The sequence below is a fragment of the Crinia signifera genome, chromosome 6 (assembly GCF_055691185.1).
Source record: "Crinia signifera chromosome 6, ASM5569118v1, whole genome shotgun sequence".
Classification (NCBI taxonomy): Eukaryota; Metazoa; Chordata; class Amphibia; order Anura; family Myobatrachidae; genus Crinia; species Crinia signifera.
The window spans coordinates 137,995,196-138,067,284 of NC_139222.1; the positions used below are offsets into that span (position 1 = coordinate 137,995,196).

General features: G+C 43.0%; 1 protein-coding gene across 11 annotated transcripts; it reads left to right on the plus strand.

Annotated features, from left to right (window-relative positions):
- The first annotated feature begins 6,796 nt into the window (after positions 1–6,796).
- KAT7 (lysine acetyltransferase 7) lies at positions 6,797–46,172 on the plus strand. 11 transcript variants are annotated; one of them, XM_083147356.1, is made up of 16 exons: positions 6,798–6,953; positions 18,850–18,926; positions 19,261–19,450; positions 27,655–27,831; positions 28,007–28,246; positions 29,525–29,607; positions 29,742–29,849; positions 31,619–31,717; positions 31,893–32,003; positions 37,101–37,292; positions 37,524–37,613; positions 37,739–37,879; positions 39,408–39,501; positions 40,201–40,347; positions 41,696–41,802; positions 42,613–46,172. In XM_083147356.1, the coding sequence occupies exons 3-16, from the start codon at positions 19,357–19,359 to the stop codon at positions 42,712–42,714; spliced, it is 1,785 nt and encodes a 594-aa protein (XP_083003482.1). In that variant the 5' UTR covers positions 6,798–6,953; positions 18,850–18,926; positions 19,261–19,356; the 3' UTR covers positions 42,715–46,172. The 11 variants fall into 11 exon arrangements, with proteins under 11 accessions (XP_083003476.1, XP_083003478.1, XP_083003486.1 ...); XM_083147354.1 differs by having other exon boundaries at positions 19,291–19,450; XM_083147353.1 differs by having other exon boundaries at positions 19,303–19,450.
- The last annotated feature ends 25,917 nt before the right edge of the window (positions 46,173–72,089 follow it).

The following is a 72,089-nucleotide window of genomic DNA, read 5'->3' on the forward strand; positions in this document are numbered from 1 at the left end:
GAGATAAGAGATGTATGTTGGTGTAGTTTGGTTTATGGCTTTGTGTGTAAGTAAATAATTTTGTATTGAATACGGTAGAATACAGGTAACCATTGAAGTGACTGATAGAGTAGCTTTGCAGAAGATGAATATCTGGCTAGGAAGATTAGCCACGCAGCTGCATTCATGATGGATTGTAGTGGTGAGAGTCTCTATTGTGGAAGGCCAATAAGAAGACTATTGCAATAATCAGTGCATGAGATGATGGGAGCATGGATTAGAGTTTTTGCAGTGTCTTGTGTAAGGTAAGGGCAATTTTTGAATATGTTTTTTAGGTGCATGTGGCATGATTTCAAGACAGATTGAATGTGGGGAACAACAGAAAGTTCAGAGTCAAGGATAATACCTAGGCAGCGAGCTTGAGAGGTAGGAGTGATTGTCATATTCTCAACAGCAATAGAGATATCAAGTTGGTAACTACTATTTATTGGTGGAAATATAATTAATTCTGTTTTAGAAATATTAAGTTTGGCGAGATGACATACAGGATAAAACAGCAGAATGGCAGAGACACAGCTCAATACAGATGGAGACAGGTCCAGGGAGGATAGATAGAGCTGAGTATCATCCGCATACAGATGATATTGAAATCCAAAAGAGCTGATTAGTTTGCCAAGAGATGAGGTATAGATTGAGAAAAGCAGAGGACTTAAAACTGAACCCTGAGGTACTCCAACTGAAAGATGTAGCGAAGAGGAGGCAGAATCAGAGAAACAAACACTAAAGGAGCGGTTAGATAGGTAGGTTGAGAACCAAGAAAGGGCTGTGCCTTTAAGACCTAGGGATTTTAGTGTTTGTATGAGAAGGGTTATGAGAAGTGCGTGGTCAACAGTGTCAAAAGCAGCAGAGAGATCTAGAAGAATTAGTAGTGAGTAGTGGCCTTTAGACTTAGCAATGACCAGATCATTCACAACTTTAGTCAGTGCTGTCTCTGTGGAGTGTTGGGAACGAAAGTCTGACTGAAGCGGCTTGAATAAGTTGTGGGAGTTAAGAAAGTGTGTGAGGCAAGTCTTTCAAGAACACAAACAGGAGAGGCCAGTCGCACTGGAAAATATTATATATGTATACTTGTAATAAGACCACCTCACATTAAGAAATTTGTTCTCAAAATGGGCAAAACCATGTGCACTGCAGGTGGGGCAGATGTAACATGTGCAAAGAGAGTTACATTTGGGTGGGGTGTGTTGAAACTGAAATCTAAATTGCAGTGTAAATATAATGCAGCCAGTATTTATCCAGAACAGAAACAAAATAATTCACACAAATCTAACTCTCTCGGCACATGTTACATCTGCCCCACCTGCAGTGCACATGGTTTTGCCCATTTTGAGAACAAATTTGTACTGTGATCAGATCTGAATAAGGGCCAATGTGTGGAGCTTGGTATTGTGGTAATCAGAGGGGTATGCTACCAATGAACATGAAATAGACACAATTTTAAGGAGGATACAAGAAGAATGTCTCTTTGTGGTGCACCAAGGAGATTGAAATAAAATGTAACTTTTATTCATATATTCATTAAAAAAAGACAAAATAAGATACAAATGCAAATACAAAATAAAAAATACAAAACATGGGCTATAAAGACACAGACAAGTGTTTTAAAAAGAATATTTCTATCCTGACCGAGTGGGGCCCCAATGTCGTGTATACCTTTAATAAGTTGTATACTTAAGTGGTGGTGTGTTTTTCACTTGAGTATGCTGAGAATATTAGTAGGATGTTATTTCCTTAGGGTTGGTCCTAATGTCACTACTGACACCAAAAATATATTTACCACCGTGATTATAAACAATTTCTGTAGGTAAATATTTCTAATCAGTAAGTGTGGGTGCTAAGGATATGTTACCCATAAGCACAGACACATTTGTAATATTCAGTGTATGCTCTTAATAGGGGAGTCGGTTTTGGACCACCCTGTAATATTTACTCAAGGAAGAGGAGATCAGGCTTGTACCCACAATAAATTGGTATGCTTATGCTGCTAGTATATAGGTGGTGACACGTCCGTGCTGAAAATAGTAAGCCGGATGTGTCCGTGGCTTGTGAGCTCTGCACCTGTCCCGCCACTGGCTGACACTCGGTGCAGATGGAAGTCTGATCACCAGAGTGCTGGCTGGAGGGCAAGCATGGGTGCAGGTCGGAGCCGGTATTCACCTGCCAGTGGGGAGAAGCGTTTGCGGTGTGCCATTACCGCTGCTCTGCCTGATTGCTGGTTGATGAGGGGTCGTGGTGATGGATTCATACACCGCACCTCTCAGCTGCACAGACTCTGTATCGGAGAGACTGCTACTTGGCACCACTACAACTAGTCCTGACCGAGCTCCTAAGCGAAGCGTACGCCAACCACACACCTTGTGTGTGTGCCCCATGTCCCTTTCCCCCATTGAAATGCATTTTGATCTGTTTAGTTGTAGTGGTGCCAAGTAGCGGTCTCTGCAACACAGAGTACGTCCGGCTGAGAGGCACGGTGTATGATATCCATCACCAAGACCCCTCATCAACCGCCAATCAGGCAGAGCAGCGGTAATACCACGGGAGAGGTGCAGAGCTCACAAGCTGCGAATGCGACCGGCTTGCTATTTCCAGCATGTACGTGTCACCCCCTATATATACTAGCTGCATAAGCATGCCAATCTATTGTGGGTACCAGCCTGATCTCCTCTTCCTTGAGTAAATATTACAGGGTGGTCCAAAACTGATTCCCCTATTAAGGGCATACACTGAATATTACAAACGTGTCTGTGCTTATGGGTAACATATCCTTAGCACCCACACTTACTGATTAGAAATATTTACCTACAGAAATTGTTTATAATCACAGTGGTAAATATATTTTTGGTGTCAGTAGTGACATTAGGACCAACCCTAAGGAAAAACCATCCTTCTAATATTCTCAGCATACTCAAGTGAAAAACACACCACCACTTAAGTATACAACTTATTAAAGGTATACATGACAGTGGGGCCCCATTCAGTGAGGATAGAAATATCCTTTTTAAAACACTTGTCTGTGTCTTTATATCCCATGTTTTGTGTTTTTTATTTCGCAACTTTTTTTAATGAATATATGAATAAAAGTTACATTTTATTTCAATCTCCTTGGTGCACCACAAAGAGACATTCTTCTTGTATCCTCCTTAAAATTAAGTCTTTCAAGTAGTTTGGAGGTGAATGGAAGTTGAGAGATGGGACGGTAGTTTGAGAGACAGCTTGGGTCAGAATTGTTTTTTTTTTCTCCCAGATCACCACCAGTAGTAATAGTGCTAGTGTGTCTAACCTTCATTCTTTCAGCACACCCTAAAGTGCAGTACATTTGCTAATATTTACTTTGGTCTGTTTATATATCCATCGCCATTTAAGCTATCTTGTCATATTCATACTGATGCATGAATAAACATTTTATTAAACCTGCTGATTATCACCTGTTTAAATCAGTGCCCCATACTACGTCTTGTCTGGGTTCACAAATAACCTTACCCGTGACAGTGAAGAAGTACATCAATGTCAAATGCGTCCTGAAGGACAAGATGGCAGAGGAGATGCACGAGAGTCACAGGACAGGGAGAGGATGAGCTGCCACTGTCCACTACATGGAGAGTGGGGAGAAACTGAAACAATTTCTCAGAAAGGTTCACCCAGGAGTCCAAGTAGTGGACAGGACCTTTCATCATCTCCACCTTGTTTTGGTGAGTAAATGTAAAAATGTTCAATTTAATCTGAAAAAACGATGTTGTGTGCGATTGGCCTGATTCAGAGTTGATCGCTTATCAGAGAATTTGCAAATTGAACGACAATAGAATGACTGACTGTGCATGCATATCATAGAGAATATGCATGCACTAGTGTGATGTGAATAGCTTTAGCCTCTTCATCTGTGTTCTTCATCTGGGGGTGGCAGCATTTTCAGCTCTTTTGCCTGGCTGCCACCTCCCAGGGCTTGCTCTTCTAGAGCTCTTCTCCTCCTCCACTGTTGGACTGGCTGCCCCCTGTCTCAAGCTGGCTAATAATAGGGGGTGGGGCAATGATGCGGTAAGCCGTGATTGCCTGGCTGCGGCTATTTTTCTATATTTTTTCTCCGCTGCGCCGATGGATGATGGGGACCCGGACCAAACCCATGGGGACCAGGACCGCCGACGCCGCTGAGACCAGGTCACCACCAGGGTGAGTTCTGCGGGATGGGGTTCAGGGTGCCGTGAGTGGGGGAGGGTAGGATTGCTGCGAGTAGGGGAAGCGGAGGTGCCACGAGTGGGGGAGGGGTGGTGTGCCGTGAGTGGGGAAGTCGGAAGTGCAGAAAGTGGGGGGAGGGGGTGTCGTATTGCATGTCAAATTGCTTAGCAGGGTACTGGAAATCTCTCTGTGTGTATAGAATGAGAGATAGTGATGGAGATCTCTCATTCTGAACCACTGCCCTGCCTTTTTTCTGCTTAAGAAAAATTGCTTATCACAAATCAATGCATGTGTAGGTGCTCCACATGGGAGATCTGGACACCAGGAATCCCCTACCCAAATTAGCTTAGCACACACCTCTATGTGTGTATGCCCCTTTAGACCTACTCACATTTGCAAAGATCGCAAAAACTCTTCGATGTTTCTGGAATTGCATATAGATTTGCTAATGGATGGTAGTGTCTAGATCCCCTTCAGTTTTGTCACAGCAGGCAGAAATTCAAAGTGCGCATGCGTTAGGTCCCAAGGAGGCATCCTGAAACGATGCATGCTGGTTTGGAACCCGCAATGCAACCACTGGGAACGGGTGCAGAAGACAGCAATGGGCCAGATAATAGATTTCAAGCACTGGCCGGCAACGTGGATCACAGTGCCGAGAAGGAGCACTGAGGACCCACCTGAAAATTTAAGAAAACTGGTACATTCGGTACACTTTGATTTAGCCTGTACAGACTGTTAATAAACGGTACTGTACCGGCTAATTCGGTACAGTTGGAGGGTATGCAAACAGATGTGTAAGTGTACACAATTGGTCACATCTCTGCACAAGGGCACAGCCGGCACTAGGGGAGTGGTGCATGAATCTGCCGGGGCAACGTTAACCTGCTCACTGTGCTGAATTAGGGATGGCCATTGACGATTCAAAATCATTGATGGTTTATGGCGGATGTCGAATACTTTTGCCATCAATAAAGAAGAACCCCGACACCTGCGAAGCCCGTGTTTTGATTGGCCCTCAGGCCAATCACTCAAACATAATAGATATATAAAGCTATTGATGGTCACCCATTGAATAGTTTTACACTATCAACGGCCTGTTGCACTTTTGCCATTGATGGCAACCATCAATGGCAAAGGCGCCGATGGCCATCCCTAGGCTGAATCGGGCCCACTGTGAGCACAACAATAAATACAGCACGACACAGAGGTGGATATTATGCATACCTTCCAACATGACCCATTCCATTAGGTACAAAATGCAGTTTCTGGACTCTCCTCTTAACTGATAATTGCAGTCACCAGGGGTTAAAGTGAGGGGGAACGGGGTGGAACTGAGTTCCACCACCTCTAATGGTAGGGGGAACTGAGTTCCACCTCTACCACAGTCCCGAAAAGTAATTCCAACAGAAAAACCTGTCCCAGCGGCTTCTTCTTCTGCTACGGTGTATGTAATGTAAAGTTAAGATGAACAACTGTGGACACTATATGCATAAGGGGCAGGGACTAAGTAAAAACCGGACCCGGATAAGACACCGGAACGCCGGACCAGACATCAAACTGCATTCCGGAGCTTATAGTGTCTGGTCCGAGGGGTGTCCCATGCGGGGGGTGTCTTGTCCGGGGGGATGCCTGTGATTGCTCACACCAGGGACATGGGGAAGGGGAGATTACAGCCTCCCCGTGTGGTCTGGACCGTTCCAGTTTTTATTACACCCCCGGACCATGCGGTGAGGCTGTATTCTCCCCCCTCTCCTCTCCCAGGTGACAGGTGCGAGAGCAGCCTCATCAGATGGAGCACCCCCGGACAGGACACCCCCGGACCGGATACTACAAGCTCCGGAATGCAGAGTTTGATGTCCAGTCCGGCATTCCGGTGTCTTATCCGATTCCGGATTTTACCCATACCCTAAGGGGCATTACTGTGTGGTTTAATATGAATCAAGGGCACTACATGTGGCATAATGTGTATACGATTGTGCTACCATGTGTTGTGGGACCATTATCCCTTTATGGGTGGTAGGGCACAAATTCCCTGCCACTGGTCTATGCTCTGCCTACAGGGGGGGGGGGGGGTCATTGTTACGGGAACAGAGTTCCACCACCTCTCCAGGACCACTTTAAGCTCTGGCAGTCACCTGTGTTGAACTAGTAGTTCAGTGATGATAACGGTGTTCCAGCAAAAGTGAAGGATATCCTAAATTAAGGAAGAAGTCCAGAAGCAGATCATTTTGTACCTAATGGAATGGGTCATGTTATACTATGATGATTTCATCATATAAGAGTTATTATTATTATTAATTCGGAATCACTAGTAGTGAGCAGCAGCAGGTGTGGATGCAGAGTAGGACAGCTGGAAGAGACGGGCAGCTGCAAGTGATATTTGCAGTGCTGGGCGGCGGCGCGGTGTCTCAGGGCCGGGGGGAGGGACACACGGGTCGCCGTGCCCGGGCTCTGCTGACAGGGACTGTGCGGTCAATGCTGTCAGAGTGCTCTTACGGAGCTACAGCACAGTGTTGACTCGATGCAGGCGGGGCGGCGGCGACTGCCAAGCAGCAAGCGCGCGAATTAGAGCCGCAGGAGGGGCGGGGTCACGTGAGTGGGTGGGCGTGGTTGCGCATGCGCGAGATTCTCCCGTTACCCGGAGACGGCGCCGGACGGATTCCTGTGCTGTGCTCACCTAACCGCGCATCCGGGGGGCCAGGGTAACAGCGAGGAGGGAGGTTCGAGCGATGCCCCGGAGGAAGGTAACTGGAGGGTCGCGTACGAAAGAGTCGCCATAGGAGGATGTGTGCAGGGAAACGCGCCCCATTGCCTAAATGCAGAACTACGAGAGAAAATGTAGACCCGGGGACTCCGGCTAGGATCAGCTATGGTAGGGGACATCAACATAGTGCGCAAGAGCGGCAGACGACCTAAGAACGCAGTCAAAACAAGGCCTGTATCGGTTAACTACTGATCTGCACCCATTGGCTCCTGCATTACATAGGAGCGTTTTAATAGGCTGACGTGTAATGACGCTGGCGGGGATTGGTCGGTTATCTTGTCAGTCAGCTCTGGCGCCTCGCGTGTGGCGTTGATCTTATTGATACACCGCGGCGCCAATAACAGCGTGTCCTGTCTGTCCTGCTACCTGATTGGCTGTCTCATCATTTCTCCTTGCTATAGGTCAGCGTCCCTGAGTGTCTGCGGACTGACACACCCCATTGAAGCCTTATTGGGTACTTGCTGCCTTCATTTGGCTGATGAGCCAGTAAGCAGCATGCACGGGCGTGGCCATAACAAACTGGGAATTTTTAACAATATAACGTCACACTTCTGCATGACACCCATATTGTGCGTCCCATTGGAAGATTAGATATTTACAGTATATATCAAACTTCTCTCATTGTTAACGACCATAGCAGCACACTTTTTGTAGCCTTGTGTATTGAACGTGTAACCCCTTGCTATAGAGGAGTTTATGGTATATTACCAATACATAAGTGTATATGGTGATATATTCATCTACCCACGGTATAGCAGTGGCGTCCAAACACTATACATGGATAAATGTTTGTTATGAAAAGCTATTTTTCTTTTTAAATCAATTTTCAATGACTATATTGGGTATACCTGTAGATATCCTGTACAGAAACAAATCTGGTTATTTTGTAATGTGTGCTGTTTCTGGTGGCAAGATGTCACTCCTTGACTGCAAAAAAAAAAATAGATGTTTATTCCCAACAAATTAAGTGATTCGTCCTTTTTAAAATAAGCAAATTGCTTGGTAAAATCCCTCAAAGTGCCGTATACTGATTTTACGTTGAAAGCTGTCTGACCTAGGAATTTGAACTACTTATGACCCGGGTTGGCACCTTTCATACTGCATCCTGGTCATCCATGTAAATGCTATGTTTTACATCTACAATTTACTTTTTCTGGCTCACAAAGATGAAGTGTCAAAAGGATAGGGTTGGGGACTGCTCATAGCATTGCAGCAATTAGGGCTGACTGAGCTTGTGTGTAGCTCTGCTTTCATGATTGTTCTACTGTACTGCTATTTTATTCCGCCAGAGAGATGTTATTTCAGCTTCTGACATTTTGTAGCTCACTGTATAGCTAGTTCAAGAGGAGGGTGCAGTATTTGGCTTGTAAAATGCTGCTCTCTTATTACTGTCTGCTTTGTACTGCCTATGTGTCCAGGACTCTGGCTGCTGACATCAGCAAGTGAGATACAGGAAAAGCCATTCAGCGCTCTGTTGCTGGGATAAATAACCCTGGTCAGATCCTTTCTCACTGCACATTGACCTGGGTCTGACCCGTGTTTAACTCTGATTTTATCCCTGGTTGAAATGCAGGTATGCTAGGTGAACCAGGTCTGTAACAACCCTGATTATTTTGTGAAAGGTGTATTATACCCCTTTTACACCAGAGCCGCAACCCGGATTATTGCCGCTCTAGTCCGGCCCGGGGCTTGGTGTAAAAGGGAAAAAAAAAAAAAAGCCGGGTCCTGTTACCCGTGTCCGACCCGGCAAATGTTCAGGGTCAGACACGGGGCTTCCCCGGAGTCAGGGACCGTGTAAATGGGTAACTCGGGTCATCCGACCCAGGGACCCATTTCCTCCAATCAGGGAGCCCCAACCTCCGGACCGCAGCGCCTGAGGTCAGTACGGAGGTTGGACAGGGGCTGCGTACAGCCTCCGCTGCTGTCTGCGGTACTATGCAGACAGCATCAGAGGTGAATGGATGCCTGTGTGCGATATCTATTCACCTCATGGACGGAGGCTGGGGGCAGCCCAGCAGCTTACCAGGGTGCTGGGCTTGCCCCCAGAGCGTCGGTCGGCGTTGCAGGGGTGACAGTCGGTGGGTTTCCCGGCATAATGCCGGGGGACGCGGGTGTATAAGGGAACAATTGCTGGGTCGCATCCGGGTCCAAAAACCCAGGTGCGACCCGGCAGTTTTGGTGTAAAAGTGGTATAAAAGACCTCTACTGCAGACACATTCAACTCTCCAGCTTTTAGGCAGCATAGTCCCAATTTGGAAATCTAGACAGGTGATTCGCTGGTATATTGCATTCACAGTGGTAAGCAGGTACATGAAACATTCAAAAGATCAATTTAGGGGAGTGGTGGGGAAAGTGTTGGGATCCAGTGTGAATTGAGGGGCAGATTTATTAAGCTCGGTGAAGTGATAAGGTGTCCGGTTTTTATCACCGGCCAATCAGCTCCTACCTGTGAAGTTACAGGCTTGGTTTGAAAAATGACAGGTAGGAGCTGATTGGCCAGTGATAAAAACCAGACACCTTATCACTTCACTGAGCTTAATAAATCTAACCCTGCGTTTTTTACACTGTTCCATGTTTGTCACCAATTTGAGATATGTAGGTAGCCATCCTGATAAAATTTTATAATCCGAGTACCCAATAATGACTAGTTATGGATTTATACCAATAAAGTATTTGAGTCATTCCAAAGTCAAGTGGACTAGGTGTTCTCATCTGACCATCTCCAGTTTTGATAAAACTTGTATATGAAGGTTGGCATATCTGGGAGACTATCTTTGGGAAAGCAAAACTATGGCATTCAAAGTGGGGCTGGGTTCAATTGTCGTTCAGATTTGGGAACATGTGGAAACCGATCGGGACAATCTTGAAAATTGGTCAATTTTCTTGTAATGACCCTTTCATGTAAAGTTAAAGTGGTTTGTCATTTGCACATGAAGTGTAGTTTATGGTCATTCCACATTATGTAGGGGCATAAAGGAAATTTCTACTTGATGATTCAGCTCAGCTCTTTGTATTAGAACTGATGTTATTTTTGTTATGAAAACCTATGAGAGTACTAGAACTTCATGTTGAAAACGCAAGATACACAGCTATAGATGTTCGTATACAGTGTCATAGCACATGTTAAAAAATGGCCCTTTAGCTAGTAAGTGTTTTGCAAATATTAGGAAGACAGAATGCGTTTCTGTCCTTGATAGCTACAAAAGAAGATCAGAAAACAATGGCAAGGTGACGTGGAGTGGTTGGCATACTGCCACTGAATAGTAGGTATATTATACAGCTTTGGGACACATGTGTAGCATTTCCCTGCATGCTAAATTAAGATTGTGTACATGCTGGAAGTTTATTGGCACAGGGAAGCTGTGGGAACATAAGCACAACATTTTACAGTAGATGTATAATTTACTGATTATATTTTGTAACCCAGTGGTTCCCAAATTTTATTAAATCATGACGTCCTGGAGTATAAGCATTTAAATTTGGCAAACATAAATTGTATGTATTTACTTAATTTATTAAGTATATTTGGCATTTTTCAATATGGATCTCAAAAGCACAATCTTGTGCAGAGAGTTAGATTTGGGTGAGGTGTGCTAGAACTCAGTTTCAGTTAAGTGTAAATACTAGCTGTATTATTTTTATAGTCAAATTATATTTCGGTTTCAACACACCCCACCCAAATCTAACGCTCTCTGCACATGTTACATAAGACCCACCTGCAGTGCACATGGTTTTCCTTATTAGAGAATGATTTTGTTTTTGAGAGCCTTACTAAATAACCCCTATTGTGCCTACCTGACATCTGTACACACTGTGTGATATGAATCTAACGATATCTTCGGTGGTGTGAATGAACAACACCTTTGTAAACACTGAATGATATTGTTAACTATATTGTTCAGTGCCATCACCAGGACCCCTGTCGAACATGCAATTACTGTCAATATCATCAGATTATACTGTATGTTCAGACAGTTGGGAATATTGTTAACGCGGGAACTCACATGGGTAAAGATGTACTGGGTACACACTGAACGATATGCATGATGATATTGTTAACAATATCATTATCATACATGTTGTTCACTAAAATTGTATAGTGGGCCTGAAACTAAAGCAGAGTACGCACCGGGCCTGTTTCTGGTTCATTCGCAAATTCTCTCTCTCTCTTTCTCTTTCTTTCTCTTTCTTTCTCTTTCTTTCTCTTTCTTTCTCTTTCTTTCTCTTTCTCTCTTTCTCTTTCTCTCTCTCTTTTCTCCTACCAGCAGCAGGGGACACTGCAGTATTCACGTGTGGGATAGAGTGGGTGCATTGGTGGAGTCGGCACTTTAAGTGAAAATTTGAATGTGGCTGGCTCCTCCCCCCTCTATTCCCACCCGGACCCCAGTCTTAGAAAAAGTGCCGGAGGAGTCGGTACTCCAGGCACTGTCTCCTGAGGAGACTAGGCTTTTGTTTATTTTATTTTTGTTTTTTTACAAGTTTGTGTGTAGCACAGGCAGCACCGCGGATAGGGTCTGCCTGTGTCGAGTAGGAGCTCTGGAGAGGCTGGTCGACACTGCTTGCAGTGTTCCTCCAGTTCTCAGCCACCGGAGCGTCGGCTCCGGGGACCCGCCGCAGCTGCTTGCGGCTTGCGTTACGGGTCCACGGCAGTTCCCCCCGTTCCAGAGCGGTGTTGGAGGCGCTAGGCGCCGGGAGAGGGGGCGGCCAGGTTGGCGCGCTGGCTGAGCAGCTCGCGCCGGGTTTTCGTGTGCGATGACGTCACCGCTCCCCGCCGGCAGCGCGCTGAAGACGCGAGTGGCTTGTGGGAGGAACTTCTCTGCACAGTCGCCATTGCTGTCGGCGTGCGGGTGAGCGGTGCGGCTGCAAGGAGGAGAGTCTGCAGACCCGGTCCTCTGGTTCCTGCGAGGCTACTGAGCGCTACCTTCCTACGCTACAGGGGTACTGTAAGTAGTGGAAGGGTTGTTTAACACACACACACATATCGGGAGGGTTGTGGCTGCTCCCTCCCTGTGGACACCCGGGCCCTGGGCTGCAAATTGGTATTCAGGGCTATCTTGTGTCTGTTTGAACTGGTGTGTGGGTGTGTTTGAGTGTCCTAATTTGTTACTATTTGGTATACATTATAGGACTGTGGGCAGTTATGGCTGGAAAAACTTCTTCCAAGGCTGCAGTTAAATTGTATTCTTGTAAAACCTGCAAGGGGCAATACACCCAGCATGTGAAGGGTGTTTCTCTCTGTGAGCAGTGTTATGCTGTGGCAAAATCTTCTGCTCCTGTTTTGTCCCCTCAGCCTCCGCAGATTGCTGTGGATCCTTTTCAAAATGTATTAGCAGGTTTGACTGCTGAATTGATGGCGTCTAGAAAGGATAGGGAGTTGTTACAATCTCAGCTCACTAGGCTTGCTTCGTCTGAACCAAGTTGGGCAAAGACGCTTATCAATTCAGTAGATTCTCTGTCGCAGTCCTTAGCGGAATCTGTGCAGAAAAAGATCCCTTCGCCAGCCGTGGTTAAGAGAAAGGCGCCGGCTGCTTTATATTTGCCTCAGGATGAGGATGAGGATGAAGGTTTTGAATTTCTTGAGGAGGGGGAGGTGCTTGCAACTCAGGACCCTCCAGAGACTGATCTTGATGAAGAGGAGGCTCAGGGAGTGGATGGTCTCATTAGGGCTGTTAGAACTACCCTTAATTTAGAGGAGACACAAGTCCCTCCCCAGGTGTCTATCTTTGGACGGACTCAAAAGAAGCCTCTGTATTTTCCAGATTCTGCGGAGCTGGACAACCCGTTGCTTGATATTTGGAAAGTTCCAGACAAGAAATTTCAGATTTCTTCTCGGATTAAGTCGTTGTATCCGTTTAATCCAGAGTCCAGGGGAAGGTGGGAGATTCCCCCGTCTCCTGATGTTTCTCTGTCTAGGCTCTCTAAGAAGACCACGCTTCCGGTTCCAGGGGCGGTTTCCCTTAAGGAGGCTCCGGATCGCAGGTTGGACACTACTTTAAAAACTATTTTCACTACTGCGGGGGTATTACTGAGACCGGCGATGGCCTCCGCCTGGGTGGCTAGGGCCATGGAGGTGTGGTCTACTCAGCTTATCTCAGGTCTGGAGCAGGACTCTCCTAGGGAGGATTTGTTATCCTTGGCGGAGTGCATCAAGGATGCATCGACGTATATCGGAGAGGCATCTTCGGATGTGGCGTCTCTAGGTGCTAGAGTTTCTGCCTCAGCTGTGGTGGCCAGGCGTACAGTTTGGTTGAGGTCTTGGCAAGCAGAAGCGGAGACCAAGAAAGCAGTGGAAGCGTTGCCGTTTGCAGGGGAGACGTTGTTCGGGTCTGAGCTGGATAAGCTCATATCTCAGGCCACAGGGGGTAAATCAGCTTTTTTACCATCCTCTGCTCCGGCTCCAAAGAGGCAGTTCATGGGGCCTTCCTTTCGGGCCTTTCGTGGTTCCTCCAGTGGTCGAGGTAGATCCAGAGGAGGTTTTTCCTCTTTCAGAGGGCGCAGGGGTAGAGGGGCAAGAGTTGCTCCAGCCGCCTCTGCCGCTGTTAGAAGACAGGATCCCAAGCCCACGGACAAGCCAGTGGCATGACGGGCTCGCAGCTCACGTGGGGAGTCCCACTGTGGGTGCGCGTCTGCTGCTGTTTGTCGAAATGTGGAAGACCCATTGCAGAGATGCGTGGGTATTGGACATAATATCGCAAGGATACAAGCTGCAGTTCGCTTCTCTCCCCCCGTCAAGATTCTTTCCAATTGGCCTTCCCAAACTCGAGGAAACAAAACAGGCTCTTTTTGGAGCAGTTCAAGGTCTTCTGGATTCAGGAGTAGTTATTCCAGTTCCGGCTCACGAGCAGGGAAGGGGTTTCTACTCAAGCGTTTTTGTGGTGCCCAAGCCGGACGGCTCGGTGCGACCAATTTTGAATTTAAAAGATCTAAATCTGTACATTTGCTATCAGAGATTCAAGATGGAGTCCATTCGGTCAGTAGTGGCGTCCCTGGAGGGCGGAGAATTTTTGATGTCGCTAGATATAAAGGACGCATATCTGCACGTTCCCATATGGGTCCCGCACCAGAGGTTTTTGAGGTTCGCAATAAACGATTGCCACTGCCAATTCAGGGCTCTGCCGTTTGGCCTGTCATCGGCGCCCAGAGTGTTTACCAAGATTATGGCGTGCATGGTTGCAGCTCTCAGACTCAGGGGTATTACAATTATCCCGTACTTAGACGACTTGTTGATCAAGGCTACAAGCCGGGAAAAGTTGGTCGAGGATGCTTTGGTCACATGCAGATTCTTGACAGATCTTGGTTGGGTCCTAAATTTCAGGAAATCACATTTAACTCCGTCCAAAAGATTAAAGTTCCTGGGACTCATCTTGGATACAGAGAACGAGACTGTTTCGCTTCCCATGGAAAAGATCACAGCCATACAAAGGATGGTTCGTCAGGTCCTCGCTACTCGCAGAGTGTCGGCTCACGTTTGCACTCGTTTACTGGGCATGATGGTGGCCGCGTTCGAGGCTCTACCCTATGGTCGGTTTCATACCAGAACTTTCCAGGGAAACCTTCTGTCCCAGTGGTCAGGGTCCCATTTGCAGATCCACAAGAAGATTCTTTTGTCCAGGGAAGCACGGCTGTCTCTAAATTGGTGGCTGTCCACTCAACATCTGTTGAGGGGCCGCAGTTTCAAGCCCTGCGACTGGACCATTCTATCGACGGATGCCAGCTTGACAGGTTGGGGGGCGGTGACCCTAAACCATACCTTTCAAGGAAGGTGGTCCATGCAAGAGGCGAAGTTGTCCATAAATGTGTTGGAGCTCAGGGCCATCAGACTGGCGTTGTTCCAGGCCCACGGCTTGATCAGGGGCCGTTCGATTATGGTACAATCGGACAATGCGACGGCTGTCGCATATATAAACCGCCAGGGGGGAACCAAGAGCAGGGCAGCAATGAAGGAGGTTCGGCCAATTCTAGAATGGGCGGAGGCCTTTGCCCTCAATTTCTCAGCAGTGTTCATTCCGGGGGTGGAGAACTGGCAGGCGGACTATCTCAGTCGCCAGGATTTTCACCCAGGAGAATGGGCCTTGAATCCGGAGGTTTTCGATATGATAACTCGGAGATGGGGCACTCCCCAGATGGACATGATGGCATCCAGGCTGAATCACAGACTTCCCCTCTACTGTGCCAGGTCGAGGGATCCAGCAGCGGTGGCGGTGGACGCCTTATCAATCCCTTGGGATTTCGAGCTGATCTATGTTTTTCCCCCGTTTCCTTTGATACCGAGGGTTCTCAAGCAGATAAAAAAGGGATCAGCGTCTGTAATAATGATAGCTCCAGATTGGCCGAGACGGGCCTGGTACTCGGATCTGAAGGGTCTACAGGCAGACGTTCCGTGGCGTCTACCTCTCAGGGAAGATCTGTTGCAGCAAGGACCATTCGCCTACCCAGGCTTGATGCAGCTGCGTTTGACGGCGTGGCTATTGAGGCCGACCTGTTAAAAAGGAGGGGAATCCCGGCGTCGGTGGTTCCCACCATGCTAAAGGCTAGGAAGGAGGTCACCTCTGCACATTATCACAGGATCTGGAGGGCTTATGTGGCATGGTGCCAACAGAAGAAGGTGGAAAGAGCGGTCTTTCGACTTTCTCGGTTTTTGGAGTTCCTCCAGTCGGGTTTGGACAGGGGGCTGCGTTGGAGCTCTCTTAAGGTCCAGGTTTCGGCATTATCGATTTTCTTTAACCGTAAATTGGCACTTATTCCAGAAGTGCAGACCTTTTTGAAGGGGGTCCTGCGGCTGCAGTCCCCTTTCATTCCACCGTTTGAGCCTTGGGACCTGAATTTGATCTTGAAGTTCCTGAAGTCTGACTTATTTGAGCCTCTCGAGGGAGCGGATCTCAAGTATTTATCTTTGAAGACGGTTATGCTTCTGGCCCTTGCTTCGGCCAGGAGGGTTTCAGAACTGGGGGCGTTGCTTTGTCACCCTCCGTTTCTGGTTTTTCATAGAGACCGAGCAGAACTTAGGACTAAACCTAATTTCCTTCCGAAGGTGGTCTCAAGGTTCCATGTGAATCAGCCGATTGTGGTCCCGGTTCTGTCAGGCTCCGCGGAGTCATTGGACGTGGTAAGGGCGTTACGTGTCTATGTGGACAGAACGGCGTCTTTTAGGAAGACTGAGAGTTTGTTTGTTCTCTATGGTGCAGAAAGGAAGGGATGGCCGGCATCTAAACAATCTTTGGCCAGGTGGTTGTGCTTGACTATTAAGGAGGCGTACGCGAGGGCTCGTATGCAGGTTCCGTCACGCATTTCTGCACACTCTACTAGATCGGTCAGCACCTCGTGGGCGGCAGCCCGAGGGGTATCTATTTCGCAGGTTTGCAGAGCTGCCACCTGGGTGGGCTCCAACACCTTTGCGAAGTTTTACAGATTTGACAGGTTTGCCAGAGAGGAGTCATCTTTTGGCAGAGCTGTTTTGCAGGATCCTCAGCGCTCGCCCTCCCGGGTGTAGTGCTTTGGTATTATCCCACACGTGAATACTGCAGTGTCCCCTGCTGCTGGTAGGAGAAATAAGGAATTTGGTACTTACCGGTAATTCCCTTTCTCCGAAGCAGCAGGGGACACTGCACGCCCTCCCAGCGCTGAGTTTGGGTTTTGTTTTTTTCCTGCCGTAGCTGTTCAGCAGTCCTGTTTGATTTCAGTTTTTAGCGGGCTTGTTAAATTTAAGTCTGTTGACAGATTTATGTGTTGTGAATCGAATGATTGTTGTCATTAATGTTGGTTTTGTTGTAAGTAGGTTCCTTCGGTGGTCTACCTCTAACTCTCTCGGACACGGTTTTTCTAAGACTGGGGTCCGGGTGGGAATAGAGGGGGGAGGAGCCAGCCACATTCAAATTTTCACTTAAAGTGCCGACTCCACCAATGCACCCACTCTATCCCACACGTGAATACTGCAGTGTCCCCTGCTGCTTCGGAGAAAGGGAATTACCGGTAAGTACCAAATTCCTTATTTTCTTTTTCTCTCTTTTTCTCCTTTGGAGTTTGCAGTCTACAATCACTACCACACACATTCAAGCTAGGGCCTGTTTTTGTGAGCAATCAATGGGATCACTTTAATTCAAATGATGTTAACCACTCCGGAAAGGAGGTCTATTCAAATGACTGCGATAAATCCCCTAATTTCTCCCCCCCCCTTCCCCCCAATGTGCAAGAAGAAATTTAAACTAAACTTGTTCCGCAATGCTTTTTGCTTTGCCTTTACCATAGTGCATTCAGCATTGGGGCAGGCACTTAAGTCGGAACATGATGGTTCTTGTGACATAACACTCAGGTTAGGAGCGAGAACTAGCATCTTCAGACTAGGGTAAGGATAATTGAATAGCTCTGGGATCTCCTTCCCGGTGCTATTAACACTTTGAATTAAATTCACCCAATATGTTGTTTGACTGTGTATGAAAACATAAGCAATTGGAGAATATATATTTAAACAGGAACAGTGATTGTAGTTTTCTACATTTGGAATATGGTTAAGTGCAGCATAAATTTGATGTGTCCTATCTAGACATCTTTTTTTCTTCTGCGTACAGTTAACTGGATTGTGTTTTTATAAAGCATCTTTGTTTAACCTAATACTGCCATCACCGTTACAATGGGATGCAGTCACAATCCCGATGTTTAAAATCCCGACAAGGATAAAATCCCGACATTTAAAATCCCGACAGGGTCAAAATACCGACATATAGAATGTACAGGTGAAACAGTCAACATGACTTTCCGTCGACAGGTCGCAAGGTCGACATGGTTTTTTTCACTGTTTTTTGACCCGACAGGCGGTATTTCATGCCCTGCCATCCACTAGGGTGTGGTGGGAGAATAAAATAGTGTGCCGAGCACAGCGAGGCACCGTGCCCGAAGCATTGCGAGCGAAGCGAGGGGCTGCGGTTCACTTCCAACTGTGTCTATGTCGACAATTGGGTAAAAAAACATGTCGACCTGTCGACGGTAACTCATGTTGACTGTTTCACCTGTATATTCTATATGTCGGGATTATGACCCATTCGGGATTTCCACCCTGTCGGGATTTCATACCGAATTTGTTACAATGGTTTAACTAACAGTACCATGTCGGCATGCTTTGCTCAACATCATACTTCTGACACATTGTCAACATCGTGCCTGTATAACAAGCCTAACCATTTCTTGCATAGAAATCTATGATCTCAAGACTGCAAACATTATAGGGTGTATTCTGCAACTTAATGGAATTGTTTTTTTGTTTTTTTTTAAATTGTAAAATAAAACCCAAAATAGGATATGCATTTCATTTTTTATTTGCATATAGAGAAGTTGAAAAAGGGTATATCGCTATATACAGGTTGAGTATCCCTTATCCAAATATTAGTTTTCCAAATATTTCCAAAAACCATACATTTCATAAAGTGTAAAAAAAAAAAATATGATATGTAACTGGCACTACTGAGGACATGATATGTAACTGGCACTACTGGGGACATCTGTAACCGCACTACTGAGGACATGATCTGTAACTGGCACTAAATGTGTGCAAGAAAATGATTGCTTGCTATTCAATGTCAGTACCTGAGATAGTACACAAACTTTGTTTCATGTTTTGAAACCTTGTTTTCATGTGTTTGTAGAACATAAAGGCAAGATACATCATTGAAAAAAAAATCTGAAATACAGAATAATCCATTCTCCAAATTTCTTCTGATCCCGGGCATTTTGGATAAGGGATACTCAACCTGTGTGTGTGTGTGTGTGTGTGTGTGTGTGTATATATAATATATATAATTTTCATTCATAATGGTTCTGTTTCTTGCAATATATGGCATTAATCCCTTTCCTGTCTCCTCTTACTTCCCTTTCTGTAAGTATAGGGGACCAGGAATAATAGATGACTTGCCTTTTATCCAACAAGCAATTGCACTGGCATACAGTTTCTGCAGTTTGACAGGTAGATGAAAAGTGACCTCCCTTATAAACATTGTTATCTATGAAAACCATTGATGTGGTACTTTTTATAGTTACAATTGTTGCTAAGGATAGTCTTTACCACGAGTCAATTATAAGCCATGATGTGTGTCAGAAAAACAGGCTGAAATCCATTGTATGGCATTTTTCCAGTTCCAGCTAAATATTTAGGCACATTTTTGGAATGAAGTCGCCCTTTCATTTGATTTAACTCCCTTCGCTAGCTGTGCCTGGTTTTCTAAATGCGATAAAAAAAATTTGGTCCTCAGGACTGTGGCTAGGGAGAAATGGGTTTACATTCTCTTCAATATGAACAGTGTGAATGGCACGGGCTGTCCTAATTGCAGCATATTCCATAGAGGAATGCTGGAAGCAGTTCGGATGGGACAGAAGATTCAGATTTCTCTACAGATATGGAGCACACAGACAGTTCTGAAAGTAATGGAAACTCCAGGGGCCCTGCACGCATCACTCGTTCCACAGCAAGACTTAGCCAGAGCTCACAAGGTAAGATCATTTCTAACAGCGTATGCCTGGTAGGATGTTTGCTAATAGCTTTATGTAAATGTCAACCTTCTATCAAATGGTAGGTAATGTACATAGGCAGTGATGCTTTATGCACTGGCGAAAATCTGTAGTTAAGGAAACTGCACATCTGTGTCTGGAGTTGCATTTTTTTGTGTTATTTACATTTTGTTAAAAAATGAAAATCTTACAATAATTTACTGTTTAAAAGTATATTATTTAGCATTGCTTACAGAAATATGTTGCGTTATGAAGCAGATAATTGTGTGTTGTCCCTAAAGACCAGAACAGTGCTTAAGGTATTTTGTTTTACATACGGTAATTTCCTGTTTCAGTAGCTATCTCGTACAGTGTTACTAAATATATAAATCTTTCTGTCTTGCAAGCAAATGTTTTAGCTCAACCGTGTAAACATTAGATTCAATGTGGGAGTAAATGATTTTGTGCTGATATGTATTTTTTTAATTTTACTTCATGCTGTCTCTATGTAATGAATTGTATTAGTTCCTGTATACATTATCTTAGATCATAAGTTTTGGCTGAATAAGTGTTAGACGCACCTAGGGAATTAACTGGCGCGCCGCTGTTCATGATCAAAATAGCAATCTTCTTCTTTTCTGTTCTGTTCATGGACAAAGCAATTAATTTTAATTAGTGGCTATGTCTCATCCTGTCAGCTTCTTCAATGAGCAGGCTTTTAACCTTAACAAAAAGTAAATGTTTTTTCTACTAACTTTCAAATGGGTACTTGTTTAGTTTAACGGCGGCAGCATGGCGCGCGCTATTTCCGGGTTGCGCTCGCCACACTTTCTAAAAGAAACTCCATGCCAACGTTCATAGTTGATACCCCCACTATCCATGTTAGCATGGAGTTGATTGTAAATAGAGTGTGGGGAGTGTAGTGAGTCACCGAGCCCCTCAAGGGGGCACAGACCCGGAAGTAGCGGGCGGCCATGCTGCCGCCGTGAAACTAAACAAGTACCTTCAAATGTTTATTCTTTCTATAGCTTTTGCTATATCAGTCTGTTCTCTGTTTACTTCTAAATCCTGGCTTTTACTAGAGCAAGAAAGCACATCCAGGGGTCAATAATGTTGTGACCTCTTTCCAGGCTTCAAGTTTTATTGCCAGTTACATTGCACAAACCTCCCTGGCAGACAAGTAACTGAGAAAACTGGCCACCACAGAAAGCAGTTGAATTCCCCAGACATGAACATTTGGGACTTATGTAGAGTGAGAGCTAATTCAATTGGCATAGTGTAATGGCGGTGCCGTTGGTCAGACAGCATAGTGCAACGATATTCGTTAGCGATATCATCTAGTGACGTCACCAGATTCACAGCTGTGTATTCCAGTGTGGAACAAGTACAGTGAGAGCATGTTTGTGCAGTTTTTAACACTTACATAGACTTTTGGGTGAATTTATGCTTTCTTTGCTTGTGTGGCGTTTATTTTTGGGCTTTCTGTTGCTGTTAAAATAGTAATGGTACTTGTTTCCTAGCACGGCACCCACGATTTTAATCTTATTACATCGTTTTGATCGCATCGCATGCGATCAAAACGATGATTTCATTGTACAATCAACCTGATGGGTGATTAGTATGTTATATGCAACCCCATTGTTAACGCCAACCCGAAGCATGGCGAGCTCAGCGAGCCCGCAAGGGGTGGCGCTGGTACGCGTCCTCCAACCTTTTCATACCCTTACTATCCACGTCGACATGGAGTTGATTTTATATACTGTGGCGTGCGCATCGAGCCACCAAGCCCGAAGCGTGGCGAGCGGATGTGGATAACTTCACATGTATTCCGCGTCCCCTCGCGGGACTCGCTGCGCTCGCCACACTATATAGAATCAACTCCACGCCGACGTGGATAGTGGGGGTATGAGAAGGTTGGAAGACTCGTACCGGCAGCCCTCACGGGCTCGCTGCGCTCGCCATGCTTCGGATTGGCGTTAATAGTGGCGGTGGCGTTAACGATGTGGGTGCATATAACATACTAATCACCCATCAGGTTGATTGTACAATGAAATCATCGTTTTGATCGCATCGCATGCCATTTTAATGGCATGCAATGCGATTTTAAAATTGTAGTGGTATGCGATGGAAAAATCGGGTCCCATCCCATACCACTAATTAAGGCATGCGATGGGCGCCGTGCTAGGAAACAAGGACCATAGTAACTTAGTTTTCACTCTAGCATTTTTTTAGGGCTAGGTGATGACCAAAGCACTTTTTCCAATCGGGAGGGCACATTTTTACATTTAAATTTAGAGTAGAAACAAACAAAACCAGAAAATATTAAAAATTGCACACTTCATTAGGATTACGCCCATTAAACACTGTCATATTTTGCTATGCCCATTACATATTCTGTAATGGCACACACTGTAATGACTTCCACATTATACCAAACACCATAATGCCCATTACACATGATGGCATACGCCGTAATACCCATTAAACATGGTGGCACACACTGAAAGTTCTCAACGGCATGTCAGCGCGGTGGTGGTGTAGTGTAAGGACGCACAGTGCCCCACACAAAAAGGGCAGGGTGCATTTTGCGGTTTTAAAAATGGGCATGGTGCGGTACCCTGCAAAAGAAGCTTAGAGGGAACACTAAACATGGCTGTAGGTGGGAATTGTTTCTAGTGCACATAAATGGTGCAATTGAGCATGACTATAGTACTCCCAACTTTTATATTTCCAGGAAAGTATTGTGGGAGCCTATGGTTGTACTAAACTGAACCATTTCTGTTCAGGCTGTATGTGTACAAATAATTGTTTCCACCTCTTAGAAATACCATTAACCTACTAAGTGTGCCATATAAATCTCCCTTGCATGTTTGAATGGTTATTATATTCCTTACTGCAATAGTTCAGCCTGGGAGCTAGGGCCTTAATAGCTCTCTGATACTTAAGTTAATTATAAACCTTTCCAGTTTGTGCTATCTTAAATTAATTCAACACGGATACATTCCTAGGAGCGTTTTGCCCTGTATGTCAGATTGTACAGTACTAGATCTTTTTATGGATCCTGTGGGATCTCAATCACTATTTGACATAAACATTTATCAATGAGTGCAGTCTCACAGCAAATCAGAAAATAATGTACTTCTCTTATTTGCTGCTTGGCTGTCCCTGTGTAACTGCTGAGCATAAGTAATGTTCAAAGGCATCCATTGCTTTCATAGTAAACCTTTCATTACAGAAAAGCAAAAAAGAACTGGAACTTATTTCCTTGTTTCTAACCATGCATCCTCTCTTTAATAAACCTGTTGATCATTGTACTTGCTTAAATTTAGGACTGCGGGTACTTGTTTCCTAGCACGGCGCCCATCGCATACCATCGCATGCCTTAGTTAGTGGTATGCGATGGGACCCGATTTTCGGGTCCTAAGAGCCGCACTGTACAATTTTAAAATCGCATTTCATGCCATTAAAATGGCATGCAATGCGATCAAAATGATGATTTCATTGTACATGCACCCTGATGGGTGAATACGATGTTATATGCACCCCCATTGTTAACGCCACCGCCACTATTAATGGCAACTCTAAGCGTGGCGAGCGCAGCGAGCCTGCGAGGGGCGGCAGTACGCATCCTCCGACCTTTTCATACCCCCACTATCCACGTCGGCGCAGAGTTAATATTATATAGTGTGGCGAGCCACCGAGCCCGAAGCGTGGCGAGCGGACGTGGAATACATGTGAAGTTATCCGCGTCCGCCTCGTCGCGCTTCAGGGTCGGTGGCTCGCTGTGCTCGCCACACTATATAAAATCAACTCCACGCCGACGTGGATAGTGGGGGTATGAAAAGGTTGGAGGACGCGTACCGCCACGCTTCGGGTTGGCGTTAATAGTGGCGGTGGCGTTAACAATGGGGGTGCATATAACATACTAATCACCCATCAGGGTGCATGTACAATTAAATCATCGTATTGATCAAAACGATGTAATAAGATTAAAATCGTGGGTGCTGTGCTAGGAAACAAGTACCGTACTGCGTTGATCCATTATCTTAAAGTTAAATGAACAGTCTTTTAGCAAGCCAATAAAGGTTTGTTTTGTGTAAAGATAGATGATATAATGCACAGTTTGTCAAAGCAGCCAATTTGTGTATTTGACAGATAGTTTAAAAGCATAAAAATAAATACATGCTAAAACAGGCTTTGGAACAGGGGGCAACATTAGCAATGGTGTGGTTTCCACAATGGATGTTCCTCTTGTTATAGTGTTCAGGCACTGATCTTGACAAATTTGGGTTCCAGGACTGGAATGTACAGTGGATACACACTATGGCCTAATTTAGCATGGATCACTAATATGAGAGTTTGCAGTGGACTGTGAGCAGAAAGCCACTGCCCAGACAGTAAGAATTAATTGACCCTTGCAAAATTGCAAACTCATAGCAAATATCGATCCATTCTTGACTAAACCATCGAACAGTTTTTCCCCCCGTTTGCGCCAGTCTAGTGCTTCCGCTAATCTGCTCAAAAACCAGGCTGTAAGTGGTCATCGCTGACGCCCAAGACACACCCAGAAAACGCATTTGCACTGCTTCGTTTTCTCAAACGCACCCAGAAAACGTCATGTTTCCACCCCTAAACACTGGCTGGTACTTGTTTAGTTTCACAGTGGCAGTATGGCCGCGTGTCTGAGTCCCCTTGCGTGGCTCGCTACGCTCGCCACACTATCTGAAATCAACTCCATGCCAATGTGGATAGTGGCGGTTTGAACTATCCACGTTGGCATGGAGTTTATTTTAGAAAGTTTGGCGAATGCCGAACCCGGAAGTAGCGCGTGGCCATGCTGCCGCTGTGAAACTAAACAAGTACCCACTGGCTTCCTGTCAATCAAACTGCAAATTTTATGCTTACGAATATTTATTCATAATTGCAGGTGTGCGACTGTTGCGAACACACAGTCATTCCATAATCGAACAACATATTATGATTCCTGTTATATGCTGAATTAGGCCCCTAGTTTGACTGAAGCTACTCTAGACAGGACACTGGGAGGCTTAATGGTGAGAGAGATAGATGTGCCGTCACACTGTTTGCAGCACACGCTCTAGTGTGTGTGTCATAAGCCCTGCAGGTTGCAATTGAAATGCTTCTAAAGGGAACTATTCGGGAGGGTAAATGGGGGTAGTAGAGTGAAAGTCTGTGTCAGATCAACACAGTGTCAGGGCTCGACAACTTTTTTTTAAAATCTAGGAGCCAGGATGAAAGTTTAGGAGCCAGACAAACTAAAAATAAGGACCACGCACACCAACAATTTAAACTGTAATACCACATGTCATAATGGCCATTACACGTTATGCCACACACCATAATACCTATTACATATTATACCACATGCTGTAATGCCCATTACACGTTATACCAAACATCGGAGGTGGATTGAGAAAAAAATTACAGGGGGCACCCCTCACCAGCCCTCATAAGTTGCCTGGCTCTCACTCTACCCCCCCCCCCCCCCCCTTAACCAAGAAGCAGCCTCCTAACAGCCTTCACCCAGCAGTACACTCCTAGCTGTACCCTGCCCCCCCACCCACCCAGCAGCAGCTTCCTAACTGCTGGTGAGAGGAGTACAGTTAGGAAGCATTTGCTTGGTGAGTAGGGTACAGTTACCATCCTCACCGAGCAGCAGCCTCCTGTGTCTCCCCCTCTCCCCCAAACCCAGCAGCAGCCTCGTAACTGTACCCCCCTAACCAAGCAGTAGCATCCTAACTTTCCACTCTCACCCAGTAGCGTCATCCTAACACCCCCTCCCCTCTCCCTCATTCACCCAGCAGCATCGCTATTCACCTTCACTGAAAAGAAGCTGGCCTGGTCTCAGCGGCAGTGTATTGTCCCACTGTAGTGGCAGGAGCATGTTATTCCCTGGCCTCAGCTGAGCAGCATCTGCACGGCCCCAGACAGGACAGAGGCAGGTGAGCAGCGCCCACCCCGCCGCAAATTCAGACACCCACAGCTCAGCAGCATCCACTCAGCATTGAAATCCGGATACAGGCAGGTCCCGCCTCGCGGCCAGTCTGGAGGTCACCTACAGCTCGGCATCGTTCATGCGGCTTCTATGTACCTCGCTTCTGACTGAACGGTAGCTGCTGCTGCCCTAAATTAAAAAGTCTTCAGAGATGACAGGGGGGACAAGGCCGTGCTGTATCAGATCAGGTCCGTGGCGCGCTATTTCAAAACTTGAAGAAGCTTTCGATCCAAAAGCCAATCAGGAGCTACCACTGCACCTGCTCCTGATTGGCTGCCGAAGTGCTCCATTCGTCTCATGAGCAGCCTTGAGTTTTTAAATTGCTGCACAGCGGACCTAATCTGACACAGCCAAAGTTGGGTGGGTTGTCCACCGCTCTGCCAGCATTAACGCAAGCCACCACTGACTCTGCCCGTCACAATCTGCTTCCTGGCAAATCTGGTCACCAGGAAGCAGAGTCTGGTTGCGTGGCACCCTAGCACCCAGGGTTTTGTCGAGCCCTTCACAGAGTTTACCTCACCAGGTCAGATTTTGAAAAATAAGTTGCAAACAGTATTGCAGAAGTCCTGTATGTCAACAATTGCACCAAGTGTAAATATTTTCTCTGCTGGGGGCCAGTATTCCAGTGTTGCTTTCCAGGAGGCAATGTCCATATTGCTAATCATGTGTATTCTGCCATCCAAGCATTCTATGCTAGGAAATTGTAAAATAATGTAAAATCTGGCTGTCTTGTTGCTTGTCCTTCCAGGTTGATGTGCTCAACTGTACCCTACAGTATCACTGCCTTGCTTGTCTAGATGTTAAAATGCAACGTCTGCCAAATTTCCCTTTTGTTAAACTGATTAAAATTCAGTATTTAGTGTCTCCATTGCATGTTGCAATACATTGCTTTATTAACTATTATACATTTCCTTTTTAACTACTGACTTTCACTTAAGTGTTATGCCGGCCATATACTTAGACCAACTTTCATCCAATTAGTTGGTTGGACTGAAAATCTGGTACTGTATGGCAGCAAATGACAATCAGACAAATTTTTAAATCGAACAGGTTCAGGCACAGTACATTGTCTGAACAACTATTTTTGTCCATTTCCAAATTTTTTAAGCCAATTACTAAATTATATTTGCTGCCATTTAGTCCCATATTTTTATTCTATCCAACCAACTAGTTGGGGGAAAGTTAGTCTGATGAATAGCGAGCATTAGAATGTGTGGACTCGGCTTAGAATGTAGTATGTATCTCTGTGATGCTCAGTGCTGCTCACAATGATGGCAGAATTGAGGTATATATTCATTACAAATTTTAAGTAGTGATTAAAGTGAAGGGTAATAACTAAAATTTCAACAATTTTATACAAATAATGCCAGGTAGCACAACTTCCTGGCATACATTTTGATAATTGAATTACATCTCCCAGAAAATGCAGTTGAGGACTCAAAGGGTGGTATTCATTTTTTGTTTTCACCAGCATTTCAGCTCGCTATTCTCGGGGGTCGTGAGCTGAAATGCACGAATGCTTGACTAAACCTGACCATAATGAGGGCAATATGCGGAAAAAAATGATCACTATAACAATGAAATACCACCCAAAATATTTTGCTGCTTTTTGAGACACACATTGACTTGCTATCCATAGCACCTTCTCTTACCATGGAAACAATGGCAACAGTCCACCATTAAAAAAAGTTGGTGTGTCTGAGTCCCCAACTGTCTACTTTCAGGCACAAGTAATAGGAGTTATTCCAACTGCAGTACCTAGTGCAGTGGTTTTAATTAAGCAACATCTTCTTGAGTGGTGTTACCCTTCATTTTGGAGATCAAAAGCCTCTACTGTGTGCAGTCACTGAGGATTAAATTGCAGAACCTTGCTAGATTATGGCAATGTTACCAGAATCAGCAGAATTATGATATCTTCTGAGTTGGTGTAATGTGCAATGTTTAGGCCAGGTATAGGCAACATTCAGCCTGATTTTGCAGATTTTCAGCTTTCTTGATGCTTATAAGCAGGTGGCTAAAAGTTGCCCATGCCTGGGATAGACATTTACTAGTTCAGAATTTAGTGAAGTAATGACAGTTTGCTTCTGCCATGTACTGTATCCATGATCAGAAAGCTGCAATCACTTAGAGGGCAGGTCACGAAAAAGGATGACCATGTCGGCAAGTGAAATTGTGGTTTGTATTAAACCAGATTCCAGTCCGGTTGGCAATCTGCAATCGTTTGGTGCAGAGGAGCCGGTCTACTCCACTCGGAGGGTGACCCGCAGCCAGCAGCAGCCCACCCCCGTGACTCCGAAAAAATACCCACTCCGACAGACCCGCTCATCGGGATCGGAAACCGAGCAAGCGGTGGACTTTTGTGACAGAGGTACGGGGGTGCAGCCGAGCTTATGTACCGCCGGACGCGCTCTCTCTCTTGTCATAGTAGATGCACGCTGGCTGTCTGTTTAGCTGTGATCCAGTAGAGTAGACTTTCCTTTGTGTGCTAATCTTTCAAGTGTAATTCATAACCAATACCAAACTATCTCTTATATCTGCTGCAGATGCTAAAAATACTGGGGATCATGATGAATCACCACCCCGCACTCCTACTGGAAATGCACCGTCATCAGAATCTGACATAGACATTTCAAGTCCCAACGTGTCTCATGATGAGAGCATCGCAAAGGACTTGTCAATGAAGGATTCTGGCAGTGACTTGTCCCACAGACCTAAACGCAGGCGTTTCCACGAGAGCTACAACTTCAATATGAAATGTCCAACACCTGGCTGCAATTCTTTAGGTAATGATGTCTTTATATTGGTGCAAGAAACAGTATGGCCACAAGATTGACTGACTGTCTTTAGTTTATGGTGGGGTCGTTGGGTGGAAATGTTGACCCAAAGGTATGTGGTCATAGACCAATTGCAATATTTGTGGTATGTTATTCACTTTGAGGTGAGCAAAGGCTGTAGCCATCTCATTAGTGAGCAGCGTATCACTTGAGGTCTGGAATATTGATACTTCTGATAGATGTAAAAAACGATCACCTCTAGATGTATCTTTTTTGATTATCTGGTGTTTGAGATATGTACTTTTTCAGTTTTCATTTCAGTCATGCAGCTCTTGATATACAGCATATTCTATTTATAATTTGCATTAGTTATTTAAAATGGACAGTCAGTTTATCAAACATGTCTATGCACAATGGATATCATAAATAAAGCAAGCTGGTAATGTATTGCAAAACACCACTGCTATGCACTGTACAGCCACGTCAGAACTATATCAAATGTTTAGTAGCGCTGCCCCCTGATGCCTACTAGCTGGTGCAAAATTCTAGTGTTTCATGGTATGACAACTACTGTGCGTCTTCTTGCAACTACAAGACCGCCCTATAAAAACAGCCCTGACCCACCTTTTAAGGGGCATATGCACGGGGGATATGAGGGATATTTGTAAGTGATCTGACTAGACTAGATCGCTTAGAAATTAAGCACGGATCACTCCATGGGCGGTATACAATGCGGCCAGCAAAGGGGTTTATGCGACATGGACACTGTATAAGTGTAACGTGTCCCCTCACTTGGGTCGCCATTCTTCTATTTTATTATCCCTCTGCACCCTAGTGGATGGTAGGGTATGAAAAACTGCCTTTAAAAAAATAAAAATCCTTCCAAAAACCACGTTGACCTTTTTTCATGTAAACCTTTGGCATGTTGACCTAAAGTCCCTTTCGACCTATAGTCCATATTGACTTTTTATAGGTGTCGACATATGGCCAGTCGACCTAATGGTGTTGACCCAGTGTATGTCGACTGAGTATAGGTCAACCCAATGAACATATCCCATTCTTAATGCCACCATTTTCTGGGGATAATGCTGCTAGTAAATTTTATGTTGCCAGCAGTTTTACTTGTAAGTTGTATTGTAGATTCTAACATGCAATGAGTCTCCTAGAGGTGACTGCTCAATATAGTTATATCATTGTTAATCAGGGGAGCATGGTGAAAATCTGTCCAAGTGAAGTAAAATATGTTTTCCTTTTTAAATTGTCTATTATTGCTTTCAATGATTTTAGGACATCTCACTGGGAAACATGAGAGGCATTTTTCAATTTCTGGTTGCCCACTATACCATAACCTGTCAGCAGACGAGTGCAAGGTAACAATTTGTTTTGTTCACCACCCCATTACTCACAGCACTGTGTGCGACGTGAAGGGGTTTGTCATCTTATACTGTGTGCATGTTCCTGAAGAAGGCTGACCTGACCCATCCATGATTGCTTACATTTACAGAATTGTGATGAATTTCAGGTAAGAGCACAGAGTCGAGACAAACAGGTGGAAGACCGGTTGTTGTCCCACAGGCAGGATGAAAACAACAGGCATGCCACACGGCACCAGGTGTGTAGTCCTCATTAAACAGCATTTATTCCTGGTCGGTTCCGCTTCAGGAACTACATGGATAAGGAGTTAAAGAAAAAGGTTACCGTGCATTGCGTACTTTCTAACTGGATTTTGTTGGTATGTCTGTGTTAGTGAATAGATTTAACAAAATTAGACTGTGTTGTTGCATTGGAGCACAAGAGAAAGATAGGGTGTATGCCCTGGGCACTGGAGGCTGGATGTTCTGGAATTGATTTTAGTGTAGGTAAAAAATGCTTTTTTCTCTATAAATTTTATAGCTCCCCTGTGTTTTGCATTCTGTGTTGAGTAAGACTCATTGTAGCATGGGCGACTGTACTCTTAGTGCATAGATACATGCAGTTGCAAGGTGTAGCTTTTGTACCTATCTTGTATAGGCCCAATTTAGTTGTTTAAAGTACATGTAATCCACACTGAGTGCCATGTAAATAAAATAATTTTGAGAGGAATCCCACCCACCCCTGTGTACTTCTATACATCCCAGTGACGACCTTAATACACTTAACGCTGTCAGACAAAAATATGGAAACCGCTCGCCAACAGCATGCATGGATTTTTTATGTCAAACCAGACGTGGCACCACAGTAGTTCGTTTTTCATATAAGGGGAAACCCATTGAGGCAGTTGGAAGTCTCTGTCAACATTGTTCTGTGCTGGCTGTAGTAAGCTCAGGACTTTCAGAGAGGGCAAATTGTTGGTGCCCGCCTAGTGGGTGCGTCTGACCACAGAAGCCAGTTTATTTGGGATATCACAAGGAACTGCATCATATGGCTTAAACCATTTCCGGAAGACACCAGTATGGACAAAAGTGTAAACTGAGTTCCAGAGTCAGAAGGGCATTGAGAATGAGTGTGGCCATGAATAAGCAGTAAACTGCTAAAAAAGTGACTGCTGAGCTGAATTCCCATGTTCCACACCACATGTCTGCAAGAACAGTGAGAAGGGAACTTCAAAAGTATGATATTCATGGATGAGCTTAAGTTGCCAAACCACTGGTAAACCTGGCGAATGCCAAGAAGTGAAGAGAGTGGTGTAACGCACACAAATCATGGACGGCAGGGCAATGGAAGACTGTCATCAAGTTGGATGAATTGTCTTGCGTTTGGGACCAGGGTTGGAAAACACTGAGGCAAACGTATGATCAAGACTGTTTGGTGCCAAGTGGGAAGCATGGTGGAGGGTCGGTGAGGATTTGAGCAGTCATATAATGGTATTTTGTTGGCCCCATTATCACCATGCAGGGTTAAGTCCATTCCAAGGACTATGTAGACTTTTTGGCCAACTAGGTCCATGCCATGGCGCAAACATTGTGTCCAGCAGATGAGGCGTGGTACCAAGATGATCAGGTACACATTTTGTACAGCTTGTGTAGTCCAATCATGTTTTTCTGCCCATGCAGATGTGGTATCTCCTCCTCCCAATTGCTAGACCTCTCTCGATACCCAAGCCCTTTTGGTCCATTTTATAGAACAGGATGGTCCATTTTACAGAACAGGATTTGGTTGTTGACACTGGAATGTTGTTGGTTTACCTGTTTTATAGCCCCTTGGTTGACCTGTTTGCTGGTGTCTTCATTAGAATCGGTTGGAGAGATTCCTTAATTATTGTCTGACTTGAACACAAAAAAAAAAAAAAAAAACTCTTATCATTCTGCCCACCTTCCTCCACTTTCATGGAGAATCAATCCTATTCGGTTGACGCAAGAATATAGTCAAACTGACAAAAGGGAAACTATTTGTATTTTACAGGCTCCAACAGAGCGCCAGTTGCGGTACAAAGAGAAAGTCACTGAACTGAGAAAGAAACGGAATTCTGGCTTAACCAAAGAACAGAAAGAGAAGTATATGGTAAGATCTACAGCGAGACGGAAGGTATTTTGGTACATTTGTTTGAAATGGTCTATTAATTTGTTCTTTAGTTAAACTGTGATTCTCTTTAATTTGTTGAAATGTTCTTTAAAATCCTACACATTTCTGACCCTAATTTGATGCATTGAATACATGTAACATTTTCTATTTGTAGGAACACCGGCAGACCTATGGCAATACAAGAGAGCCACTCTTAGAGAACCTAACTAGTGAGTACGACTTGGATCTTTTCCGAAGGGCACAGGCCAGAGCCTCAGATGACTTGGTAAGATGCATGACATTGTGTTTATGTCTGCGCTGCCTTATTGACCATAGAGATAAGTTTTAAATTGTTCAGACTGTAAGCAGGTTATACAACTACATAATATTCAAATTCTTATGTTTTTAAAGCTAGCTCATTATAATTGGTGCTTGTATATCTTGTTCAAGTGTAAAGAAATGGCAGCCATTTTCAGTTCACTCAGCACAAGCAACATCATTGAGTTTTATAAGGGACAAAATTGCTCCCTCTGTGGTATGTACGTCAGAGGTTCCCAAACTGGGGGGGTGCCCTTAGGTCCTTTGCAGGGATGCCTCAGGTTGGTGGTCCCAGGACCAATTTGAAGTAATTAGAGTGATTAGGCAAACTTGTGACAGTGGATGCCAATCCTAAAATAAGTTAACAAACAGAAGCAAATCTTGGACCTGATTCAGACATTATTGCTGATTTGCAAATGACTGCAAGTAGAGAGCTGTCGCCCAGACAGACAGGAACCCACCACATGTAATTCTGCGAATGAGTTTCAAAATGATTGCAGATCGCTATCCACTTGCAAATCCATACACAATTTACGAACCATCAAATTATTTTTCCAGTCTGTGTGAATGTGAGTAAAGCTGTGTACACACGTGAGATTTTGTGTACGATGGTCACTATATAGTCAACATCTATTCGAAATCCAATGGACTTCGAACCGTTTTCAGCCGCATTCGATGTCAATTCAATCCCGATGCGCGATCCCTTTTTAGAGAAAATCAAACTGTGAAGTAAACTGTGCAGGCAAGACTATATAGTACAGATCTATACTATATAATCAAAATCTAATGAGTGTGGCTTGTTGTTCAATTCGATCTCAGTCGAATCACAAGCAACATTGCTCCGTGTGTACACAGCATAATTCTGACCCTCCAGTCATCTGCAACACAGACAGATTTTTCGAGGCAGATGCTGATGTCTCAGACCCTCCCTTAACCCCTTCCCGACATTGCCTTTTATGCTAATTATTTTTTTTTTTTTCCTTGCGTTCAAATAAGCGTAACTTTTTTAATTTTCCGGCTATATAGACACATGAGGGCTTTTTTTTTGCGGGACAAGTTGTACTTTGTAATGGTACCATTTACTATACCGTATAATATTCTGGGGAATCAGGAAATAATTCAATGTGGGGTAAAAAAAAAAAAAAAACGCCATTCCACAATTTTGCGCTGGTTACGGTTTTTTTGGAGTTCATAGTTCGTTTAAAATGATGGGTTATCTTTATTCTATGGGTCGTTACGATTCTGGTGATACCAAACTTATATAGTTTTCGTTATGTTTTACCACTAAAAAAAAAAATCGCAACTTTTACGGTTTTTCTAATTTGCGTTGCGTCGCCATGTTCTGCGGCTTATAACTTTTTTATTTTTCCACCTACGGACCTGGGTGAGGGCTCATTTTTTGCGGGCTGAAGTGTACTTTTTAATTAATTTAATTATGGGATATGGGCGACTCTCTTTTAGTTATTTTTTTTTTGGGTACGCGATGCGACCAAAAAACGTAGTTTTGGCGTTTGGAATTATTTTCCGTTTACGCCTTTAACCGTGCGGGATAACTAATGTTATATTTTAATAGATCGGACTTTTAGGAACGCGGCGATACCAAATATGTTTTTTTTTTTTATTTTTTATTTATTTTTATTTGTGAAATGGGGAAAGGGGGGTGATTTGAACGTTTAATATTTTTTTTTTTTTTTTTTTTTTTAAACTTTATTTTTTTTTTTTTTTTTTACTTTTACTACAAGGCCCCCTAGTGTACTTGACCACTAGGGGGCGCGATCGCCTGTACTAGGTTCAGCCATAGAGCTCTATGGCTGAACGTAGTGATTTTATGCACTTCCTATTACATCCTGCCTGAGGCAGGATGTAATAGGTATGCATACACGGCCAGCACAGGGGTCTACATTAGACCCCTGGCTACCATGGCAACCGATCGGCACCCTCCGATCTCGCTGCGGGGGGCCCCGATCGGCGCCGGAGGGGGGCGCCCCCCCTCCGATCAGCTATTTAAGCACTGCGGTCGCTTTGCCCGCGGTGCTTAAAGGGTTAAACGGCCACGATCGGCGAACTCGCCGCTCGTGGCCGTGAGAGCAGGGACCTGGCTGTAATATACAGCCATTACCTGCTCTCTGTCAAGCCAGCTCACTCCGTGAGCTGGCTTGATTCCCCCGCACCCGACATATGACGTAAATGTACGTCATATGTCGGGAAGGGGTTAAAATGCCTGGGTATTTTTGACACTCCCTGAAAACTGCAGGTGTCCACACTGTAATGCCAGCTTCCGGTCAGTCAACATGCGGCCACATTGCGCTTATGTTCCATTTGCAATTTTCATCACCGCACATGACACTCTGCGCACACATGAGCTGTAATTTGCTTATCACTCAATCTGCAAATGTGCTGATCAGCGATCAACTTTAAATCTGAACCCTTGGTTTGATTTATTAAAGCAAAATATGACAAAACACCATTTATTTTATATTTTCTTCTTCATTTCTCAATAAGAAACTTTTCTACTAGGGGTACTGTACATTGGTCTGATCCTAAAGGGGCGCGATGATTCAAAAAAGTGTGGGAACTGAGTACAATTAATAATGTAAAAATAAGGAATTCAGTTTTTTCTGCTATTCTGTTTAGAGTGGTCATTTTATTTATATTCTCTTCTACTGTGACAACGTCTATTAGATCCTACTATCCCTTCATTTTGGATAGCACAACCACAAAATTAGGCATAGGGTCCCCTTATGAACCACAGTAAGGATTCTCCTCGAGTGCACCTACTGTATTTTTTTATGTGGCAGATCAACTGAATGTGAACCCTACTTAAGGTGGCCATACACATGCAGATTTATCTGCAGATCTGTCTGGTTGGAACAAAAACCTGGTTATGGATGAGAGTAAATGACAGTTGACCATTTGCTTGGAAAACTGACAAACTGTCACTCATCCATAACCATGTTTTTGTTCCAACCAGCCAGATCTGCAGATAATTCTTCCTAGTGCATGGGCACCTTAATTCTGAATACACACTATAATATTCTGTCCAATCTTTCTGGTTGGATTAAAATGTGGTAATGTATCGAAGCAAAAGACAGTTATCCAAACACTGGAAAAGTGGACTTACAAACGAGCCAATTTATCTGCGTGTCCAATTTTGTCCATTTTCTGGCTTTTGGAGCAAATGCTTGATTATTACTTGCTCATACTTGCAAGTAATACCAGATTTTTGCTCCAACCAGAAAGATTGGACATACAATCTTGTGTGTATTCAGCATAACACTTTAGATCCAGTCCTGTGTTTTTTTTTTTTTTTTTAATAGCCTTTTTTTAATTTTTCTTCAAAATTATGCTTCGCTTCCTTCAAGTTTTACACAAAAGCTTATGAATAAATAGTGCAGTGTGTGCGGTGCACACGACAGGGTGTGTCCACACTGTATACCATGCAGTCAAGTTTAATTACTTTGCTCTCGACTTCCTGGGACATGCCACAATAAACATTCGTTGATGAGAACATGCACATAATTCCCCCCTGCTTACATGACAGGGAAGCAACATTGGGATTCTCTTATTACCGGACAGAACTTTATTATTCGTTTCAGCTGATGGTGTATGCTGGGACTATGGGTATGGTGGGTTCTGGAAGGAACCAGGCACCAAGGAGTTAACTTCTTTAGAGAAGTGCAGCCTGTGGCTCCTCCTCCCTTATATCCTCCCCTGTCCTCAGGAGCCATTTATTTCACACCAGTGTCTCTTGCTCTGTGTAGATTATTACAGCCTACTATATTTGACATTGCCTGTCAAGGGTTCAGCAAATTCCCGCAGGTATGGGGCTGCTCCCGATTTGCATGCATATACTTGAACTACATGCAAGGAAAAACTCTCATGTTTGGTGCATGATCATACAGGACTCTGAACGCTGTGCTGGGGTGGCTCCCAGTGAGTCAGCTGTCGGAGAGCTAGCTGTCCTTGAGCCGGAGTGGGCTGTATCTTTATTCTCAGCCAGGCTACACCTTTATCCTCAGCCATGAGAGAGCTTGCTTCTCCATTTGCTGCATCTCACACCTCTGCTCTTCCTGCACAACAGGCGCTGCAGGTGGCTCAGGCCCCACAGCCTTCGCTGGAACCTGCTTAGCTTCAGCGTCTAACCCAGTCATTATAGGGACTAGTTTGGATATCTGATTCCCTGCAACAGACTCTGGGGCCATCGACCCATCTATCGTCGCATAAAGAGGAATCCCAGTCGAAGTCCTCGGCTGAAGATACATTGTCTGAGGCCAAGGATTATGACCCTTCCACTGGCTTAGAGGATCACATGACACAAGCTAGAGTGGATAAGTATATATGCTCAGTGCTGCAGATAAAGGATGCGGATGCTCCACCATCAGAGGTTCCTCTTTTTTTAAATGCAAAAAGAAGGACCCTGCAGTGTTAATTAACCTGCAGTGCTCAATTAACTGAGCTTGTTGGGAGGCATGGAAACACCCTAGTAAAAACTTTCTAGTGGCCAAACGTGTTACTTTCTTCAATCCTTTAGCAAAGGATAGCAAGCCATGGAAATTACCTCCTCCTGTGGACACACAGTGGACACACACATTAAATGGTTGGTTCAATGCACCACCCTACCAATTCCAGATGTGACTTCCCTCAAAGACCCCGTGGGTAAGAACCTGGAACCTTGAATAGTTCCTAAGTCCATGTTTACCAATACCCTGCCCATGGCGCTGCGTGGACGTGTGCTGAAACCCCCTTTATCTTTCTCAAATTTTATTTTAAGAATTTTTTGCAGTGCCCCTTAAAATAGACTTTTCCATTTAAGTGCAACAACAGCGAGGTGCAAAAGTATAGTACATGACTCGATTCATGTTGGCTCAGGGGAAAATAAAATCCTGTTGTAGAGAGCATACTTTACAACCATCAGATAATCCATTTCTTTATACAGCCAGATACCTTTATGCAGACGTAAGTGTATATTACAAATGATTATTTGTACACTGGCCATGTACTTGCATTTAATTTTGCCTGTATAAAAACATTGCTTTATTCTAAAATTTTCCATTCATATTTGTAGGAGAAGCTGCGATTGCAGGGCCAGATCACAGAGGGAAGTAACATGATTAAGACTATAGTGTTTGGACGGTATGAGCTGGACACATGGTATCACTCTCCATACCCAGAAGAGTATGCCCGTTTAGGGCGGCTGTACATGTGTGAATTCTGCCTCAAGTACATGAAGAGTCAAACTATCCTGCGCAGGCACATGGTGAGCAAGTCACTCGTATAGTATCATTTGTTCTTTTTGCCACACTAAAGTAAGGCTTGCTAGAGTACTTCATATCTTCCTGCTATATGTTTGAGTATAGACCATCAAGAGGCTTCTTGCTGGTACTAAGCCATCCTTACTGGAAATTAGCAAAAATGTTCCTTGAGCCAGGTTAATGGCGTACATATAAATAGCTGAAGGGTCGTAACATAAGGGTGTTTTTCTTTTTAGGCAAAATGTGTTTGGAAACACCCTCCAGGAGACGAGATCTACCGTAAGGCGTCCATCTCTGTTTTTGAAGTAGATGGGAAGAAAAACAAGGTTTGCGTTAAAGCTTTAATATTTTATTTGGTACAAAACTCCCATTAAACATTCCCTGTTAATCAAGCACTGTTGTAGAGAAATGCTAATTATTGCGGATTGATTTGTAATGTTTCTGTTTTCAGATTTACTGCCAAAACCTGTGCCTTCTCGCAAAGCTTTTCCTGGACCACAAAACACTTTACTATGATGTTGAACCTTTCCTTTTTTACGTCATGACTGAGGCAGACAATACTGGCTGCCATCTTATAGGTTACTTCTCTAAGGTACAAATTCATATTCTTTATATCTTCTCAATCCTTCTGTGAGAGATTGAGGGCAGCACAACAACTTTCTGCGGTTTATATGCAGGAAAATATATTTTGATAGCTGTTCTATGCTGGGTTTCCATCTTGACACCCCACCTCACACTCTGTTACCCTTTCAGGAAACTACTGTTCTCAGGTGAAAGTTGTAAGCCTTGGAACAATTCTGAGGAACAGACCTGGACACAAATCATGGCAACGTCAGTGTAGGGACTTAAAAAAGCCTCCTCCTCTTTAGGGGCAAAATCTGCTGTTACAGCCATGATTCGCATGTCTGCGCAGCTCCATAGAAACCTCCCTGGGGTGCCTCCAGGAATCTTTAAATCAGGCAGGGCCACTGAAAAAGCCTAGCAAGGAATGTCAGAAGTATATGATTTTAGTGATGTGGTATAGCAGCTCTTGTAATGTGACTAGAATAGTTTGTCATTGCTAATGAATCTGTTGGACATTCCTGGCGGGGTGAAACCATAGCTGGTTCTCTTGGTACCTGCAACATTACTGATCCTCAGTAATTAACAAAAGACTTCACCAACATGCGTGATACACTACGTTCATGCAAATTAATTATAATTGCTTGTATCTGTATCCAGGTGTTTTTTTTCTCTACTGTGTAGATAGTGTATTTGTTTGTGTGTGTATTTGTATGTATGCTTGCAAAAACATGTGCAAATATGAGCATGTTTATTTTGATCTTTCTGTAAACTTGCATTATTGTTTCCATATTAGTGTATTCATGTGAGTGACATACTGGGCTACAATTCCATACAAATCTGCACTTTATTTGGGCTGATGTGGAGTTGCAGAGCATATCTTCCTTTTCTTCACGCTGCAAACACCAGGATCTCCACTCTCCTGCAAGGGATGTAGAAAGGCCTGTGTTTCAGTTGCATTTAAAAGGTCTTCTGAAACATGCAGACTGTATTGTAACAGTGCTTGCATGGGAGCAGTAGGCAAGGTTTATTAAAAGGGGTGTTCATGCAAATGAAGGCTTAGCTACTATGGGTAGAAGCCTATACTGTATATGATTGTTTTCAGGAATATATTTTGCATCTAGTGTATGGCAGGTGCAAATGATTACTAATGATGATGATCGCAAACCAGGTGTACAGATATGGGCAGATATGTGTACAACTTGCATATCTGTAATTATACATATTTTTTCAATGCATGAAGCTTTGTTGCAACAAATGTCTGATTTATACCATTTCGGATATTCATCTAAATCCTGGGTTTATTCAAGTTAATGCACATCAACCTGGGATTGTTTCATGTGTGAATGCAAACTACCTGGCACTAGGTCCCAGGTTCTTTCTCTCCAATTGGTAAATTGGCTATGCTAATAAAAAGGTTTTTACACTGCAGAGGTGGGAAGAAGTACACTTAATGCCTTTCCAATGTCTTCTTGACCTAAAGAGTGGAAATCAGTCATATCCATAAACCTATATTTGCTATGTATGGAAAACTATTTTTAATTTGATTTTCTTTGCAGGAGAAAAACTCTTTTCTGAACTACAATGTATCCTGTATCCTGACAATGCCTCAGTACATGAGGCAAGGTTACGGGAAGATGCTGATAGATTTCAGTAAGTCCTCTGTCTACTACATATTCATTTTAGTGTGTTGTCATTTTCTATTAAAGCTGCTTTTTAATTTTCGGCACCAATTCTTTCCAAATGTCACTACTTTTTCGAACAATGATAAATCCTGATCTATTTCCTTTTTTCTTTTGAGTTTTTTTCCTTTTCTTCTATGGATATCTAAATGATTTGAAATCTCCTCTTCATCTACTAGGTGGCATTGTAGCTTCTTCCACACAACTTACAACTTTTTTCAAAAGTTTATATAAATGTACTTTTTCTTTTTCCATTTACGTTTGTAAGATTGATGGATGTTGATCAGAAACTAAACCACCAGACATTTCACTAAATAGTTTTTTAGGATTAAAACCTGATTTAGGAAATTTGCACCTAAGTAGTGCAGTTTCAATAGGGTCTTCTGCAGCCATTTGTGTAAGAAATGGCACCTGGTCATCGCTACAATCTCAGTCTATCCCTCTACTGCAGGAAGAGAAAGTGAGGTAAAAGACTGCTGTTAATTAAAAATTTATATATCTTTTTTTTTTCTGGGGGTGCAAAATTATTTTTATGTGAGGAGTTGTAGTTGATGTGGCATTGCAAGGATTTAATGAGGGCAATGATGTCTATGAACAGGACCAGGTTTGGACATATAATTGTAATTACTGTAGAGATCTCTTACCTCATTAAATATTGTTCCTCCCCAAGGTTACTTACTTTCAAAAGTGGAGGAGAAAGTTGGCTCCCCAGAGCGTCCACTCTCTGACCTTGGCCTCATAAGCTACCGCAGTTACTGGAAGGAGGTTCTGCTACGATATCTACACACTTTTCAGGGCAAAGAGATTTCAATTAAAGGTATGCACTGTCTTTAGAATTGTTTAGAAATGTAATGGTGTCTGCGTTTTCACCTTTGAGTCAGTGAAGTTTGGGGAAGGGCATCCAGTTTGATAGGGAACTTGTTTTTAACCTCTTAAAGGGACTGCAGGCCTATATATTTAATTTTCTCCTCTAATTTGTGTAATGTATAACTGTTAGGCCTATTCATGTTATTGGACATTCTCCCAGATGGTGCTAGTTAGTACAGGTGCCATTAATTCCTTTCCATAGATGGCATGTTGACTAGCCATGCTGCTTCATAATGATCTAAGTGGAGATTGTTGTGTTTCCCCTGTGCTTTCCTCCTCATGTTCAAAAAAATACTGGTAGGATGGCTTTGAATGCAATTGGCACTAGCATGTGTTTGTGTGGTAGACTAATGCTATGTACACTAGAACGATCATGATCGTGAGACGATTGTATGATCTGTTGGAGCATACGATCTGAATCCAGTTGAATGGATCTTTTACAGATCCTGACTGCAGCAGGTCTCAAACCACCAAACGACCAGCGGGGATGCGCATCGGATCAGAATCAGATCTAAAACATGCCCTATTTACATACAATTGGTCGAGATTGCATCGAAATTGAGGCCAAATCGTTCTGGTGTGTACCCAGCATTAGACCCACTGTGACTAACATCCATTATAAAACTCTGCAAACTATATAATCTGGATTTAAAAAAATATTATATCAATAATGCAAAACAAGCCTAGTTTAGCATTTTATTGCCATTTGGGCCTCATTCAGAGATTTCCATAACTCTAATATTTAATATGTATTTAACAGTTTTTTTATATAGCGCACACATATTCCGCAGCGCTTTACAGAGGATATTTGAACATTCACATCAGTCCCTGCCCCAGTGGAGCTTACAATCTATATTCCCTACCACATGTACACGCACACACAGACAGTCTAGGGTTAATTTTATTAGGAGCCAATTAACCTACCAGTATATTTTTGGATTGTGGGAGGAAACCGGAGTAAACCCATGCAAGTACGGGGAGAATATAAAAACTCAGCACAGTTCGGGCCATGGTGTTAATCGATCCCATGACCCCAGTGCTGTGTGGCAGTAATGCTAACCATTACACCATCCGTACTGCCCTATGTGCAGCCCATGTGTAAATCTGGTTCTGCGATGTATTCACAACACCCTAAAATTGTCGGCTGGGCATTTTTTGGGCCTATGAAAGCCAGTGGCGCTTTTACAGTTCCATCACCATTATTTTGGCAAGACATCCTGAATTACGCTTCTCTGCTGTGCTGTTAACGTTCTCTTAATTTTAGCTTTAAGTGAGAACTTGAAACTTTTGTATTGCAGAAATTAGCCAGGAAACTGCAGTAAATCCTGTGGATATTGTAAGCACTCTGCAGGCCTTACAGATGCTCAAATACTGGAAGGGAAAGCACCTTGTACTAAAGAGACAGGTACGTACTGTATGCACGTGATCGTTTTTTCGCTGCTAAGTCAGCCTCTTGATTGCACCACTGTTAAATAAAACTACTCAGCAATGCAATTATTTTTCCGATTTGGGGCATGTGCCATGCTATTTCTGTTCACCCCCTTTCTGAGTCTATAGTTTTGCTGATTTTTTTTCTCACCTGTAGATTTAGGGGGTATTCACCAGATTTAGGGTGTATTCAACTCATCCCAAACAAGACGTTTTTCGATCTGAGTATTCAATTGTTGGCGCTTTAGTCCGTTTTTTGAGTCCCTTATTTTTGCCGATCCATATGGTTTTTGACTGTACTGGATTTTTCGCCTAGGAAAAAAATTTGACACTTTGACTTTAACTGAAAAGGTCGAACTGAAATTTGACAAAGTCCTAGGTTAAAAAAAAATGGCACCAGTTGAATACTCCCCTTAGACTCTTGCACAGTGCTGTTGGACACGACTAGTGTGTAAAACAATGTGCACCTGGCCCGGGAACAAACCTTTTCATTTCACCCCATCTAAAGTGATGGTCGAGATGTAAATCTGAATTCCAGCCTAGTAGTGTTAATATTGATGAATTTTCCTAACCGGCCACATATCCCACAATGCATACCTGACAGGTTGTAACTAGTGAATAAAAACAAAAGCATGCAGTCATGTCTGGCAAAGCTCATCTGTTACTCTAATTCATGCTGTGACACTTCCTGTGTTTCTGTGTGTGGATCTTTCATTTTGTACAAAACATAAAATATTTGTGGTAACATTTTGAATTTGAAAGTAAACTAGTTTGATTTAATTTACAGGATTTAATTGACGAATGGGCAGCTAAAGAAGCAAAGAGAAGCAACAGCAATAAGACAATGGATCCAAGCTGTCTAAAATGGACCCCTCCTAAAGGAACATGAAACTTTTATTTTTGTCAGACCAAATTTTGCAGTCTCCCATCAGTCCATGCGCATATATCCCATCAGCACTGGCAAATTAAAACCGTTTTGTGCTCAACCAACCCTTGCTGTATGTTGGACTATACACTCCTTGGATGGCCTATAGAGAGTAATCCAATGTCTTTTCAGACAGAGCCACATCTCCAGATTATGAACAGCCATGTGATACAGCTGAGTGACATGACATGCAAGGTTACACCCACGATTTACTTCAAGTGTTTTTTTTTTTTTCTTACCCCACTGCTGACACCAAACACCCTCTCACTCTCAATGTTCAGGACTACTTTAACCGTGTGCATGTCCTGATCCTTTGTTGGCCAGGAAATGTTTTGAAGACTGAAGAATTTTAATAAAAAGGAAACCAGAGAGCCAGGCTGCTAATAATTTGCACCTCTTATGTGTATGTTGGGCTCCATCTATTAATGGTAATGAGCCGGATAATGTGAAAGGTGACATTTTCCCAGATTGTTTAAGCATTTTTTTGAAGCATTAAAACATGTTAATGCTGGAAATATATATTTGATATATCCATTGCAAAACAAAATGTGAGCTGGCAAATGGGATGCCATTTCATAATATCAAGTAGAATGTGGATTGTTGTGTCACTGGTATAGCTCTGAACCAAATAATAGGAGGTGATGTGTAAAATGTATTAATAACAGGATTTTCAGGGTATCCATTTGGAGATATTTAACATTTAAAAAACGGAACTCTGACACGCTCCACACCAGTACATAGGTGTGTACCTTGGCCTTTCCAGGAGTTTGTTACAGATTGGACAGGTTCTCAGGATATTGAGTGTAAGGGAGTCCATTCATCAGGCAGCTATTGGCGCAATTCCCTGTTCTGTCAATGCCTGGGTTGGGGAATCTGGCAAATTCATGTTGTAAATCCTCAATTTATAGATTCCAAATAAAGAATGAGTGGGATTGATTTTTAGCACGCTGTATTTTTGCCAGTTCACCAATAATTGATGTCTACCAATCGGCAGTTTTGGTCTTGGATTGGTTGGCAGAACAGGGAATCACCATTCAAATGTATGGCCTGCATAATCCAGTTACTTACAACTAGCTAAAATAAAGTATATTAATTCCTGCCATATATGGTAAAATGATGTAAGACCTCGGAATACTCTTAATCAGAGTCTCCTTAGCAGTATGGAATATAATGGTAAATGCTTGCAGTAGTATAGTGCTTCTGAAATCTTTTGATTACCATCAGGTAGTGGGAAAGTATTGGTTGCCATGATACAGGAGATGTGCGTGAATTGGCACTGGATTTGTGCATTTGCATTTCACAAAATGTATAGTCTGCGTAGAGATGGGTCAATTCATTGTGGAGCGGTTGAAGTAAGACTGGAAACACTTAAGGGTGCAATTTGGCCTTAAATGTATCCTGTGCTTTTGCAGCACTCCGTAGAATGAAATGACCTCATTCTGCTCCATTTATAGACTATATCATTTTCACAAAAATATGAATGGACAAATTTCTATGATCCGGCAGTGCAAAATGAGAATTTGATATTGTTGTTGGAACATCGTACTCCTGCAAATCGCCCTGTTCCTTTGTTGGACATCCAACATCGAGATGAACTTTTAATAAATGCATCCAACTTTTGGTTAATAAGTAAATGACAAGTTTACTATACTTCAGTTCCATAGGGTTTTTTTTATGTTTGATTTCATATTGAAATTGTATTATAAAGTTTACAACAGGATATAATAAATGACCTAGGGTAATCGTTATTAACTTTTATTTATTACAGTACATCTTGGATCTCGTTAATTTTTTTTTTCTTTGATCATCTGATCAATGTGCCTTTTCTGTACATTGTGAAATACTAGGATGTAGGAGGGCCCATTTATGCAACTGTTCAGCAATATTCAGTGCTTTTGTGTTCCATGCTTGTACAATTTGCAGGTTTTTTTTTCTGTATTTTAAAACCTGTATTCTATTGAAATCGGTGTCAGTGCTCTAGCCATCTTTTAAGAAATAACGGGCTTATTTGCCAGAACGTTACCTGTACCTCTTTCAACAATCTTCTACTGTCCTTTAGATTGTATCTTTAGTAGATGAGTCTCTGTTGCCTTCTTCATTGGCTAGTTTCAAATAGTATGGCTGGGAAACTGTCACTAGGTCGACACATGAAATATGTTGACTTGGCTAAGGTCAAAAGGTCGGCATGGCTTTTTTCACACTTTTTTTTTTTTTCTCCAACTTGTGCCAACAGGCGGTATTTTATACTCTACCATCTAGTAGAGCATGGAGGGAGAATATAATAGTGTGCTGAGCAGAGGGAGGCGCCATGTTCGAGGCACGGCGAGTGCACATGGTACACTGATACGGTGTTCATGTCGACTTACGTCGAAACTCAGGACAAAAAAAAATTAATAACTCATTTCAACCTTTTGACTGTAGACCTTCCCATTGTTACAATGCTTCCAACCCTGTTGACCTATTACATGTGTTGACCTAAGCCCTTGTGACCTAGTGTATGACTACCTTTATAGCGTCGACTCTATGACCATACCTGTATGGTCCTTGTGACCAAGGGAAGCCTTATTGTAGAATATCAGCAAAGTGCTTGCCCAGAGGTCATACATTGAGATGACAACAAAGAAACCAGGAGGTTGTTACAATCAAGCGGTTTTCCTTTCAGAAGCTTATCCTGCATATTTATATTGTGCCGAATGGCAGACTGATTATAGTATCCCAGGGTCTTGGCTAGAAAGCATGTGGTTTGATATATTTTGCATTTGTTAATGATACAAGCTTTTACAAGTGATAGTGTATATTTTGTGAATGTCCTAAGATGCTATATTGTATAGAAGCATTTTTATTATATGTATAGTGTCTTATAACCCCTTCTAAAAGTTTGGGACGGGTGTATCTTGCCCTTTCCATACCTTCTTGGTATGTTGTAGACCCATTGAGAAGCGGACGGGGATTTGCAGTGTCTTACTGTTCAATGCTTCATGCTGGGCAGACCTATTTGGGCATATCTTGCCAGGAAAGACTGATGCATGCCAAACATCCGTTCCCATGAAAGTATATATTTTTGAAAATACATTTACAAAAAAGTAAATATTTTGGAATCTTAGAAAGAGGCACCAAATAAAAGAAGCTTTTGAAAGATATTACATTGCATTACTATCCATCAGCTACATCAAGTACAAACATGGAGGACATATTTGCAGTGAGAGAAGTTTATTTTGTAGTCCACTTTCTGTGGCACTGTTTGTATCAACAGTGGGCCAAGATGTTTGGCTGCCATTGTATATGTGTTAGGGGCTTATTGTGATGTTGTATGTCCTTCCTTGAAACTGTTGTATATATCCTTGCACTTACCTTCCAGGGGTGTTTTTAAAATGCACAATCAACTACTTGTCATGCTTAATAATAAAATGGTTTACATCTTGGTTTCCGTTCATCCCTTCATGTTTTCTAATTATCGACTCTAACCACTCTAAGCTGCTTTCGATGGAAGACCTGCACATAACGCTCTTAATGGAGGAAATACAGAATATAGGTGTTTTTTTTTTTTAAAATGTACTGGTAAAGTTTTGTAACCTAGAATAGCATTTATCAACACGGGCCCTGGGAGAATGGGTAACAGCGTAATTCTGTTACCTTAATGTCACATGAGTGGCAATCTAAACAGGTAAGCATTGTAAGTCTGATACATCGTCTTTCACCTGTGGTATAAGTTCATGTCAAATAGTATTTGCAGTTAACATGATAACTTTAAAATGTATTTATTTGACCTGTTGGTTTTTTTTTAATTGCATACCTAGATCATATGTTTATATTAGGCAACCGTTACATGTAACTGTAAACAAAGGTATAAGATATGACCTGAACTGGCGCACTGCTGCCGGGAGGTCTGTACTTTTCCCTGGTTATCACCCAATAACCCACCAATACACACAAAACAAAAGCAATGGGAATTTCCAAGTCTCTGGCGCAAAAAATTATTACAAATCTTCAAGTATCTTCACGACTTTCAACGGTCTTTTCCTCAAAAGGAGGTAAAGAAAGGAGGAATCAGTAGTGTTCTTCTAATCACAATGTCAATATCACAGCATATAAGGAAATTGCATAGATGGGCGTACCCCAACTCACGGTAAGTTGGGCGATGTACAGATACGTAGCAGTTTCTTTATCCTTGAGATTTTTCTTATTTCTTCTCCTCTTTCCGTATTCCTTCTTTTATTTCTCCGGAGTTATTCTCCACTCAGTGAGGTGATGTATGGAAAGAATGGGGAGTCCGGGTTAGTATATAGGCCAAAGGTTTTATATAACACCCCGTGTGATTAGAAGAGTGATCGTACCTTACTCACCAGAAAGTGGAGCAAGATACTCCTATAAAGGTATCTTTACTTAATGTGACTGAATATAGTAAATGGTGCGTACCGCACTTACGTGAAGAACTGGTGAATATATGCCCGTAGCGTGTTCTTTGTCTTGATCCTGATGTTGTTGAAACCGGTGTTTTTTCTCCAAGTGGTGTGATTAAAGTGAAAAAGAAAAGGTATTAGTGTCTCAATAATTATAAACTATACCTCTGTAGGCAGGTAAGTATAAAGTGAAGGGGGGGTACTAGAGGCGTACCGTGACTCACACTATGATGTGTGGATAAATTCCCATAAAGGTATCTTTTTAAAGAGGAAAAGATTTCACCACCTTTAGTGTTGATGTGTATCAGTGGGTGGAAGGGATGCGTACCAAAGAACTTACACTAGTGTAAGCATGGAACCACCTATCAAGGTTTCTTTTGTTTCTCCCCGGATGGTGATCCGTGTAGAATGGTGAGTAACAAAACCGATGGTAATGAGTGGTGCGTACCACACTTACTGAGGAAATGGTTGATATATGCCCGTAGCGTGTTCTTGCCCTGGTTCCGATGTTGATGTCGGAACCGATGTTTCTCTCACCGTGGATTGTGGAGAAAATATATAAAGATACAATTAGGGCCCAAATAAAAATAAATTTAAACAATGCCCCTATGGGGGACTGGTGAATATGACGTGCCTTTAAAGATTGATGAAAGTACTGATAGCGTACCGTGACTCACACTGTGATATATCAATGAATTCCCAATAAAGGTATCTTTATACCGTCTATAGTGCTCATATATACCGAAGAAAAGATTTTGCGTACCCAAACTTACACGAGTGTAAGTGATAAACCACCTATAATGGTTTCTTTTGTCCAAATCGAGGATCCATATATAGCGACAATATCCAAGATAGATGATTTTCTTGGTAAAAAAGTTCTTTATTATACAATAACAAAAATCAATAAAAAATCCTCCATCACAACAATGGAAGGATATATACAAGTTCAGAATGTCCCAAAGTAGTATCCACAGTAGAAAAAAATTAAAAAAATTTAGAATAAAAAAAATAAAAATACATACAGTATATCCAAAAGTGCATCCAGAAGAAAAGAGGTGATGGCTGCTTTCTGTGGAGAGTGAGCAGCCATCACCTCTTTGTATATATCCTTCCATTGTTGTGATGGAGGATTTTTTATCGATTTTTGTTATTGTATAATAAAGAACTTTTTTACCAAGAAAATCATCTATCTTGGATATTGTCGCTATATATGGATCCTCGATTTGGACAAAAGAAACCATTATAGGTGGTTTATCACTTACACTCGTGTAAGTTTGGGTACGCAAAATCTTTTCTTCGGTATATATGAGCACTATAGACGGTATAAAGATACCTTTATTGGGAATTCATTGATATATCACAGTGTGAGTCACGGTACGCTATCAGTACTTTCATCAATCTTTAAAGGCACGTCATATTCACCAGTCCCCCATAGGGGCATTGTTTAAATTTATTTTTATTTGGGCCCTAATTGTATCTTTATATATTTTCTCCACAATCCACGGTGAGAGAAACATCGGTTCCGACATCAACATCGGAACCAGGGCAAGAACACGCTACGGGCATATATCAACCATTTCCTCAGTAAGTGTGGTACGCACCACTCATTACCATCGGTTTTGTTACTCACCATTCTACACGGATCACCATCCGGGGAGAAACAAAAGAAACCTTGATAGGTGGTTCCATGCTTACACTAGTGTAAGTTCTTTGGTACGCATCCCTTCCACCCACTGATACACATCAACACTAAAGGTGGTGAAATCTTTTCCTCTTTAAAAAGATACCTTTATGGGAATTTATCCACACATCATAGTGTGAGTCACGGTACGCCTCTAGTACCCCCCCTTCACTTTATACTTACCTGCCTACAGAGGTATAGTTTATAATTATTGAGACACTAATACCTTTTCTTTTTCACTTTAATCACACCACTTGGAGAAAAAACACCGGTTTCAACAACATCAGGATCAAGACAAAGAACACGCTACGGGCATATATTCACCAGTTCTTCACGTAAGTGCGGTACGCACCATTTACTATATTCAGTCACATTAAGTAAAGATACCTTTATAGGAGTATCTTGCTCCACTTTCTGGTGAGTAAGGTACGATCACTCTTCTAATCACACGGGGTGTTATATAAAACCTTTGGCCTATATACTAACCCGGACTCCCCATTCTTTCCATACATCACCTCACTGAGTGGAGAATAACTCCGGAGAAATAAAAGAAGGAATACGGAAAGAGGAGAAGAAATAAGAAAAATCTCAAGGATAAAGAAACTGCTACGTATCTGTACATCGCCCAACTTACCGTGAGTTGGGGTACGCCCATCTATGCAATTTCCTTATATGCTGTGATATTGACATTGTGATTAGAAGAACACTACTGATTCCTCCTTTCTTTACCTTCTTTTGAGGAAAAGACCGTTGAAAGTCGTGAAGATACTTGAAGATTTGTAATAACCGTTACATGTAGTTTCCCTGCACATGGTACACATTTATACCTGTAGTGGCTTCTGGAATCCCCAGTTTGTGTATTAAGTAGTGTTCTGTGCATATCCTGCATCTCTAATACTAGGTAACAGTGTGGAGTTAACCTGTGCGTGGTTTGCATGCATCATTGTAGCGATGTCTGGAGTCCACTCTATCCACTAGTGCAGTGGTTCCCAACCCTGGTCCTCAAGTACCCCCAACAGTGCAAGTTTTTCAGGTCACCCGGCAGGTGCACTCATTATTCAGGCACATTTGAAAAGATCCACAGGTGGAGTTAATTATAGTGATTCTGTGTGGAGACCTGCAAAACATGCACTGTTGGGGGTACTTGAGGACCAGGGTTGGGAACCACTGCACTATTGTTCTGTGCATAGCCTGCATCTCTAATACTAGGTAACAGTTATAGTGTTCACTCTAGGATTTTTTTAGGGCAGGGTGCTGACCACGAGGCAGGGCACATTTTATTTTAGTCATTTTACATTAGAAACAAATATATAAAAAAATGCACACTGCATTAGGAATACACCCATGTCATACTGTTGTCATACTCTGCTACGCCCGTTTACATATTCTATCGTAATGACAATTACACATTATGGCACACACTAGATTGCCTCTTACACATTATACCACACACCATAATGCCCATTACACATGATAGCACACACCAAAAGTTCTCAGCGGCATGTCCGCGCGGTGGGAAACCGCTTAAGGGCACACAGTACCTACACAAAAAGGGCAGGGTGCATTTTGAGGTTTTTGAAAAAGCAGGTTACCCTGCGTTTGGTATGCATTCATCAATTAATTATTATAGTGTTTTTTGGAGTACACTCTATCTAGCAATGTGCTGTGCATAGCCTGCATCTTTAATACTAGGTAACAGTTAATTGCAGTTTCCCTAAAAGTCCCCAAATTGCTAAACCTATACACATTGTAATATGTGGTGTTACTTTCCTGAGACTGAAAAAAACAATTGCCTTTGCTTTGCCTTGTTTACGTGTTATATAAAAAATGCACCACTTCCTGTACATGCAGAGGAAAGTGGCCCACACACAGGCAAATGAGTGTTCTAAGCAATGCTAGATCGCTCAGCACACAGCATTGCACAGCGATGTGCCACTGAGCGATCTGTCAGGGCCAGTGTTCTGCATAAGAAAACTGGCCCTGACCCCAGCAATTAACTTGGTTTATCCAGCGTGCTGCATATTAATCGCTATGCCCCTACACACGGAGCGATGTTGTGCATAAAACCCTGTCTGTATATCATTCTAGAGTTTTGTATCTGAATCTTAGTCATCTTGGATACTTTATTTTTGTTGCAAAATGCCATTTCTCAACATAAAAAGATGAGTGAGTTTAGGATCTTCGCTAGTATGATTTATGTTCTAACTTTTCCAGTGAGATACTTCCCTAAGCTGACATATTTCCACTTCTAATTTACATTTGGTGTACAGAAGCAAACCTTCATATACATAAAATGCCTCTATAGTCTGATTAGCTGTTTGTGTCCTAGGCCTCCATGAGCATTCTTCACAGCAGCCTATGCATTACAGCAGAAAAATGAAGTGTCCATAGATTTCATCTAGATCAGTGGTTCCCATCCCTCTTTTCTCAATTTGAAATATCCACAGTACTGACAAGTGGAGTGAAAGTGAGCGGTATGTGTGTCCATATATTAAGGAGAAGCGAAGGAGTAGTGTATGGTCAGGAAACTGCTCCCTTTTGTGTCTGTTTGCTGGCTGTGGACTGTGGAAGATGCTACAGATGGAACCAGAAATGACACAATGTGGTTCGTCTCCATGGCAATTGAGGGCTTCTTTTGCCATCGGGAGACTACTTCTTCCGCCATTACCATTATTATTTTCAAATACCCCCAATTGGTCTGCAGCGTGCCCCAAGGGTACGAGTATCCCAGGTGTGGAACCGCTGATCTAGAGAGATAGATATATATATATATATTTTTTTTTCTATCTATCTATCTCTATCTAATTTCTCTATAACTGGACATGAGCCCTCTTCATACCACATTCATCTGATCTCAGAATACTTCCATAACCAGAATTCAAGCCCATAACCTTTTGCATTCTAGTAAAACACCCTATTTATCCTGCATCTCGCTTCTTCGATCTAATAAAGGACATATTGTGACTGAATAACAACAATCTTTCAAGCTAAGTCCATGAATGTTGTTTAATATAGGTATTAGCAATAGATGGGAGAAGACAACAGGGGCAGTCAGGATATGCTGGGTTACGAAGAGGAGCGAGGCTTTAAGTTAGAGTACCGTAATTAAATCAGCACCCCCTACCCTGCAGCACTGTGTGTGGTGGCACAATTTGCACCAACCTAGTTACGGCCCTGGCATTAGGCTTTTTTTATATAAGATTAGAGATTTGAATTGGCGATTCTTGAAATACATATACTGTAACATCATCTACTGTACATTATTGTGTCATGCAACTTCAAATTATGAAAGCTTAGGGAACTTATTTTGTAAGTAACAACATTTGTTACATCATTTATGAGCTGTACTTGTGGGTATTGTTGATTGTACATGAGTTGCAGCAGGGTGTCAAATACTGAAAACCTATAACCTACAAGATTATATTAGAATGTCTGTGCTAATAGATCTGTGATATAGTATATATTAATACTGTAAATAATTTATAAATGTTAAGTTGTAATGTCATCATTGCACTTGTATGCATTATGAAACCTTGTGTATTATGATTTATGCACCACTACTACTATAGTTTATTGCAGATATTAGATCTTGATTTATATGATCTACTCAACTCATTAGCTTAGCGTTTTTCTATGGTCATTAAATACTTTTATTTCATTTCTAATACACTTAGTTCATCCCATGGGTGTTGTCAAATTTGCCAAACAAGCTGCCAGTATCCGAGATTTTTTTTCATAAAGAAAAGAAATTCCTGATAAGTGCCGTGTTTTCTGTGTCTGCGATTGTGGAAACACATGGATTTGAGAACTTATCCCATATCCAACATGTTTTCTGCATGCAAATTTATTTTATTTATGCAGTCATTTAATTAAACCCCCCTCAAATAAAAAAAAAAAAACAATTGAGGTTTTTACTGAGAGACAATGTTGTCTCTTTGAATTCTCCTTTTAATCCCCAAACATCAGTGAATAAATGCTGTTTTCAATTCAGTATTCTGAAATCTATTAACAATCCTGTTATAATGCAGTGGTCCTCAATTGCAATCCTCAAGGCACACAAACAGTCCAGGTTTTAAGTAGGGATGGCCATAGTCCATCGATGATCAGAAAACATTGATGGTTTATGGCCGATGTTGAATCGTTTTGCCATCGATGGGGGAGAACCAGATGGTTTCCCTTCATCGATGTCAAACTTAAACAAATAGTTTTGTTTTGCTTTTTCTTGGGACACGGGGCAAAGCTCTGCCCAGGACACATGAGAAGCCTCTCCCCCTTATTCTGATTGGCTTACAGGCTAATCAGTCAAAGAAAATGGATGACAATTGATACGTAAAAACATTGATGGTCATAGTTATGCACAATCGATGGCCAGTTACACTTTTACCATCGATGGCAAACGTCAATGGCAAAGCCAACATTGACCATCCCTAGTTTTAAGGCTATCCAGGCTTAGGCACAGGTGACTTCATGTGTACCTCAGTCATCTGGATTTATACCATCTGTGAATAACCAGGCATAGCCATAAAACCTGGACTGTTGGTTTGCCTTGAGAATCACGTTGAGGACCACTGTTATAATGTCCACTAGTGTTCAGAATAGGGCATTTCAATTTCATCTTTGCATTCCTTGACCTTTATAAAAGCACAGATATCGATACTTTATATAATCATTAGGTGGGTAGTGTAATCGCTGAATTTACATATTCTACAATGTGCAGCATGGATCTACTCCTTTATCTACTAGAACAGTATAAATTATCCTTTAAATAACGGCAGCTTTTATTAGATCTCTACATTTGTTACTTGTCATACCTTACTGCTGTGACTGAACACTGTCGTGCAATCCATGAAATGTGAAACTTCCCAAAAAATTCTATTTAACATGTTCATTTATGGATGAAGACTCAATCAATGTCATCGCTTTTTAGCAACTAGTAAAACGTGAACTCTTGCAGTGCATGCTATCTAATATTGCACATAGTGTGCAATGGTTTATAGTGTGTCTGGGGGACTGCACCCTTAACCCTTTGTCTACCAGAACATGTAGCAGCCTTGATACTTATAGAGAAGAGCTTTCATTTGCAGCTTTACAGATTATTTGCACTGGCAAAATAGACTTTTATTTATGTGTTTTGCTGTAGGCTGTTATGTGACTTGTTCTATTCATAGCAGTATATTGCCTACTCAATAAAGCATGCACTCTTCTTTCAAATAGATTTGTGTTTTGGGTGTTTATATGAATTGCAACATAGCTTAGTTTGCGCAAGCTGACTAAACAGATGGTAGATGGATGAACCAAGTTGTACTGTACATGGATACTGTAGGTGTGATAACAAGATCCCTGTGCTTCTGTCATTTTCAAATTTAGCTCAAGTGAATGGGTTAATATGAGTACAAACCAATAACTGAGCTGAATAAAAGTTTAATTGCTTACTGATCAATCGATTTACTTCCACACAAATCTAATGCAATTTACTCCATGTGATCGTGCATTGTCAAAAATGAGTGTTGATTTGATCATTTCTTCTTCAGGGTTCCTGGTCTCACAGGGTGACATTGGGGTTCAAGGCAGATCCAGAGAAACGGGAACCATTCTCCTAAGCTTTTAAGCTTTCCATCATGCTTGGCTCCTCTCCCCTATAACCCCCACCCCCCTCCTAGCACAGGACCCTCTGTTTTTTGTTTGTGCCTCCCGGGATTGCTTCAGGTAATCCCAAGCTTTTTTTATTATTTTTATACTGCAAGCATAGTGCTGGTAGTCATAGCGACTCCAGCGCTGCTGTTCTGACACCCCCACCGGTGTCCATCACCTCCTGCAGCTCCATCGTTACCAGGCAGACTAGACAGAGGAATCGCTCAGCACCTAGTGCCTCCAGAGCGCAGCTCCTCCAGTACACTGGGCGGAGATCGTTGAGGGTAAGTGATCTCTCCAGAGTGCAGAAATTGCTGACTGTGGCACTTGGGAGGCGGTCCACAGTGCTGGTGTGGACACTGCCCCCCAAGGCAGGGACTCCATTATACCACCAGGGTAACACAGGTGGAGATAAATTGCCATTAGGCAGGGGATTGATCTCCATTATCACAGGCTCTCATACCGAGGGAAACCCAGCAAGAGTGAGGTGAGCTTGCCTGCAGTCCCTCCCCCTGGCGTTAGGCACCAGTTCACTCTGGTGTTCCTGCCTAAACGCTGCACCGTCTGAGCCCTCTTCGCTCTAAAACCCTGACTACCATCTTCCAGGCTGTGCAGACTCTCCAGAACACTGGGCAAATTTCCCCTGTAAACTTTTGCTTTTACTGCACTGTGTCCTACCCTGCCACTTGCATACGGTGTAGTTGATATAGTGCCTAATTACAGTAGATTGTACTTGTTGTACCTCATATCTGCTCTGTGTGACTTTGCTAGCTTTAGTGAACTGCTGTTTCTCCTATATACTGTGTGTGGTCACTATAATTCACCTGGGACTAAGTGTACTGGGGAGCAGTATATTATAGTCACTCATGGTGCGGTCCTACCTGACCTTGTGGCTTGACGAGGCTTACCTCACAGTGGGACGGCCTTTTTTTAATTACACAAGGGGGACTTCTTACCACAGGTGCCAGTCTGCGTGGTTGGGGGGCAGTAGTAGAATCCCAGTCCTTGCAAGGAAGGTGAACTCTGGCATAATCCTGACTGCTTATAAACGTTTTGGAGTTGAAACCGGTCTTCAATGCACTGCAGTTGTCTCCAGGTCTGCTACAGGGCAGACTAGTTGAAGTCCAATCGGACAACGCGACCACTGTGGCATACAGAAATTACCAGGGCGTAACTAAAAGTGTAAAGGCAGTGAAGGATATCTTAAAGATCTCCAGTGGGCCAAATGTCATGTACCAGCCATCTCAGAAGTGTTCCTTCCAGGAGTTTTAGGTTGTAAGGTGGACTTTATAAGTCACCAAGATGTACACCTAGGGGAGTGGTTGGTAGTTCCCAAAGTATTTTGGTTGATAGCCAAGAGATGGGGAGAGCCAGACTTGGATCTCATGGCGTCTCGCCACAAGGTGCCGCTTTTTCAGGTACAGGGATCCTTGAGCGATGTTCACAGATGCGCTATACATTTCCTGAAGTGTAAGATTATGCATACACTTATCCCTAATCTATACTTACCACAGCCTAACCCTAACCATCCCCTCCCGCAACCTAACCCACCACTAAGGCCAAATTGTAATACTGGGATTCCATGGTTTGTCTTTTAACTGGATCCCGATTGCCCAGATTTTACAGCTTCCCCCTAAATGAGTCGCTTTTAAAATCTACTCTATTTAGTGATTGTAAGGTTTTGCTCAGACGGTTTCCACTTTAATATAAATCATGCCTATGTGTGATATTTACCAAGAAAACTCTTGGAAGAATTTATGATTTGAATGGAAAGGCGTTTTAGGAGCATATCTGAAGCCTCAAATAGATTCTCCACACAAACTCCATCTGAATAAGCTATGGGTTAGATATAACCATACCTCCCAACTTTTTGAAGGTGGTAATCGGGACTCTCATGCGCCTAAGCCACTCACGCTCCCAAAAAGGGGGCGATGCCGTTGAAAAGGGGGCGTGACCTGGTGGGATGACGCGTCCACCGGCCATGCCTCAGTTTTCCACCGCTCTGCGGTACTGAATAGATGCTGTGCGCACAGCGTCTATCTTGACAGGCTGTAGGGACTCCCAACTGCCCCCCCCCCCCCCCACGCGGGACAATGGCGGCTTCGGACGGGACGCAGGAAATTCCCAGAATACCGGGACCTTCCCGCAGTAAGTGGGACTGTTGGGAGCTATGTATAACTCATGGGCTTAATCCAATTAGCTGCAGGTCCATCCACAGTAAGTGTGTCTACTGTATATACATAAATTAGGCCCTGATTCTAATTGATTCGATGCCCTGTGTTTTTGCGACCATTGAATGATTTCACCCCCACATGGAAGCTGTGAATGGATGTTTATGTGTGGATAGATTTGCTCTGCGGGGGACATTTAAATGACTTGCAAAGCTGCGAGTCAACCAGAATCAACCCCTTAATGTACTGCGGTCAGAATCTGAGGATCCAGGGTGAGATTGGGCTACGAGGATAGCGTGTTACGGTGCCATTGCTGCCATTTCTATGCTGTTGCAACAGCATCTACCTCTGCTGCAAAACCACAAAACAATGGGACAGCTCTAACACAAGGGGAATGATTTCAACAGTTTATGATTTTTAATATAATACATTTGAGTTTCGGATTTATTGAACAACATGTGGAAACCATAATTGTTTTCTAATCATGCAAAGGAGAACTGCTACGCTTCAGTCTTATCACTAGGTGGAGCCAAAGCTACATGTTGCTTTTATTACATTACTTATTTTTTCGGCTTTGTACGACTCAAGTGTTTCCGTTTCCCCAGGATAATCCCCTTCTTTCCCCCAGTACAGTTATTAATTATAATATTTTTTTCTCCACAATTCAAACTTAATATACAACAAATTGGATGTTGCATGAAAGAGTTCATTATCTCAGCGTTAACAGATATCACAGAGTTCATAGTGAAACAGGAATAATTAGCACTGGAATGTATTAAATTGCTATTTGCTGGAGCTGAGGAGCAAAAACTTACCGCTGCGGCCATCGCACCTCCTTCGGTATTGCATCTCTAATGTGCTTATGTTCCATCAGAAGGTGAAGCACGCACAGCAACATTTCTTAGTTTTCAACTTAATTATTAAGCAGATGTTTGTTATCTGTGGGGCCGCTGACCAGACAGCATAACCGAGGAAGATGCGGTGGTGTACAGTATGCTTCAAATCTCATCCCGCAGCCCTCCACACAGTGTTAGAGGGTGCGTCGTCCTGCCCCAGCACACTTTGCTAATTACATATGCAGAAAGGAGGGGCTGGCTGGCGCTGCACATCCACATTGAGTATTCGGCAGCAGCAACCCTAGCCTAGCTGTCTGTACAGCCACAGTGGCTGTCCCGGCCTTTGTTCCTAGACCAGGGGTTCCCAAACTGTGTGCCGTGGCACCCTGGGGTGCCTTGGAGGACTTGCAGGGGTGTCCTGGGTTGGTGGTCCAGGATCAATTCAAGTTACTTATGTCCAACATCATAGTTAAATTGTGCACAAACAGAAGTGAATCCTGTACATTACCACATTACTGATAATAAGGATGAGATATAAACACAATATACTGTATTTAACTTAATATTTGTTTTTAACTTTCTCAATGAGAAACCTGTAGCCTAGGGGTGCCGCAAAATAATTCTGATGCTTCGGGGTGCCACGATTCCCAAAAATTTGGGAACCCCTGTCCTAGACAGTAACCTTCAGCACGGGGCGTGTGCCGGCGGCTGTCAGGGTGCGCTTCCGTGCACACTGGCCACGGCACCCCTGTCACTAAATACATAGGAAAATGGGCATTGTTGACAACCTCACTTTTGAGACATTGTAAAGTACTGATAGAACTGTATAATGCAACAGGGCAGTGGTTTTGATAATTGAGGGGAAATTTAATAGGATGAGAGATTCTGAAAGTGAGAGATTTGGTAAGAAATCTCCAGTTTGTTTAAAGCGGAATCATTTACAATGCAAACCCAGTTGATTATGAAGTGTAAATGATTGCCGCTTTAAAAAAAAAACTGGATTTCTTGCCATATCTCTCACTTTCTGAATCTCTCCTATTAAATTTCACCTTTTGTGCCCTGGGTTGGTCCAGGACCAATTCCAATAATTTTTGGACTAAGAAAAGTTTGGCATAGGGGTGCTGTGAATTATTTTATTTTTTTTATACTCAAGAGCGCTGAGATTTCAAATGTACTTGTTTCCTAGCACGGCGCCAGCGATTTTAATTGTATCCATCGGGTCCTAAAAAATCGCGTCCATCGCATGCAACCAAATCGCATGCGATGCGATCGATGCGATTTTTACATTGGAACCAATGTTAAATGCCCCCCAGACCCCAATTTTCATTGTATACCCACCCGGATGGGTCAAGTGCCCCCCATTGTTAACGCCACCCCACGATGAACGCCAACCCGAAGCATGGCAAGCGGTGGCGGTACGAGTCCTTTTCATAACCCCACTATCCACGTCAGCGTGGAGTAAATTATATATAGTGTGGCGAGCCGAAGCGTGGCGAGCGCAGCGCGCCCCTTGAGGGGACGCGCATTACTTCACAGGTATTGCGCATCCGCTTGCCACGCTTCTGGCTCGCTGTGCTCACCACACTATATAAGATCAACTCCACGCCGACGTGGAAAGTGGTGGTATGAAAAGGTCGGAGGATGCGTACCGCCGCTTCTTGCGGGCTCGCTACGCTTCGGGTTGGCGTTCATCGTGGGGTGGTGTTCACAATGGGGCATTTCACATACAAATTAGCCATCAGGGTGGGTATACAATAAAAAAATCAGGTACATTGGCACATTTAACTTTGTTCAATCGGGTCCATCGCATTGGTCGCATTGTATGCCATTATAATGGCATACAATGGACCCGATTTTAATCGTCGGAAAAAGGCTAAAAATAGCCCAAAATCGCGTCGATCGGGTCCATCGCATACCTTAACTTAACTTACCCACGACGGGCGCCGTGCTAGGAAACAAGTACCATTTAAAAAAATAAAATTGGAAACCACTGACATGGGGTATTATAGAGCTGTATCCAAATTTGTATAACAGAAATTTGAAAAATGTATTGTGGGTTGGGAATAGGAGGAAAATTTATATTTCAGATCCCTATTAACTATTAAACTTGGATAGGGTCTTAGTAATGTTGATTCTGGTTCTAATTACACTTATTCCATAAGCGACAATAGATTTTGCCTGTGGATTTAGTGACACCTCAGACATTCTACATAAAATGTAAGGAGCTGTCTGTCCCATTTATATTTTATGGTTGGCCGTGCTCTTTGTAGGGGGGATATCTTGAAAGAATTAAGCTTAGGACTCGTTAAACATTTACATCCTTCTCTCTCAGTTACGTCTTATTTTTTCCTTTCATGGCTTTCTTCACTGTATTGTGTCCATGTCAATGTCTTAAACCAAACATGTATGTATCACAGCTTCCTCTGTTTGCTTCCTCAGTAATCATCACCTCTGTATAATCTTCCCTCATTATTCATAGGACAGTTGAATCTACTGAAAGAACACGATCCTGCCTACAAGATTTATAGCTGTTGTTCTTTCAGTTCTGCACAGTTTTAGATAGATTTCTTTTGGAAGATTCCTCTTGTCTGTATAAGATAGATAAGAATCATGTAGATAAATCAGTCATATAAAATAGATAATAATTTAGCAGCATTGCTTTTTTAAACCAAATACTAGCTACCCATATGACATACAAGTCCAAATTTACCCCCAAAATTATAAAATTATAATTCTAAACGTGCTTTTAATATTGACTGAATCAAAAACAAAAAAATTCTTATGATGATCACTGTTATCATCATCATCAAAAACAAGCTCTCATTTGGTATGCACTATTTATTTATTAACAGTTTCTTATATAGCGCACACATATTCTGCAGCGCTTTACAGAGAATATTTGAACATTTACAGAAATCCCTGCCACAGTGGAGCTTACAATCTATATTCCCTACCACATGCATATACATTCAATCTAGGGTTCATTTTTGCTGGGAGCCAATTAACCTACCAGTATAATTTTGGATTGTGGGAGGAAACAGGAACAAGCAGAACTTCAGGTGGAAGACGGACGTCACTACGTCGACAAGAATAAGCCACGCCCGTAGTGACATCCGTCTTCCACCTGAAGTCCTGCTTGTTCCTGTTCGTCCGTGTGAGAGGCTCCGGCGTCTTGGTCTAGGATCCAGTGGTCTGCAGCTGAGTAGCGGTGTCCGGTGTGCATTGGCCGGAGGGGTCTGCGGTGACTCTGAAAACTACTAGGCTGGCAAGCACATCATTTTAAACTGCAATGTATGTGAGCTTTATTGTTCAGTAAATGTGTTATTAAATTTATTGCTCATTTGGTGCGTCTCTTCTCTGTTTTTTTACAAATATATATATATATATTTTTTTTTTGTTGTTGTTAAATATACAAATAAAAACTTACTAAACTATATGATTAGTTTAAAAAAAAAAGAGAATTGTGTTAATCATAGTCTCATTAGTGAACTCACAGGGTTAATTGGTTTAGTCCTGTATATGTGGATTTGTAGGATCCAAAGGAAGTTGGTTAAACCTTGAATTGATGTATTGTAGGATTCCAATAAAGTGTAAAATTGTCCACTAATGAGGAGTAGAGGCCAGTGCTCTCTATCCTCTTGTCTGGCCAGACAGAAAAAAAGATAAAATAAAACGAGAGAATTCTCCCAATACCTGTCGTGTTGTTGTCCACCCCGATTGGATAGATTTTATTGTCCTTATTGATGATACAGTCTCCGGAACTCAGAGCTTCTTTGTGTAGCTATAATGATAGCACCCCGGATCGGCCAATCTCTAGGGGATGGGTGGTGGTATCTGCAGTTAGGCAGGGGGGATCCCGTATGGTCACCAGAAATATGGATGCTCAGAAAATAAAAAAAATTGCAATATGACGCGTTTCTCTGCCTCCCTAGGGTCTCAGTGGCTTCTTCAGATAGTGAGTAACAAATACTTACCTGCTGTTGTATCCTGCTCCGCTACTGGGGTCTTGTGTCTGGCTTCTAAAGTGCCCGCTTGTTTTCTCTGCTGTGTGTGGGACTCTGACTGCCACAATTTCATTGCTGTTGCCTCCCTGATAGTCTTCAGGATCTCCCCATATTCAACACGCCCTGGTTGGTAATTGGAGCTGTCAGTTGGATGCTGGCTTGTGTGCCTGCTATCATTTGATGGTCTATCTTCGTTGTGATTCCTGTCGTGAGTTTTGGTGGTGGGATTGCTGCTACAACCTTACCGCTGTAGGTAATTTCTGCTCAAAAGAAAGGTAGGTCCTTCCTGCTTTGCGGTAGCCGCGGCATACACGTTTACTGTATCCTTCTGACAATCTCTCTAGGAGCTTTTTCTGCATATTGGCTGCCTGCTACTTCATTGTTAATCTCCTTGCAACTCCTGCTACTAATCTCTGGTGGACTACTTGCACTCACCAAATTATGTTGATCACCTTCCTTTTGTGCTGAAACATCTGCACTGCTGATTGAACACATTACCGATGGCTTGTTCCCCACAGCAGATTATCCAGGCTCTTAATGCCTCCACACAGAGACTTCTTACTAAAAGTAACACTATGGGCCATATTCTAGTTCACTCTTAGAGGCAAATTCCTTCTTAGCTGGACAAAACCATATGCACTGCAGGTGGGGCAGATGTGACATGTGCAGAGATATTTAGCTTTGGGTGAGTTCTTTTGTTTCTGTGCAGGGAAAATACTGACTGCTTTATTTTTACAATGCAATATAGATCTCACATTGAAGGAAAACCCCACCCAAATCTAATTCTCACCTGCAGTGCACATGGTTTTGTCCGCTAAGAAGGAATTTGCCTCTAAGAGTGAACTAGAAAAAGGCCCTATGTTGCTTGCATCCCCAAGTGCTTTGGATGTAATTTCCAGATCTATTACAACTAGAGATGTGCGGTCCGGATTCTGAAGAATACGAACTGCTATGAACTTGGGGATCCGAGTATTACCGAGGCGCGGCTCAGCAATTCCCGAAGATCCCAAAGCGAGGCCGAACGGCGCCTTCCCGACGTCGGATTCTCGCGAGACCTGGATTTCATATAAGGCGCCAAGCCCGCGGTTCGTCGCCATTATCTGGGATCCAGAGACGGGAAAACAGCACGCTCCGCTGGTGTGCTCAGTGCAAAGTCAAACAAGTTTACTTAAGAAAAAAAAAAAAAAGTTAAACTACATTGGGCAGCTCTGAGCGATAGTGGGCAGCTTTGTTGTTTCATGGGCAGTGGGCAGCTTTGTTTTAAACGCACTGGCAATGGGCAGAGGCACCAGCTTTGTTTCATAGGCAGTGGGCAGAGGCACCAGCTTTGTTGCTTCATAGGCAGTGGGCACCAGCTTTGTTTCATAGGCACTTTAGGCAGTGGCCACAAGTTTTAATTTTATTTAAGTTTAGTAGCACCACCAGCAGTATTGTTTTATAGTGTATAACTCCACATATCCCAGTGTGTGCAGTGCACTGCATACTGTACATCCACTGTGTGTAGTATATGCCAATACTGTGACTGCCGTCTATAGCTCCGTACCTCTGTTTATACATTACTGTGACTGCTGGTACCCCATCTGTTTATAGGGTACTGTGACTGCTGTCCGCAGCTCCGTACCTCATCTGTTTATACGTTACTGTGACTACTGATACCCCATCTGTTTATAGGGTACTCAGTGTTGCAAGTAAGGGGGTACGGCGTGGTACGGAGTACCTGTAAGAAATATGTTGTAGGTACGCAGTACCACTTACCCCTGATCCACTGTCATTTCTATTTTCATTTTAAGTCTAAATATAATGCACCCGCAGCCCGCCCACCCAACGTTATGATTGGTGCTGTATGCAGCTACCGGCTACTGCTGATTTAGCCTGTCACACTGACAGGCATCAGCAGCGCCGACAGCATGAAGAGCAGGCTCCACTATTGTAAGCACAAGCTGCCCGGCTCTCCCACAAGCAAGAGCCAACCCACCCCCAGTCATTCCCTGTTTCTCATTCCCTGTCTCCTGTGTCCACGCCTCTATTGTCATTTAGTCACTCCTCTAGCTTTGTGTGACCACGCCCCCTGATGACACATGACCATGCCCATTTTTGGTGGAGGCTATCAGTACCACCAAGAAAAAAATTCTACTTGCACCACTGAGGGTACTGTGACTGCTGTCCGCAGCTCCGTATCAGTTTACAAGGTACTGCTGTGACTGCTGTGACCGCAGTACCCCACTGTTTTTTTTTTAATTAATAAAATTATTAAAAGTTAAAAAAATAAAAAAAAATTCTCTGTCCCACGTACTGTGACTGCTCTCCGTAGCTCTGTACCCCATCTGTTTATAAGGTACTGTGAGTGCTGTCCGTACCCCATCTGTTTATAAGGTACTGTGACAGCTGTCCGTACCCCATCTGTTTATACGGTACTGTGACTGCCGTCCGCAGCTCCGTACCAGTTTATAAGGTACTGCTGTGACTGCAGGCCGTACCCCACTGTTTTTTTTAAATTAATAAAATTATTAAAAGTTTAAAAAAAGAAAAAAAAATGTCTCTGTCCCACGTGCTGTGACTGCTCTCCGTAGCTCCATACCATCTGTTTCTAAGGTACTGTGAGTGCTGTCTGTACCCCATCTGTTTATAAGGTACTGTGACAGCTATCCGTACCCCATCTGTTTAAACGGTGCTGTGACTGGTGTCCGTACTCCATCTTTTTATACGGTACTGTGGCTGCTGTCTGTACCCCATCTTTTTATATGATACTGTGACTGCTGGTACTCCATCTGTTCATAAGGTACTGTGACTGCTGTCCGTACCCCATCTGTTTATACGGTACTGTGGCTGCTGTCCGTACCCCATCTTTTTATACGATACTGTTACTACTGGTACTCCATCTGTTCATAAGGTACTGTGACTGCTCTCCATACCCCATGTGTTTATAAGGTACTGTGAGTGCTGTCCGTACCCCATCTGTTTATAAGGTACTGTGACTGCTGTAAATACGACATCTGTTTATACGTACTATGACTGCTGTCCATACCCCATCTTTTTATACGGTACTGTGGCTGCTGTCCGTACCCCATCTTTTTATATGATACTGTGACTGCTGGTACTCCATCTGTTCATAAGGTACTGTGACTGCTGTCCGTACCCCATCTGTTTATACGGTACTGTGGCTGCTGTCCGTACCCCATCTTTTTATACGATACTGTGACTACTGGTACTCCATCTGTTCATAAGGTACTGTGACTGCTCTCCATACCCCATGTGTTTATAAGGTACTGTGAGTGCTGTCCGTACCCCATCTGTTTATAAGGTACTGTGACTGCTGTAAATACGACATCTGTTTATACGGTACTGTGATTGCTGTCCATACCCCATCTTTTTATACAATACTGTGGCTGCTGTCCGTACCCCATCTTTTTATATGATACTGTGACTGCTGGTACTCCATCTGTTCATAAGGTACTGTGACTGCTGTCTGTACCCCATCTGTTTATATGGTAGTGTGACTGCTGGTACCCCATCTGTTTATATGGTACTGTGACTGCTGTCTGTACCCCATCTGTTTATACGGTACTGTGATCAAGCCAGATAGGGGTCTTATTGGGGCCTAGTTTTTCAAACTGCCATCCTGTCTGCCGCTGCAGTGCCACTCCTAGATGAGCCACTTGCTTGTGCCGCACACTTGTGTGGCTTAGCATAGTTATCCACCTACCTCGGTGCAACCTTTTGCCCTAAAAACAATATTGTGAGGTGTGAGGTGTTCAGAATAGACTGGAAATGAGTGGAAATTTATGTTATTGAGGTTAAAAATAGCGCAGGAGCAAAAAAAAACCCAAAATTCTGTGATTTTAGCTGTTTTTATGAGTTAAAAAAAAAAAGGATACAGATCCAAAACCAAAACCAAAAAGGGCGGTTTTGGCGAAACGGAATACAGATCCAAAACTGGAGGCAGATACAGATCCAAGACCAAAACCGCAAAAAGTGGCCGGTGCACATCTCTAATTACAACAGAGTTGCTTTTGTAACTATCCAGTCTACAAGATGGGTTTACTACTGATCTTGAAATCCTCTCAATGCATCCATAGCCTGATTCTGTTGTAGTATCTCCATGGATCCATTCTACATTTCTAGTTGCGGGATTAGAGCTTCAGGATTTATCTATCAGATATTACTTATTACTTGACAATATTGCTTTATAGAAACGCACTTAGACCAAGACTTTTATTTAGACCTTTAAAGCTCCCTCCGATATCGGATCATTGACCAGGTACCCCCCAACATTAGAGGGGGTGACCGAGGGAAAAAACTTTTGCAGATGGAGTCAAAATGGATCTTTTCATTAAAGACCCTGTCACCTATGGGTCTAAATGAAAGTCGTGGTCTAAGTGCATTTCTATAAAGCAAAATTGGCAACATTGTTTCACGTTATCTATTTAATAAAAAAAAAACTTTTTTCTGATAACAGCATTTCCCCCGACTGACCAACAGAGGTCATTGGAGAGCCCTTTGGGTTGAACAGCTACGGAGTAGCTTTACAACATCTTTGGAATTAAGACAGTGTTCTATATTATCATGGTGTTGTTTGGATATTATATGCCTTTTTCACTTTTTAGATGTGTCTTTGTTAGAAGTGGTGTATTATACATGTTTTTATGTTTATTTTGTATTTATATGTTTATGCCCTTTTTCCCTGCCGTTTTTTTTTCTTGTAATATAGACACAGGTGTGTATGGCCTGTGGAACACAGGTGCAATTAATTCTTGTCATTCCCGCCCCTATGTGGGGAGGAGTTTGTTCACATAGATGTGGCTATAAATAACCTAAGTATAACCTTATAAGTGTATGTTGTTTCTTATCCTGATGACGAGAATAAATCTTGAAAGATCTTGAACCGGTGTGTGGTCTCCCATTTATTGGAAGTCTTCCGAGTGCCGCCTGAATTACCCTAATAGAGCATTGGAGTGAATTGTATTTTTTCCCACTTGTATGCCTTGACAAAGGGGCGTTGTAGCCCCTACACGTTGGCCGTTTTTGTTGCAGTGTAATACACGTTTTGCATTTTTCCAAGTCCCTGGAGTGCCTTCTTTCTTCCATCGCATATATATATGTGTATATATATATATTATATATATATAGCACAAGAGATAGAGTGCGCTGGAATTTCAATACCTCCACCACCAAATTCTTATCACTGTAATGATTACAGGCTGTATTGTCTTGGACAAATTTAATATAAAAGTGCAATAAAAATACAATATAAAACTTTGTCTCATTCATTTGTCATGATTGCAGTACAGCGGAAGGAAAACGAACACCCAACGCGTTTCGTCATAATGACTTCCTCAGGGGTAATGTTCTAGGAGGTGGAAAATGGAAAGATGTATATTAGCAAAATGTGGTTGATCAGTAGGATCAAGCTATTTCAGTCCACTACTGGCGTACCAACTTCAAAATTTGAACAGGCTAGAATGCCTTTTTTATGTTCTTCTTTTGCGGCCAATCAATATGGATAAACAAGGGTAATTTCTGGGCGGAGACTTATAATATCTTTGTCTCCCACAGGTAGACCCTCTCAGAGAGTGTGTCTGGTATGGATCCTTCACAGACTGATATGCAGTGGGAAATCCGTGTTAGGTGTGTATGTGTACACATGGTGCAATCCGGTGGCTGCCGATATTGATTTGATGTCGGCGGCTGGTGGAATGCTGGCATTGACTGGCAGTGATGAAGGGATGGTGCGGGGGAGGGGGTAGCGGAGGCCATGCTGCATTGAGCTCATTCCAAGATACAGGTCAAGTCTCCCTTATCCGTATATTCCAAAAACCGAAATATTCAGAAAACAGTGGTTTTTCAGAATCCAACTGTGTCCATGGAGCCATTGGAATCCTCCTCAGTGGCATCCGCGATCCCAAGGATGCATTTTGCGGGTGCGACAAAGACGTCACCGGTTATTTTTGTTTTTGGTTTGTAATGATGCAAAAACGCATTTAAAATTCTTGAAATGAAAAAAGATCAGCATGGTAATGGTCGACACATGAAAAGGTTGACATTTTTCAATTTTTGTTTCTAATTTGTTTTACTGATTTCATTCTTTACCATCCACATGGTCTACAATTGGGAACGAAGAACAGAGAGCAAAGTGAGCCATGCGAGGGTGTGTGCTACACTAATTGAGTGTCCATGTCGACAGGTGTGAACTCTGACACAAAACTTTGAAAAACTCCTGTTTCGACTGTCGGCCCTATTTTTAGGCAAATTGAGGACTAAAAATGGGATGCAGTGATTTTTATAGAAATCAGTGTATTTTTTTCACACACCTCAAGTAAAACTGAGATTTTACGAACAATCAATGGAACTTGCGGCACCCGCCACAACCCCACCCCCTCCCCTCCTTCCCTGTCCCCAAGGATTAATTAGTAAATTGTAAGTTTCCAATTAGCTTAATTAGTCAATAATTACTCGCCTTTCAAAGCGGGGTCTTCTGGTTCCAATGTCGTGAGTTGGGTCTTCTGCAGCGGCAGTGAGTATACAGTGCATGTGAGTGTTTTAAGTGTGTATGCATAGCTCTCAACTGTATCTATTTTGCGGGACAGTTACAATTTTTTGTGACTGTCCCGTGTTCCACTGAGGGTCAGCAGTGTCCCGCAGTGAGGAGGGGGGGGGGCAGTTGTGAGTCCCCCCGTTACAGCTGTGAATGCATATTCACAGGAGGGCTTGGCCATGCCCCCACAGTGGCAAAAGGGGGGGGGATGTCTTTGCGATGGACATTCCGTTAAGCCACGTGCCCTTTCCGTAAAGCCATGCTCTTTTTTGGGTCACTCAGGAGTCGAAATCCAGAGGCGCATAGAGTTTGGAATTATGGTGTATGGGTGTGTGTGTATAAGCCCCCATACATTAGTCCGACTTGTTCTAAGGACAAGTTGGACCCAATTTCCCCAGTGCTTCCCCGGGAAGCTCCCTGCGAGAGCTCACTTATCATTTGGCACTTGATACGCCATTTTGACATACATTAAATTGCATGTGATTTTTTTGCATGTAAAGACTCCTTGGGAGCTGCGGTGGCCAGTCAGCAGGGTATTCTGGGCTGTGCTGAGCACCTGGGGGTGACCATGCAGTGGCGGGTCCCGGCCAGCCAAGAGTGATGGGTTGCCAGTGGGTGACCGTGCAGCGGCTGGTTCCAGGCCGTATCGGGAAGCGCTGAGCGGCAGGTACCAGATGGGAAGTGGCAACATCATTTTAATTTTATTTTTTCAAAAGGCATACCGGCTGTTGATTGGTTTAGAGTTCTCTCAGCAACTGATTGGCTGAGAGTGCTCTCAGCAAATCAAAGGCTGTCTTTTGAATTTTAGAGCAGGCCAGCACTCACTGCTAAAACAAAGTTTGATACTTAGCGCTGATTGATTCACCTCCTGAGGAAGCCGCTGACGGAGCTAAAGGCGGAGAAACGCGTAGAGGTTTGGGATTGAAGCTGTTACCTGACACTATTACCGGACCAGTCTCAGATAGGACCACCATCAATCAACAATCGGTGGTCGGAGAGGTCCGATCAGGAGACCACAAACAAATCCCCTGCTGTTCATCCGGATGCTCACTTAAGTATATCTTATTGAAAGTGCACTTACATGAACTGTTCTAAGGATTATCTTGCAAAAGTTACCGGTACTAACAGAGGGAAAATTCCAATAACTTTTATGCAAATACTAACCCTCTAGAAACTGCAACTAATCGCATGCTGCTATTAATTACCCCCATTAACACCTTGAGGGGTCCATCTGAGGGAAGCTTGCTTTCAATTATATGTTTGTGAGTCTTGTTTGTCCCAATGTTGGCCACATTGAATATATATATTTTTTAATATTATTGTTATGAAATTATTTTAATAAATTTACAATATATTAAGCACAGCGCTGTACCACTCTGTCTTTTTTCTTCAGCACTCACTGCTGCCCGGGACTGCCATCAGGGGGGGTTGCTATGGATACAACTGTCCCAGGCCCTCCCAGAGAGGGAAGGGCCTGTGCCACTAATTTTTTCCACCCGACTGCTTTTCTGCCTGCACTCAGCATGCTGAATGAATACCTGCTCTTGGAGCGCACTTCTACGCCTCCAGACGCCGGCGGACAATTAAAATGCAGCACTGGCTGGTGAGCCAATCAGAGTTGCGTTCTGGCAGCCGCTCTGATTGGCTAACGGTACAAGCACTCTGATTAGCTCACCAGCCGGTGCCTCATTTTAATTGGCAGGGCTTCGTTCAGCACACTGAGTGCAGGCAGCACAGGGAAGGGCGGTGGGGGAGCAAGAGCCGGGAGGTCAGTGAAATGAAGTGAGGTGGGGGGTAGACTAGAAATCAGTCATGGGCCCCAGAATTTGTAGTGGAAGTCCTGACCACAGGTGTTTGTCACAAGGGGCCTGAATGACTCTCTGACCTTCGGTATTCCGGTGGTCGTTTCTCCGATATCGGAATTCCGACTGCAAAATGTCAGACAGGCGGGAACCCAACTGCCAGGGGCTATTTTCCCTCATGAGGTCCATAGGAGAATAGAACAGGTGCAGCGTGGACTCTGATAAACTCTGTTGGACTACTGATAGTCAGGATTCCGATGTTGGGGACGCATCCACACCCTGTCGCCCCCAAAATGTGTAAATTCCCAATGGACCTGGCCACTGGGAGAACTACATCTTCCAGCAGCCCTTTTCCCTCCCAGCACTCCTGGATCCTCCAATCAGTTCCAGGGACTTATAGCAGCTCCATTAGCCAGATGAAGGAACACCACCAGAAGCAAAGGAGAGCACCGGAGACATTCTGACAGATAATTATTATTTTGTTTTCACAGATTTGAAGTCATTCGCACATAGGGGAGCTAATTCGGACCTAAGTAAATCGCCCCCTAGATGTTCAGCACAGCCAAGTCGCATGTGACCAAAAGGGGTTATTTGGAAGGACTTGAGCCACAGTGTAAATTTCTTAAATTTCTTAAATTTAGAAAATATCTGCTTGTCCCCAGTAACACCAACATAGTTTTAGTTGTGGCTCAAATCTTTACAAAAGGATGGATTTTATTTGCGGGTGCTTTATTGAGCAGTTTTAGTTTAGATAATATGCTATTATTATATATATATATATATATATATATATATATATATATATTTTAGTTTATGATTGTAACATATTGTGAATGATTCAGCCCTGTGTGAGTTAAAATAAAAGAAATAAGTAAATTTAGATTGTGTATAGGCTTTATACTCTAAGGAAAAAACCCTAAACCCTTTAATTATTGATATTTTTAGACATCTGAAATTTGGCCTGAGTTTGATGCTGAGCGTAGATGTGAGTGGGTGGGAGGAAGTTACAGATGAGAGAGCTGGCTGACGGCTATATGTAAGAGTATATATTTGTATGATGAGCAAAAGAGAACATTTGGATGAAAAAAAAAACACTGCTGAAATATGCGAGATGGAAAATTCACCATCACTCCAGATGCGTCCAGCAGGCTGCATTCACATAAATACTGACTCAGCCCACAGTATGGCGAGATGTGCTGTACAATAATGGCTATCTCACCGGTGTCTATAGCAAATGGAAAACAAACAGCTTCACAAATGGGACTCATTGAACTCCTATACATATCATAACTATAAAATATGAAAAACGGAGCATGAAAACACTTCTTCCCATCTATGATGATTTAATATTTTCTTAATCACATTTTTATTTTTATTGAGTAATAAGAAATATATAGTGCTAGCTTTTCCAACCTGTCATTCATGAGGCCACTTTCTGGGGGGGGGGGGGGGTTTGTGTCCTTTCGCCTCCGTTTCCCTCTTCGATACCCACTTTCCACGCATTTCGCTTTCTTTCTAGCCCCCTCTTATCCTGTCTCTCCTACACAGTGGGGTAGATGTATGAAGCAGTGCTAAGGGATGAGAAGTGAGCCAGAGGAGAAGTGGCCCATGGCAACCAATCAGCTGCTCTGTATAATTTATAGATGTTACTTTAGTGCTAATTGGTTTCCATCAGCCACTTTTCCTTTGTCTCAGTTGCCCTCTCTTATCAATGCTTCATACATCTACCCATTGTCCCCATTTTATTTTTTTCTCTCTCCTCTCTGTCTATCCATCTCTTGCCTTGTTTTTCTCTCTCTCTTCACTGGTGTTCCTTTGATGAGCTCCTGAAGCTCTGGGCATCCTATCTAAGCCTTGGATGTCAGTCTTGAGCCTCTGAAGGAAACAAAGTAGCCCATGGTTGGCAACATTGTGTGTGTCAGTTGGAGTAGTGAGGAGATTAGACATGTTAGCAGAATCTATGTAATAAATCTCTAAGGTCTGTCTCCTCTCCAACATGCATGTGCAGTAGGCCTGTCCAAAAACTCCAAATGCTAGGAAGAAGGTCCAAAGCTAACACCGCAGAATAGGAGGACCTGGCGGGTTACTAGTAACAGTAAGTATGGGTGTGGTGTGTGAATGCGAAAGGACAGTGCAACGCCGGATTGGGAGGCTGGTGAATGGGAGTGAACTAACCCAAGGTAGGTTAGAACATGGTTATGGTGGGATGGGATTTATTTACTTCATGCTTCAGTGTATGTCTGTGAATTAGATGTCTGCCTGTTTGTGATACATATCCAACA

Coding starts and splice junctions, on each gene's coding strand:
- KAT7 (XM_083147350.1), top strand. Junction 19,451..27,654: donor ACTTAGCCAGAGCTCACAAG/GTAAGATCATTT, acceptor GTATTAAACCAG/ATTCCAGTCCGGTTGGCAAT. Junction 28,247..29,524: donor ACCTGGCTGCAATTCTTTAG/GTAATGATGTCT, acceptor CAATGATTTTAG/GACATCTCACTGGGAAACAT.